The sequence below is a fragment of the Callorhinus ursinus genome, unplaced genomic scaffold (genome assembly GCF_003265705.2).
Source record: "Callorhinus ursinus isolate GAN/ISIS: 27379988/994484 unplaced genomic scaffold, GSC_fseal_2.0 scaffold8, whole genome shotgun sequence".
NCBI lineage: Eukaryota > Metazoa > Chordata > Mammalia > Carnivora > Otariidae > Callorhinus > Callorhinus ursinus.
Genome location: NW_027397070.1, coordinates 37,933,616 through 38,005,254, shown reverse-complemented (window position 1 = coordinate 38,005,254; position 71,639 = coordinate 37,933,616). Strand labels below are relative to the sequence as shown.

Genomic DNA, 71,639 nt, shown 5'->3' with positions numbered 1-71,639 from the left:
ACCCTCTGAAACCCCCAACAGAACGGTCTGCAGTCTCCTCTAAAAAGGAACACAGGATTGTCGTGTTCTTACCCAGCCACAACTGACAAATCCACTAGAAGAGACCAGGGCAGGATAGAAGGAAAACAAACAAACAAACAAACCCACAGCTCTTCTACACCTGCATCCATGGGGTTCCTGTTTCTGAACCCCCAAGGGAGAAACCTACCTGTTGCCCCCAAACCTGTGGCTGGCCAGGTTTCGCCGGGGGAGTTTAGAAAGGCCTGGAGGCCCAGAGCTGAGAGTCAGGCCGCTACTGTCCCCCCTGGCCTGGCCTCGGCGGAGTACCTACCGCTTTCCTCAAAAGGGCTCCCATCGGAGCACCAGGGGCTGCATCCTCCCAGCCCTGGCAGGCGAGCAGTTAACAGGCCTGGGGCGAGCAGCGCACTGCCACCAACAGCCTCGGGAATTAAAGTGCCCGCCGCCTCCTGCAAAACCTCTTCAATAAATGTCCTATTCAGAACCAGTTCCGCGTGTGGGTCATACTTTCTGCATTTCTCTCATTCCTGATTCCTGGGGGGCCCCTGACGGAGGAAATGAGGCTTCTCACCCTAATTCAGCAGGTAAATGAGGACCCAGGGCACAGTCCAGCAGGTGAGCACTGCAAGCCACCGAGGACATGCAAATATCTGAGCCATTAAACACAAGGGGACACTGACTGCAGGAAGTCAAACACTGAAGACACTTGAACAAAGCCAGTTCATTCACCAGCACAACAATACTCCATTTATGTGGCTCCTCCCCCACCCCAGGCCCTCATGGCCCAAGGATATTAACCCTTGTCCTTCCGGCTGCCAGGAGCACAGGGAAGGGCGCGTGGGCAGCCGGATTATCACCGTTTTACAGATGAGGAAACTGAGGTACAAGTGGCTCCCAAAATGGCAGACTGGAATACCAGCCAGCATGTTTTCAGGCAGCACCAGGCATTGTGCTGAACACAAGCCCTTTGTAATCTCCTCACAACAACCCCGAAGTCCAGAGCCATGTGCTCACTTACCCAAGGGCCCAACAGGGAGGTAGGAGGGAAAGCCAGGGTTTCCTGGAATCCCTCCTTCCTGAGTTCACCATCCCTCAACACCGCCTCCCATGGGGGTCCTTAAGAGATGCAGACCGCACTCCCTCAGCCCACTTTGTACAAACGCCCTTGGGCACTTAAGTTTTACAAGTAACACTGCTCAGAACAAGTTCTCTTGCTAGAGGTCAACCTCAGAAAGAGGGCAAAATGGAGTCACCTGGGAATGTGTAAATCCCTTCTAGAAGCTTCCAGGAATGGTTTATGTACCCATTAAGGATGGGCCAAGGACCAGGGCATAGGCTGCCTCTCTCCACCCTGTCACAGCAAGGGATACTCATCTGCACAGCAGCTCGAGGACTGGCAAGGACCTGAAGTGTCTTCTGTGAATGCTCTATCTTCTTAACACAGTAAGAGCCTCCTACACGTAAGAACCAGATCTTGGGGGTGCTGGGTGGCTCAGTCATTGGGCGTCTGCCTTCGGCTCAGGTCATGATCCCAGGGTCCTGGGCTCGAGTCCTGCTCCCTGCTCAGTGGAGATTCTGTTTATCCCTCTCCCTCTCCCTCTGACCCTCCCCAGGCTCCAGTGTGCTCTCGCTCTCTCAAAAAATAAAAATAAATCTTAAAAAAAAAAAAAAAACAAAACAGTAAGTGGGGGATGGGGATGTTTTTTGGTCAAGAGGTCGGGGAAGGCTCTGAGGAAGTGACTCTTGAGCAGAGTCCTGTTTAAGAAGCAGGCAGACATGCAAAGTTCCCAGGAAGAGCCTTCCAACAATCCTTTCCTCTACTCTACCTAAGCCATCCACTTACACATTTCGTATGTCCTAGATCTCATTATCACCAGTAAGTACAGACTTCTAAAATATCTTACTTTTAAGCATCCCACTCTTTGCAACCACTGAAGAGGGGCTGAGTATAAACATTACTAACCATACAACAAAATAAGCCATCACAAGGTAGTAAAAAGATGGAACAAACTGGTACTCCAAGAGCTAAAAGAAAAGAAAAATCTGGGCACCTGGGTGGCTCAGACAGTTGAGCATCTGACTCGTGGTTTTCGCTCAGGTCATGATCAAGCTTCATGCTCAGCAGGGAGTCTGCTTGACGATCCTCTCCTCTGCCCCCCCCCAATAAATAAAGTTTAAAATAAATAAATTTCTCGGGCGCCCGGGGTGGCTCAGTCGTTAAGCGTCTGCCTTCGGCTCGGGTCATGATCCCAGGGTCCTGGGCTCGAGTCCCACATCAGGCTCCCTCCTCGGCAGGAAGCCTGCTCTCCCTCTCCCACTCCTGCTGCTTGTGTTCCTGCTCTCGCTGTGTCTGTCAAATAAATAAAATCTTTAAAAATAATAATAATAAAAATAAATAAATAAATAAATAAATAAATAAATTTCTCAATAAAGAAAAGCCCAGACTAGATGACCCCGCTGGTACATTCTACCAAACATTTAAAGGAATTAATACCAATTCTTTACAAACTCTTCCAAAAATAGAAGAGGAAGGAATACTTCCCAAATCATTCTATCAGGCCCTATTACCCTCATATCAAGACCAGACAAGATATCACAATAAAAGAAAGCTACAGTCTAAAACCCCTAATAAAGATGCAAAAAATCCCCAGCAAAATACTAACAAATAGAAACCAGTAATACATAAAAAGGAGTATACACTATGACCATATGGATTTATCCCAGAAATACAAGATTGGGTTAACATCCAAATATCAATTAATAGAATTCAAGATATTAATATAGTATAAAACCACCTGATAATCTCAGTAGACCCAGAAGAAACACTTGACAAAATCTAACGCCTTTCCATAATAAAAACACTTCCACAAACTGGGAATAGAAGGGAAAATTTCCATGCTTATAAAGAGCATCTATGAAAAACCTATAGGTAACTTTATACTTAATGGAGAAAGACTGAATGCCTTTCCCCTAAGATCAGGAGCAAGACAAGGATGTCCCCTCATGCCATTTCTATTTAACACTGTACTAGAGTTCTAGCCAGGGCAATTAAGCAAGAAAAAGAAATAAAAGACATTCAGATTGAAAAGAAGTAAAACTATCTCTATTCACAGATGACATAATCATATATATAGAAAACCCTGTATAGAAAAGGAAACCACTATAATACCACTAGTACTAATGAAAGAGCTCAGCAACATAGGATACAAGATCAACACACAAAAATCAATTTTATTCCTATACACGGGCAGTGAACAATCCAAAAATGAAATTAAGAAACAAAATAATACCATTTATAATAACAGCAAAAAGCATAAAATACTTTGGAATACATTTAACAAAAGAAGTATAAGACTTCTATACTGGAAATCACAAAACACTGTTGAAAGAATTAAAGAAGATTTGTCTTATGTTCTCATGCATCAGAACCCTCAACACTGTTCATCTGGCAATATTCGCCAAATCGATCTACTGGCTCAACACGATCTCTGAAAATCTCAGCTGGGTTTTTTTGGGTTTTTTTGTTTTTTTGCAGAAACTGACAAGCTGATCCTAAAATTCCTATGGAAAAACAAGAGACCCAGAATAAACAAAACAATCTTGCAAAAGACCAAAATTGGAAGACTCACAGTTCCCAATTTCAAAACTAGAAAGCCACACTTCCCAAGACCGGGCTGTGCTGGCATAAAGGCAGACATCTAGATTAATAGAATAGAATTGGGAGGACAGAAATAAAACCTTACATTTACAGTCAACTGATTTTCATCAAGGGTACCAAGATGATTCAATAGGGAAAGAACAGAATTTCAAGAAATGGTACTAGGACAACTGGATATTCACATGCAAAGGAATGAATCTGGACATCTAGTTCACACCATATGCAAAAACCAAGGCAAAACGTATCATGGACCTAAAGGTAAGACCTAAAACTATAAAACTCTTACAAGAAAACAGAGGAGTAAATCTTGGTGAATCTGGGTGAGCAATGGTTTCTTAAAATATCAAAATCACAGGCACCAAAACAAGTAGATAAACGAGACTTTATCAAAATTAAAAACTTTAGTGTTCCAAAGGGCACTCTCAAGAAAGTTTTAAAAAAAAAGTGAAAGACAAATCACAAAATGGAAGAAAATAGCTGTAAATCATGTATCTGACGATGGACCTGTAACTAGAATATCTAAGGAACCCTTACAACAACAATAAAACTCAATTTAAAAATGGGCAAAGAGGGGCGCCTGGGTGGCTCAGTCGTTAAGCGTCTGCCTTAGGCTCGGGTCATGATCCCAGGGTCCTGGGATCGAGCCCCACATCGGGCTCCCTGCTCTGCGGGAAGCCTGCTTCTCCCTCTCCCATGCCCCCTGCTTGTGTTCCCTCTCTCGCTGTGTCTCTGTCAAATAAATAAATAAAATCTTTAAAAAAATAAAATAAAAAATTGTTTAAATTTTTTTTAAAAATGGGCAAAGATTTGAATAGATATTTCTTTAAAGACATATAAGTGGCCAATAAGCACATGAAAATATGCTCAACATTCTAAGTCTTTAGGGAAATGCAATCAACACCACACTTAATACCACAGCACACCCACTAGGATGGCTAAAATCAAAACAGTGTTAAATCACAAGTGTTAGTGAGCCCGTGGAGAAATTAGAACCTTTGCACACTGCTAGTAAGAATGTAAAATACTGTAGCTTATCTGGAAAACAATTTAGCAGTTCCTCAAAAAGTTAGAGTTATCATGTGGCCAGGCAATTATACTCCTAGGTATATACCTCAGAGAATTTAAAAAATGTCCATACATGGGGCACCTGGGCGGCTCAGTCAGTTAAGCATCTGCCTTGGGCTCAGGTCATGATCCCAGGGTCCCGGGATCGAGCCCCACATCGGGCTCCCTGCTCAGTGGGAAGTCTGCTTCTTCCTCTCCCTTTGCCCCTCTCCCTGCCCCTGCTCTGTCTCTCAAATAAATAAATAAAATCTTTTTAAAAAAATGTCCATACACAAAGCTGTACACATAACTGTTCATAGCAGCATTATTCATTATACCAAAATGTAGAAACAGCTCAAATGCCCATCAACTGATGAAAAGATGAACAAAATGCAGTTTATCCAGAGGATGGATGATTTGTCAATAAAAAGAATGAGGTCTGATTACATTCCACAACATGCGTGACTCTTGAAAACACCATGCTAAGTGAAAGAAGTCATAATAAACTACATATTTGGGGCGCCTGGGTGGCTCAGTCGTTAGGCGTCTGCCTTCAGTTCAGGTCATGATCCCAGGGTCCTGGGATCGAGCCCCAGTGCACAGAGAAAGTTGATCTGTGGTTGCATGGGGATGGGGGATGGGAAGAAAGGGAAATGACTGCTAATGGGTATAGGGTTTCTTTTGGGGAGGATAAAAATGTTTTAGGATTAGATAGTGGTAATGGTTGCACGACTCTGTGAATATACTAAAAACCACTAAACACTTTACATGGATGAATTTTAAGATATATGAAGTATATCTCAAAGTTATAAATCAATCAATCAAATCTTAAAAGTATTAAGTCAGTGGGAGAAGTATACACTAGTCAGTAACTGGTCCTAGAAAACTTGGCTATTCCTCTGGAAAAAATAAAATCAGTTTGATCTTACAAGGTTGAGTGGTTCTCCACTTTGGCTGAACATAAAAGTCACCTGGAGCATTTCATAACCATGCCTGGGCCCCACCCCAAGATATTTTTATTTTATTGGTCTGATCTGAGACTCAGACATCAGTACTTTCTTTTTTAAAACTCCTCATAAGGCTTTAGTGTGGAGCCAGAGTTGAGATCCAGTTTCACATAAAGAAAATACATTCCAGGTAAATTTAAAATGTAAGCATGGGAAGCAAAACTTAAATTTAAAAGAAAATATTTTAATATATTTATAAAATCAGAGTAGGAAAGGATTTCTTGAACAAGAGACAGAAAGTACAAACAAAAGATTGGTAAATCTGACATTAAAATTAAAAGTTCCTTATGAAAAAAATGACATTTATTAATAAAGTTAAGACAACCCACAGTTCTATGTAATGAATATAACCTACCAAAGATCAGTTATTTAACATAGATATTTTAACTCCTAGAAATCAAAAAGGGGGCGCCTGGGTGGCTCAGTTGGTTTAGGCAACTGCCTTCAGCTCAGATCATGATCCCGGGGTCCTGGGATTTGAGTCCTGCAGGGAGCCTGCTTCTCCCTCTCCCTCTGCCTGCCACTCCCCCTGCTTGTGCACTCTGTCAAAATAAAGAAGTAAAATCTTAAATAAAAAAAATCAAAAAGAAAAAGGCAATAGCAATTACATTTTTTTTTTGAGAGCGAGCGAGCGAGAGAATGTGCCAGTTGATTTAAATACATCAACATGGATAAATCTAGATAACAATGTTGGATAAAAAATCCAAGTTCAAGAAGACCACATTGAACATGATGCTATTTATGTCAAAATAAAAACACGATACCATATGTTACTTACAAACAGTAAAAAGTATAAAAACATGCAAAGGTATAATAAACACCATATTCAGGAAAATGCTACTTCTAGGGTGGGAGGGAAGAGAAAAGGTTTCCCCAAGAAAAAGGAAGCTTCAATTGCGTGTGTAACATTCTATCTGTACAATAAATGAGAGAGGCAAATAGGATACCATTACCATTTGCCAGGTCTGGACAGTGGGGACGGGGAGTCAGGTCGGGGTTCCTAGGCAGGGGTGGGCCCCAGGCTGCTGCAGACTGACTGGAACAACCAGCACCAAGACTGCACACCAAAGCACCTCTCCGCAGCATCCAGAACCAAAACAAAGGAACAAAGCTCCTGATGGAAAGAGGCCTGCGATGTTTGAAACTGCACCTCCTCCCTGTCATTTTCTGGCCTCCGAAGAAAAGTGCTGGGTGCGTGCTGTGTGGCAGCCGGGGAGATGCTTAAAATGTAAATGGACTGAAAGCATTCTTGTTTCTACCAAGGCAAGTGCCCTGTGGGGTAACTGGCAATCTACCTGGGTGGAGCTGAGTTAGGGTTGGACCCGTCCATGCTGTACCGAAACACATTAAAACTGCACTGGCTGGACTCCCCATGGAGACGGCTGTCCAAAAAGCCACATTTTTAAGAGTTTTGGAACAGTCTTGGGTAAAGCTGAGCGCCTGTGCCCTGGGGTGATTCAAAAGTTCAAATTTCACTCCTGCCAAGTCTTGGCGAGGGATCCTGGACAAATTTCCAACCTCGTGTGGACTACACTTCCTTATCTGCGGTTCAGGGGAACACCACTTTGCCTTGTTGAGAGGAGCAGTGATACTACCTTAAGCATCAACATTTTTTTTTAAAGATTTTATTTATTCATTTGAGAGAGAGAATGAGAGAGAGAGAGAGAGAGAGCACAAGAGGGGGGAGCGGGAGAGGGAGAAGCAGACTCCCCACCGAGCAGGGAACCCGATGTGGGACTCAATCCCGGGACTCCAGGATCATGACCTGAGCCGAAGGCAGTCGCTTAACCAACTGAGCCACCCAGGCGCCCAAGCATCAACATTTTTAAAACTTTTCATCAATCTGGTTGGGAATCATTTAAAAATACGGTAAGCGCTTCCTTGCATGCCTTCCTAAACGGTCAAGGGAGCATAATTTAACCTTTTCTGGATGACTCAAGGTCACAATTACAGCAAAGCATCAATTACCAAAACGATAATCCCCCAAGGGCCCAGGTGTGCCGAGCCATTCCTCCTAAATGAGAGACCCCAGCTTCCAGCAGCACTGGCCCTTCCTACTCTTCTGACCTCTCTCCACTCTTCCTGTCAACTCTCAGCTCCTCAGCGTTCATTGTTCCTCTCTGTGCCCGTCTCCTTACCGTCTCTCCTCTGCTGCTTCCTTTCAGTTGCCAGCTCAGAAGGAGGATAGCACCACCTATATATAAAAGTAAACAGTCTGCGGGAGCCGGGGTGAAAACCCAGGAACTTGTGTCCCGGCGGATCTGAGGCTTGCTGGCCAGACGCAGGTAAGTGAGGCTGCAGAGGACAGGTCCTGAAGAGCATAAAAGGTGACCCCCCACCACTGCCTTTGATCGGCTACTATGGGACCTAGCAGGAGATGAACTATACTCAAGACTACAAGCACACCCTCCTGTCCGCTCTGGGCCCAACCTGCATGGGGGCAGAAGCCTACAGAATGCCTGGTGGGACTGCTCCCAGGGACTCCAGCAGCCTTGCACTTTTCCAGGCTTCAGAAATACAGAGCCTGCCCCTCTGCCACAGCAGCCGACCACAGGTTAACTTTCCTAACTATCCTAGGCGTCTTTAGACAGGAATAGAACATCTGTGAAGAGTGTGAGGATTTCTTGAATTCCTAAGGTTTCACCACACAGTAGGGTTTCATTTACACAAAAATTATTTATTGGAGGGGTGCCCGAGTGGCTCAGTCGGTTCAGTGCCTGCCTTTGGCTCAGGTCATGATCCTGGGGCCGTGGGATTGAGCCCCGCAAGCCCCCCAATTCCCCACCCCCAAAACAGGCTCCCTGCTCAGCAGGGAGTCTGCTTCTCCCTCTCCCTCTGCCCCTCCCCCCACTCATGTGTCCGCACACATGCTCTAATAAATAAAATCTTTAAAAAATATTTATTGGAATCCTACTATGCAGCAAGCACTGGAGATGTAGCAATGTGCAGGACAGATAGAGGCTACATGAATACTGGTTCCCTTTTCCTGTTAACAAACACTTGCCAACTATTGCTCAAGAACCTTCAATGTATAAACACAAACACACACGTACACACAGTCTTGCAGCCTGGAGAGTACAGGATATGCGTTTTTAAGAGCTTCCAGTACCTGTAGAACCCATCTCTCCTCTTGAGATCCTGTTACCACAGTAAGAACTAGACCTCGGCCCTCTTACATCTCTCCCTGCATTCTCAGCCAGACCCCGGCAGTAATCAGCAACTTCGAGGACTCTCAAACTGGGTTTTCCAAAAAGCTGCATGGACGGCCACCACCGTTCCCATTAGAACCTTGTGCAGGTCCTGTGTCCAGGCCCACAATCTGCTCAGCAGGAAACAAGCGTTTAAGAGTCCTTAAAAATCCATTCCCTGAGCTTAAACCAGAGATCCCTCCCCAAAGGCCAGCAAGAGAACTGTAAAAAGCCTGGCTCTCCCTTTGCCTGTGTTCCCAGATGGCCACAGCCCACCCAGGTGGGGCCTAACCCCCACCACTGCCTTCTTCCCCCGCCCCCCAGCTCCCATGGAAGAAAAGCGGGAGCCAATGAGACCACCAAGCCCAGATTACTCTCAGGCCGGGACCTCAGCACAAGCTCCTCACCCACCTGTTGGTTACACTTCATACTGTTCTCTGTGCTATAACGGGACCACAGATGAATCCGGCACAGTTCCTGCCCTCAGACAGCTTCTAATCAAAGTAAGGAGTACAGGGGCGCCTGGGTGGCTCAGTTACGTTACGCATCTGCCTTTGGCTCAGGTCATGGTCCCAGGACCGAGCCCCGCCTTGGGCTCCCTGCTCGGCAGGAAGCCTGCTTCTCCCTCTCCCACTCCCCCTGCTTGTGCTCCCTCTCTCGCTGTGTCTCTGTCAAATAAATAAATAAAATCTTTTAAATGAATAAATGAATAAATAAAATAAGCAGCACAGAGCAGAGACCAGTTAACAAGACCAGCCATCATTCCAAACAGCTAACTCCCAGAAGCACTGCCAGGTGTCTCCAGGTGCACCTCCTTCTGATCACAGGGTAGCGGACCCTGCCATTTTCCTCTTCCTTTAAGGTCACCCAAAAACAAAACGCCTGGGGCTGTTCAGGGCCATCTTTGCAACTTCCTCTGGGGCCAGATTATAACTAGTTGTATGCAGTCTCTAGGCACCAACTGGCAGGCCCAGAAAGTTCCTTCACCACAGGGCCTGCCTGGCTGTCCTGCGTGCGCCACGGGGCCCTCGGGGGGGGGGGGGGGGGGGGGGGGGGGTCTGGCTGATGACCACTTCCCCAGGCCTCACCCTCCACAGCCCATCCCTGCTTCCTGAGCCAGGGCAGGGCCCCCAGGAAACCGATCACCACAGCTTTGATAGGAGTCTCGGAGCAGGCCCCTCCCTTTGAAGTCTGAGACTCCACAGACTGGCTGGGCAGACGCAGCACAAAGCTGAGCAGTTAAGAGGTCCAGGCAGAACCCGAGATAAGGCTCCATCTGAATCCTCTTGCCACCTATGCTATCTGCCCAGCCCTCCCCTCTCATCCCCCCACCCCTTTTTCCCTCCATCTCTGAACGTCACTTTTCTACAGGGGGCTAGGAGAGGGGCGAATAGCCTTCCCTGCTGTGAGGCCGAGCAAAGAGGCCAGGGACCATGGTGTGATTCATCAGGGCTGGTTAGAAGCTGGGGGAATTCCAGAGCAAGGGAAGGTCAGGGCTGCCCCCAGTTCGCCCTGCCCCGGGGCAAGCGGCCCACACCTGGTAGTCCTGCATCCTCACTCAGACCAACCACTGGAAATCTAGGATAGGGTAAAGTCTCCCTAACTGGGAAGTCTGCACTAACTAGGGTTTCTGTTTTGATCTCCCTCCAATTCCCCATCCCTGCCCAACACTTGAAATGCAAAGCCTTTTATCCAGAGTCCTTAGCAATGGCATGAAATATCTTGGGCTACCTCCCACCCCCCCCCGCCCACACACAATTTGGTTGGAGAAATAATACAACTATCATTTATTGAACACCTCTGTGGGCTTTGCTGAGCATTTAACACACATTCTCATTGTTCATTCTCACAAGATACTGTACGTGGTAGGTATGATGACTAACTCCATCTTACAGGTGAGAAACAGGCTCAGAGGAGTTCAGCACCAAGGGGCTAGCAAGCTGGAAAGCTGGGATCCGAACCCAGGTGCATCCAATTCCAAACCCTGCCCCTCAATCCCGCAGTGGGTTGCTCCAACTGGGAGTCAAGCAAAGGCGGTAAGAGATGAAGGGAAATTCTTCCCTGAGGCATTATCTCCAACATCCCTCGCTCAGGAGGCTTCCCAGGCCACCCCATCTAAAATGCCATCTCACCCCCTCCATGGCAATGCACATCCACCACCTCCTTGCCTATCACATGTTTCTACTTATCACTGACGTTTCTTTCTTTTTTTTTTTAAACTGATATGCTTTCTATTTCACTTTCTATCTTGCTGTCTGTCAGCTTCCCCCACTACAAGTCAGTTCCAGGTCAATATTTGTATACTTTGTTCACTGCATCTACAGTCATATACGGTAGGCACTAAATAAATGTTGAATGAATACTTAAAAATAGAACTAAGAAGCATAATTGTAGGAAGAAAAAAAAGGACGATCCATCCATTCAGGGGAAGAAGGAGATGAGAAAAGAATGGCCAGGAGCAAGTTAGGAGCCCTAAGAGGAGCCCAAGAGGAGGAAATGAGGGTCTGCCAGGTCCCCTGTGGATTCCACTAGAGCCTTCCTGCACAGTAGTGACTTCCAGCTGCCAAGGCTCCAGCCTGAGGGCTTCTGCTGGGGAGGGTGGGCAGGCAGCTTTGGAACAAAGGCCTATGGACAAACAGCTGGCCAGAGAGTCAGACCAGAGCAGAGACCAGGGCCAGAGCGGCAGCCTGGGGTAGTGGGGAGGGAGGCAAATGAGGAGCTGAAGAAGGGCCTCAGTGCAGCTGCAAAGGCAACACGCTCCCAAAGCCCAGAATCCCCTCAACCCCCAACACAACAGAGAATAACTAGATGGCTCCTCAATTAACCCTCCAAAGTCAGCGCCCCAGCCTGGGCTTGTGGCAACCCCTCCAGGCTTGGAGCCAGAGGCTTCACAAGGTTCTGAGAGGGGGTGGAGGTGAAGGGGCAAGCCACACATCTGGAACACAGTCCCTTTTCCCCTCCAGCCCTGGTCATCCCTCAGGCCATAGCCTTTGGCCTCCTCCGGTGTAAACACAGTGACCCTGGGTTAGCTGTGGATTTGGTAAGCCAAATGTTTACTCTGGAGCTGAGATATCACAGGCCACAGATGTAAACTTCCACCACAGGATCCTCGTATTTACCATCTCCTGTGGCACACGTGGGACATATCCAGTAAACTTTAAAGCTCTCGAGAGCCTCTCCTAGCCACAGTGAGCCCTTTATTTTGTATAAGAGTTTATGGAGCACTTTCCACGTATCTGGCTTCATTTGATCCCTACCACAACCTCTATAAGGAGGAGAAGGCAAGTACCTTGCTTTACTCAGGTGGAAACGGAGTCTGAAAGATATGTGATTCACCCAGGTCATGTTGGAGAAAACACGGATTAGCCAGAGCAGGAAATCTGAGTTCTAGTCCCTGTTTGGCCAACAGGGACCAGGCTCAAATCATCTCACATCTCTGGGATCTGCTTCCTTCCTGTGTAGATAGGCTAATCAGAGGTGCCTTCCAGAACTAGCGATGCTACCAATCTTTAATGGTATGCAGTAGGGCCAGGATTAAAATTCAAGCAAAATCCTGTGCTGGACTCCCCAGGCCCGTGCTCTTTCCACTCTTCCTGACAGGCCATATCTCATAAAAGGCCACATCTAATAAAAGTGGAAAAGCCCCCAAAACAACCCTTAAACCACTCCCTCTGCTTCTAGGACTTGGTTTACCCCATGCTGACTCCCTGCCCTATCCCCAGAGCAAGATACCAGGGAGCCAGGGGGTTGCCCAGCCCTTGGGGGAAGAGAACAGGTTCAGCAGAAGCAGCAGGAGCATTAACAGCAGGCTTAGAAGGAAGAGATGAGGCACCCGGGGATCACTGGAAGAGGTGAATGACAAAGGTACACCTTCCTTTGGTTCTTACTCTCTAGGTTTTCTGCTGGGGACGGTTGGAATGAAGTCATTCCCAGCTTAAGGCAATCAGGATTCCACTCCCAGTCCATCAAGGGAGGTGTTGGAAAGGCACTCTCCTAAAAGGAAGCAGGCGACGTGCTCAGAAGGGAAGCCCTCCTGGGCTGTCATTACTCTCCCTACTTATTATTTCTTAAGGTTGATGTGATTAGGCTGCATGAAGAGGCAGGGCTGGGGAGACTCTAAGAACCCCTAGTCTAGGGTTCCATATAGGAGAACGCAGTCTGAGTCGCCTCCACAGGGGCTCCAGAGAAGACAGCTTCCTTCATCTGCCAACAGTTTAGCAAGTGACCTGGAGGAAGAAACTCTTACCACGGCCACTAACACCGCCCCCCCCCAGGCCACACCTCTCCAGCCTCCTACCATTACATTTCCCACTCCGTTCTTTGTTTTCAAAAGCAGCTCCAAAGAGTAAAAGTAGCTACCCTAAAATGTCTTGAAATTTCCAGGTCTCATCCTAGCTTTCCAAACCAAAGGGCTGAGAATGGGGAGAAAAGTAACCAGACGGATTTCAGGAGTGGGCGAGGTCGAGGCCGACAGTGGCAGGCAGTGGTCTCTATGCCTTCGGCTCCCGACATCGCCTTTCTGGCACCCACTCTAACCCTTCCAGGACAAGAGCTGAGATTCCCAAGAATGAGCACCATGTGCACCAACCCGGAACACGCCGCTGGCGCCCCTTGGGCTCCCGGGACCAGAGGCTGAGGTCCCTCCCCAGAAGGGTCCACTCGGCCCGAGTCCCACAGTTCGAGGCAAGGGCCAGCCCTCGGGCGCCCGAGCGCGCAGGCGGAGCGGGCGGGCGCAGCCTCGCGGGCTTCCCGGCTTTCAAACGGAGCTTCCCGGAGCCACCTGGAGCGCTCGCTCTTTTTGTTTCCGGGGTGGAGACTACAGGACAGAAAAGGACTCCGTGCACGAGCCTACCGCGCTCCGGTCCTCTGCCGGGGGGCTCGCCCCGGAAGGCGCCAACACAGCCCCGGGCCCTCCTCAGCCGCCCCGAGGCCTCACCCCGCGGGGGGCTGGGGCGAGGGCCCGGGAGGGTGGGGGCCGCGGAGGGGCTCTGGGCGCTGCCACTGGCCGAGGGAGAGGGGAGAAGCGAGGGCCACTCACCGCGCGGTCGCCGCCCCGCCGGGTCCGGCACGCTCCGCGCGCGAGGCTGGCCAGGTGCGGCCGCGACGCAGGCGCGAGTTTGAAAGTCGCTCTCGGCAGGCGCTGAGGCTGCGGGCCGCTCCCGCCCACTGCCCAGCCCCTCGGCGGCCCGGGACGCGGCCAGCTGCTGACGCGGCCCCCGGGGACCCCAGCCCGCGCGCGCCTTCCCAGCGCCCGGCAGGAAGTCGGGGCCGGGCGAGCGGAGCCGGAGCTGCCGCGGGAGGGAGGAGAGAGGGAGGGGCGGGGCAGGAATTTTTCCAGTGGGTGGAGACTCAGGCCGGCCGCTGGAATCCAGCAATTGGCGGCTCCGCGGGGACCCGGAGAACCTTCGCGTCGCGGCGAGCCGGGGCCCGGGGTGAAGGGGATCGTGCGCCACTAATGATTAACGCCCGCAGGTGGGGCGAGCGCGCTGCCCCGCCGGTGACCGTCCCGCGTGAGCCGCTCCCCCGCCGCCTAGGTGCTCGCAGATACAAAGACGCACGTGGTGGGGGTCACCCCGGTGTCACAGCCAGACACCTCCCATTGTGCGGATAGGAAAGGGGGCGTTCTAGGAAGACATTAGTTGGGATCGGCTTTGGGGGTCTCGATCCTACCAGAGCAGGTCATCTTGGCTTTTCTGAGTCAGAAAGGCACTTACATGAATATCTCACCGCAACTCGGCCCCTGTGATCCTTTACAAATGTAAATCCAAGCCTCGAGGAAGCTGAAGAGATGAAGAAACGGGTAACTCGGCGGGAGCCCACCAAAAGACTGCTAGGGAGATAAAGCAAGATGCAGAAACCTGTGTAATAGAGAACCACGTTTTTGTAAAACGAAGACAGAACCTGTCTCTTCTTTTTATGTCTGTATGTAATCCTATGCGCATGGGAAGGTACACACCTGGAAGGGGGTCACGAACACTGAATAAGGACAGGCTGGATTTTGTGCAAGATCGTTAAGTTTTAAAACGCAAAATAATTTCATCAATAAAGATGGAAAAAAGATGCTGTCCCCGCACAAGGCAGTAGAGAAGCCCAGGGTAGGGCCCCAGAAGAGATCCCACTGGTTAGGCATTATCACCAGTTCCTAGGGAGGAGGAATGGAACACTGATACCGAATCACTGGGTTCTGTGTAGACAAGTGTGTATAGTAAATGGCAAATAGAGTTCTTGTTAAAAAGAAAACACGCTTAAAAAAAAAAACCTGCTCCAGGCAAATGCAAACTCCAGGTGATTTACATGGGGCGGTGTGGGGGGGGGGGACGGGCGCGGAAGGAAATGGCTTTCAGGTGACTTTGAAACAGGATCCAGGCAGAGGGTGGGGTGGAGACAGCGGGGCTCCTGGCTGCCGACTGCCGGGGAAGAGGTAAGCGCGGGGCCTCATCGGCCCCGGAAGCGGGACCCACATTCCTCGGGGAGGGAGGGTAGGCTCCAACCTTGCCGAGCCCTACGTTCGCCTCCTGGGAAGGTGAAAGCCGAGATTGCGGAAGGAGTTTGGGGGTAAACCGCCGCGGCTCCACCAGCTATAGCCAGCCAGGCCCCCCACTGAAGAGAAAAGTGAAAAGCCCCAAGTCCCTTCCTGTGTTCCAGGGGGGGGGTGGGGGGGTGTTGTCCTTCTTCATACTTCCGCCTTTCTTTGAGCCTGCTTTCTTCTGATCACCTGAATCCTATCCCGTTCTGTCCATCTCAAATTCCAGGTTCCAAAGAAGGCCCTTGATTTAACTAAGCCATTACTGAGTGCACCGCTCACTCCTCGGGCAGGAAATAGTGTCAATTACAGTAATAATAACTCATTTAGTGGATGCTTACCATTTGTAGGGCCCAGTGCTATGCCATTTACATTATCTCCCTCCATCCTCACAGTTAACCTTGTGAGCTAGTCAGTATCCTTATTCCCATTTTACAGATAAGAGAGGATCAGAAGGTACCTAGCAACTTGACCAAGATTACATAACCAGCAAAAGCAGACCCTGACAAGATTCCAGAGAAGTCCAACATTTGAGTGCTTACTATGTGCTAACCATTATTCTAAGCCCTTTGTACAGTTACGGTCACGGAAGAGACGGAGGCAAGGTCACGCAGTTAGTGTGTGATAGACCTGGGCAAAGCTGATCTTCATCACCATCTATTCTGCTTTCTTTTTGACACCTGTTATATTCAATTCAGCACTTCGTTATAATGCCTTGCATTGCTTAATTGTTTTAATGTACATAACCTATTTCCTAAAAAGATTGTAATCTTTCCTTATGGCAGAGTCATATAGGAAGCACTCTATAAAGCAATGCTGAATTCAGATGAAATAACCCAAACAGTTTGTGAGAAATCATATCTCACCTCTAAAGATAAAAACCTGTGTCTGGGCCCAGACTTCAGCGATCAGAGCCTCTCTCCTTCCTGCCCCTTCGGGGATCCTTGCTTTAGTGGCTGCACTCTCCCTATTAAATCATTTATTATTATAATAATACCTTGTGCTCCAGTAATGCCTTTAATCCAAGATCTCAAAGTGTTTTAACAAATACAGATTAATGCATCTTCACAGTATCCCCACTAAGATAGGCAGATGGAGGTATTCTCCCCCATTTTATGGGTGAGAAAACCAGGACAGCAGAGAGAATTGAAATGACTCAACTATGGAAATCAGTGGAAGGGTTTCTTCTCCCAGCCCTTCCCCTTCTCCTTCCTAACTCTTGGCTGCCAACATCGGCATCAAAATTTCAAATCCCAGAGACAAAGACCATGGAGTTTTTACAATAAGGGACATTTCCAAACTGTCATTTCAGCTGCTCTATTGTGGTAGACCTCAGGAGAGGGAGGGGATGTAAAGACTGAGAAGGTCCTAAGGCTCTGTGCTTCCAGCCCTGAGAAGGAACCCGGGCTTGCTGGGGTTGGGGAGGGAGTCCTCCAAGGTGACCTAAAAAACCCACCCAAGCTTTGAGGTCTCAAAACTTCCAGAGTTTCGAGTTGCATTTTAGTAATGTTTCTCAAAGTGTGCACCACAAGCAACAAGAGAATAAACTAAACGTCATCAAAATCTAAAACTCTTATGCCCCAAGGGGCATCAAGAAAGTAAAAAAAAAAACCCAAGAGAAAATTGTTGCAAATCATAAATCTGATGAGATTTTATCTAGAATATGTAAAGAATCCCTACAAGCAAATAACCCAAATAAAAAAGCAACCCAGTTTAAAAATGGGCAAAAAAATCTAAATAGACATTTCTCCAAAGATATACAGATGGCCAATAAGTACATGAAAAGACGCTCAACAACCTTAGCCACCACAGAAATGCAAATCAAACGACAACAACAATGAGGGGCACCTGGCTAGCTTAGCTGGTGGAGCATGTGACTCTTGATCTCTGGGGTCATGATTTCAAGCCCCATTGTTGGGTGTGGAGCCTACTTAAAAAAAAAAAGTTTAAAAAAAAATTTTTTTTAAGATTTTACTTATTTATTTGACAGAGAGACACACAGCGAGAGCAGGAACACAAGCAGGGGGAGTGGGAGAGGGAGAAGCAGGCTTCCCAGAGAGCAGGGACCCTGATGCGGGGCTCGATCCCAGGACCCTGGGATCATGACCTGAGCCGAAGGCAGACGCTTAACGACTGAGCCACCCAGGCGCCCAAGTTAAAAAAAGTTTTTAAATGAGGGGTGCCTGGGAGCCTCAGTCGGTTAAGCCTGTTTAAGGTTTTCTCTCTCCTTCTCTCTCTCTCCCTCTGCCCCTCCTTTTCTCTCCAAAAAAAATACTTTTATTAATGAAATTGCACTGTATACCCATTAGGATGGCTAAAATCAAAAATGTATAATAATTAATGAGGTTATGGAGAAATTAGAACTCTCATACATAAAAGATTAAACCGAGTGAACATATGACTCAGCAATTCCATTCCCAGGTATGTACGTACGTATGTGTGTGTATATATATATATATGTACATACAAGAGAATTGAAAACATCTGTCCACACAAAACCTTGTACACGAATGTTCATAGCATCATTATTCATAATAACCAGAAGGTAGGCACAACCCAAATGTCCATCAGTTAATGATGGATAAACAAAATGTGTATCTCTACAATGGAATATTCAGTCATAAAAAGGAATGAGGTACTGGTTGATGCTACAACATAGATGAACTTTGAAATCATTGTGCTAAGTGAAAGAAGTCAGCCACCAAAGACCACATCTGTATAATTCCAGACATATGAATTGTCCAGAATAAGCAAATCTATACAGACAGAAAGTCTATTTGTGGCTGTCTTAGAGCTGGGGTGGGCGTGGAGGGAAGTTGGAGGAGATAGGGAGTGACTGCTCATGGGTTCGGGGTTTCTTTTAGGAGTGCTGTAAATGCTAAAAATGAGTAAGGGACAGGAGGGGCCGGGTAGGGAGAGATAGGTAGGGCGCTGTGTGATCAGGCTCACCAAAAATCCCAGAAATGCTGACACGTAAGGAAACCAGAGATAGGGAACAGAACCAGACCACCTCGTTTGCCTTAAACATCAGAGATGAGATATTCGAAGGAGAAGTCATCACGGTGCTATCAGTGGTGACGTCAGGATTTCAGTTCCCTGGTCAGTCTTCTATAAAAGACCGACCATAAAAGACCTCAGTGGCAACCCGCTCGGGACCCCTCTCTGGAGAGTTTTTTCTTTCCTTCCTGTTCTCACCTTCTCTTAATAAACTTTCACTTCACTGCACCTCACCCTTTTGTGTCCACGAGATTCATTCTTCGACTCCGTGAGACAAGGACCCTGCAACCCTGCAACAAAGAGTGATTATACAAAACAAATACATACACACACATTGAATTGTATATTTTAAAATGGGTGAACTGTGTGATATGTGCAATCTTTTTTTTAAGATTTTATTTGTTTGTTTGTTTATTTATTTATTTATTTATTTGACAGAGACAGCGAGAGAGGGAACGCAAGCAGGGGGAGTGGAAGAGGGAGAAGCAGGCTTCCCGCTGAGCAGGGAGCCTGATGCCGGACTCGATCCCAGGACCCTGGGATCATGACCTGAGCCGAAGGGAGACGCTTAACAACTGAGCCACCCAGGCGCCCCTTGTGCAATATATCTCAATAAAGCTGTTAATTTATTTTTTTTTAACTGTTCAGAATTACCAGGCTATTATCAGAATCCTTTCAGAATCTTTGGTGGGCAGGCCCCAGCTCTGCATTTCCCCAGAACACACTGAATGAAGTTCAGCCTAACACCGTGCCTTACAAGACTATGATTCAGAGTCTTGTGGCTCCGGGCTTCCTGAAATGAATGAAATGGAAGGTCTGTAATTCTGAGAGAGCAAAGGCCTGGGGATTGGGAGGGTGGGGAGAATGGGAATCCCCTTCCTGAAGTTCTTTATCAATTGCTTCTTTCCCCCAGTCTAAACTCCGTAGTGTCAGAAAAAAAATCTGACATCAGAAAGGGGATGAAGGGGGATGCCTGGTTGGCTCAGTCGGTAAAGCGTCTGCCTTAGGCTCAGGCCATGATCCCAGGGTCCTGGGATCGAGTCCCGCGTCTGACTCCCTGCTCAGCAGGAAGCCTGCTTCTCCCTCTGCCTGCCACTCCCCCTGCTTGTGCTCGCTCTCTCTCTGGCAAATAAGTAAATAAAATCTTAAAAAAAAAAAAAAAAGATGAGAGACAGAGACAGGCAGAGGCACCCCAATAAATGAGATCTTAAAAAAAAAAAGAAAAGAAAGGGGAAGAAGGTATGGGGGAAGGAAGAGGAAGACTTCCCCCCCCTCCTTACTACTTTCAGGCTCCCAGCCACTGCTGTGAGGAGCTCTTGAAGGAAATGAGCTGTTTGTTTGAGTTTGTGTCTGCAATAGAAACATTTGCCAATCACTTGTGGTTTTTAAGACCCTGGGAGCCACGTGTGAACCATTTTCGGAGATCCACTTACGGTCACCTTCGTTATCGGCAGATAAAGGGGCTGTAAGTCCGCATTTCCAACACCTGAGGCCAGAGAATTGGCACTAAGACATCAGCCTTTAATGGTCTAGGGGTTGGTTAATACATTGACTGTCCTTTCTTGGACTTCTGGCCTTTCGGCCAGACGTTTTTCTATTTACAGCACTGCCTGGAGATAGACAAAGTATAAATGTGGAATAGTCAAGTTTTCCCCAGCTTAATGCTAAAGTGAAAGATTTTCTGGGGGGGGGTTCAGAAACTATTAGCTGAAATGGTGTTGAGTTGTCTGTGTACTTCTTTATCTATGTTGTTAATATCCCATAAGACTTTCTGCTGCCATTGGAGATTTTCAGACCTCGGTATTCATAAGCAGCACCTGGGAAGCTTCTGACTCACAATTGAAACCAACCCCAGGAATCTGCATTTTAACAGTAAATGATTCAGATGCAAGGGAGACCCATAGACCACACTTGGAAAAACAGTGGTCTGAATTCTGCCTTTTGTCTTTTCCCCTCCTGGTGCTTCCTCTTCCTCCCCTGAAACTAAGGACTCAAAATAGAAACCCTGCAAAACCCAGTGCTCCAAAGATGAAAGGGTATGGCTTTTAAGACCTCATGATGTTGGAACAAATCAGGCTCTTATATTTAATCAGATGAAAGGGTTCTACCTTGATTCATGTGAAATGCCTAATCTTCCACACCTTGGTGACAAGTAGGGCGGGGTGCACCTACCAAGTACTATCCTGTAACACTCGGAAAACAAATTAATAAGAGCTTAATTAGGAGGTAATTGCCCAGTTACTTGCAGACGGAAGCAGTTCCTCCCAACTGTAATTTTTGTTGTTGATGTTTTCCTCCTAGACAGGGGCCTATAATAGGTAGATTCTGCCCTGGCTTCCCTGAGAGTATTCTGCTCAAAGAGTACAGAACAGTTGTTCCAAGAAACCAGTGGGGCCCAGTTTGGCCTACTCTTTCTTTCTTTCTTTTTTTACATTTTATTTTATGTTTTAAACATTGATTTATTTATTTGGGGGGAGGGGCAGGGGGAAGGGAGAAAGAGTCTTTTTTTTTTTAAGATTTTATTTATTAGAGAACAACAGAGGGAGAGGGAGAAGCAGGCTCCCTGCTGAGCAGGGAGCCCGACGCGGGACTCGATCCCAGGACCCTGGGATCATGACCTGAGCCGAAGGCAGACGCTTAACCGACTGAGCCACCCAGGCGCCCTGGCATACTCTTTCTTTGGTTTCTGTGCCAGACCCTATAGGAAACAGGAGTCGGTAATAACTAGATTAGGGCAACTGGGACCCAGTCCATCTACTTTCCTAAGTCACCAGCATCTCCTCCAGGAGAAAAGAGGACCTGACCCAGGGGTAGAAGGAGTAACAGTTCCTCCACCAGGGTAGTGAGCGCATGGAGCCCCACAGTCCTATCCCATGGAAACCTCCCCTCCCCTCACAGGTGGTGCTTTGCGGCAGTCACCCTGGCCCACTCTCTTCTTCACTCTCCTGCTACGTAACTGCATTCTTCTCAGTCTTAAAGAGGATTGCCAGGGTTTCTTCGCATCCTAAAAATCTTGGATTCTCTCACCTTAAGGAATCCCAAACTGATCATTCAGCTACAAGCTCTCTTTTCTCTTCACCTCCAAGCTTGACTAGGGAGACAAGTCTGGCTTCATAACCCTTGACTCCATAATCTGAATACACTCATCTCAGGCCTGTGGTTGTGCTCAGGCTGCGAGGAAGAGTATGGGGATAGCACTGTGCCAGGAGCAGTGCTAAGTGCTCCACGAGTATTCTCACTCCCTCCTCCCGACAGTCCTTGGAGGCAAGTAATAGTTCTCTCCCATTTTCCAGATGAGAACATCAAGGCTCAGAGAGGTCAAGTCACATGTTCCAGGTTGTGTAGCTCTTAACGGCAGACCCAAGACATGTTCCCAGGCCCCTCTGCAGCCTGAAGGCATACTCTTAACTGGCAGCCTGCCAGCAAAATACCCCACCGCATTCCCTAGGAGCCACTAGACTCCAGCAGAGGGGAGCAACTTAAGTAAATTAAACCCAAGAAAAGAAACGTCCCCTCCCTGTTCTGCCCAAACTGCTGCGAATTGCCTCACGACTGACTGGAAAGCCTCCTCGGTTCACGAGGGAGTTACAGACTTGTTCAAGGGGCTGGCAAATCAAGTGATGGAGAGAGAAGGAGGAATGTGGTCCAGGGTCATAAAGAGGATGAGAAGGGGAAAAATGCAAAAATCTCTAAGGAGTTGTGACGTCTCGGGCAAGCCGGCCATAAAAGGTAAGGCAGGACGTCTGCCTGGCAAGCAGAGTCTCTGGGGCCCTAATCATGGCTCTGCCACCTGTTCCCTCGGAGTCGTCAGGCCGCTGGAACTCCGAGAACATCCCGTCCTGCCTGCCCCTGGACAGACAGGAGCAAAGCTGAAGTTGACCAAGTGCTGCTGGAGGGAGTGGGCAGTCGGCTTCCTGCTGGGCTGAGAGACTCCTGCAGAACTGTCTCCAGAACCTGCGCCAGCCCCAGCAGCTGCCCTGCCTGCCAGCCGCCCTCCCAGTGGAACTTGCCGTTCCTATGACAACACTCCTCTGCCCTCTCTCTCCCCCAGCTCACCCCCGCCCCCCTGCTCCCCCACACGGCCTCAAGGAAGGGTGACTTCTCAGGCATCCAGACCAGACATGGAGGGCTTGGCAGTCCCTCTGCAAGCAGGGTGGTTAAGAGCACAAGCTTTGGAGTCAACAGACCTGAACGCTTGCTGTTTAATCAAGCCATTAACCCCACAGGGCCTCGGTTTCCTCATCTGAAAAGGGGGTGAGTAGTGATACCTATCTCACAGGGTGTTTTCCAGGAATTAGTGAGAAAATACTTGTAAGGAACACATAGTTCCTAGTCCACGGAAGGAGGTGGCTTATAATGCTATTTGTACTTCTGCTTCTTAGTGTTAGATTCCCAAGCACCACCTCAACATCCTAGTTTCTCTAATGCCAAATCAAGTCAAAGAATCTTACAACTGGAATAGACTAGAAGTCACCTAAGGTAACTATTGTTTCCTTAGGTTGTTTTCATACATCTCTCTCTAAGGGTGAAATAATATCAGTAAAGTATTTAGCACATGACTGGGAAATAGTAAATGCTTAGTAAAGGTTAGGGTTTGTGTAGTTAGTGTTATATGTCAACTTGACTGGATCATATGATGCCCAGACATCTGATTAAATGTTATTTCTGGGTGTGTCTCTGAGAGTGTTTCCAGAAGAGACTAGCATTTGAATGGGTCAGCTGAGTAAAGTGGATTGCCCTCCCCAGGGTGGGTGAGCATCATCCTTCAAATGATTATAATGGCTTTAATATTGGCAAATCCTGGGCTTCAAATGTTGGGGTAGGATGTTTGGGAAATAGCCAAATCCCATTCAAACCCAAGTCAGGTGGAAAATGTAATCTCTAGCTGCATTAAAATGGATCCAGAATGAGAAGTGACAGTGGAGTGAGGACCCTAGTTTCTCCCATGTGGCCCCTGAGCCAGTTCTAAAGGCAATTCCAGAGAGGAGTTGATGCCCACTGTGCCTTTCCCCACCTGCACCCACCCTCCGGGTCTGCTCTCCTCTCCCAGGACAGAGAAGTTGAGAGAAGTCTGAGGCCCAGAGTCATTTCTAGTGACCTAGGGACCCTTCCCTGGGAGGTTCAGCCATCAAGCAAAGATCTACATTCTCACTTCCTCTCCATTTCCTTCCCGGGCTCCTTCTCTCCCTCCATCCTCACTCCCTGACATGAGAAAGAACTTTTTGGTAGACCACACATCTTACTAGGGGAATGCAACCCACCCCGCACCCTCCTGGGCATTTAAGTGGAGTACTTATTTCCCACTGAGGACAAGCTGTTCTGACTCCTATAGCTCTCACACTTGTTTCCACAAGTTTCTCATCCACAGACATTCACCGTGGTTCTATTATGTGCCAGTCATTATGCTGGCTCCTGTCAAGGACATAAAAGCGTCAGACTCCATCTCTGACCTCAGCCAAGTGGGAGAGGGTGACAAACTCTAAACATATAACAAACTATAAACATGTATAAACATATAAAAATATTTAAAGTGCCATTCTAGACAATGAAAGCAGACATGGTATAAGACAGTTTACAATTTTTTAATAATTCTAATCGGTACTAAAAGCCAGAAGGCAGAGAGCTTACTGTAGGCTAGAGGCTAGAGTGGTCAGGAAAGACTTCTTGGAGGTGGCAGCCTCTGACCAGAGTCTTGAGAGACAGAGCAGATTTGGGGGAACTGAAGAGGAGAGGAAATATGAGGAACAGAAGACAGTGCTGGGAAGGCAAACCTCTGGTCAAGATTGGTCTGTGTGTGGTGTTGGTATACATGTGAGCTATCTCTGGTTCACCGGTATTCCAGTCTAGTCATTCTTTTCAGGGGTCTTGGCAAAGACCTGAACTTGATCATCAAGTAGGGGCTTCCTCCTTCCAAATATTCAGATCTAATGACTCTGTATTAGTTAGAATTCTTTGGGTTGCAAGTGACAGAGACTCAACACAAAACTAACTTAAGCAGAAAGGGCTTTGTCCTTTAGAACTGGAAAATCCAGCTATGGAGGTACATTAGTTTGCAAGAGTGGTAAGGCACAGCTGCCTCTAGGCGATCTAATACTATCTCAGGGCTCTGTTTTCTCTCCCTTTTTCTACTCCACTCAGAACCACCTTATAGGCTGGCTCTCACAATGAGGCAGGGGAAAATGGCTGTCAGTCACCTGAGATTCATATTCTCTGAACTTATCAACACCAATGGAAAGAGTAGAAGTTTCCCTCCTACTCCCTCTCCATAGTCCCTTGTTGGCATCCCTGACAAAGGAGGCAAAATAGGTTCACTGCTAGGGTCCCAAAGTTAGCTGTCATGTGGGGAGATACCTGTGCTGTGGGGTAGACCCAAAAGACTAAAAGGACAATATGGGGCTGACCTGGGGAAGAAGGCAAGGCTGTGTTGCATTATTCTGAAAAACCCCATTCCCTGTTATGGACTCCCAGAGACACATGTGCCCCCTTCCTCCCAACCCTAATAGCCAGACTCTTTCCATAGGGAAACAAATGGTTAATTGCCAGGAGGGCTTGCGTAGGGACAACAGCTACCTATCACAGGACACTGCGGCAGGGTTAGTAACTGGATAAACATCCAAAGGGATATAGGTGTCTTTAGGAGCAGGATCTAGCTTAGAAGACCGGGTTAGGCTGGTATACCTTTACACTGTGGAAAATTCATGAAAGGGATTAGGTGGTGAGCAGAACAGAATCCTCGCTGCAGGCCAGCACTCCCTTAAAGGGCTTGGGTGGTGATTTCAGGACTGTAGGTGTCATATTAGGAAGAGCAAGGACCCAGTAGGTGTCCTACTCAGGAAGAGCAAGATTTCAGAGCCTCAGGCTGCCCTGGACTCAATATTAAGTGGAGACTGAAGGCATTTCCAGCCTGCTCATCCTCTGCTCTTGAATTCTCAGTAGGCAGCCTGCTCTGGGGGCCCCAGTGTCAGGGGCCAGCAGCTATCAACACTCCAGATCAGAATCATAGAGGGAAAAAGAGAGAGGAGGCTTAGGGCAGTGCTGGCCAAAAGACCTTTCTGTGTTGATGCAAATGTTCTATATCTGCAGTGTCCCTTATGGGAGCCACATATGGCTACCGAGCGCTTACAGTGTGGCTAGTGCAACTGAGAGACTGAATTTTTAATTTTATTTAATTGAAATGAATTTAAATTTCAGTAGCCACATGTGGCTAGTGGCTATGTATTAGATACTAAGTCTTAGAGAACATCCTTCCTCCATGCACCTCTGGGGCTTGGAAGGGAAAAAGGCAGGATAAATTGGAATGGAACATCCCAATCAATGATCTACGTCAGGCAAGGCAGGTGGTGCAGAATTGGGAAATGAAGAAGACCCCTGGTGTCAACCTCCTTCCTAGACACAGACATCAGTTGCCTGAACTCTGGCAACTGTCCCCCAGCCTCTCCCTCTGAGAGCCACTGCCTCTGAAAAGAACCTCACAAAAGGTCATCTGAGGCTACCAGGTGGCTCCAAAGCCACAGTCCAGTGAGGAAGGAAATAACTTCCACACCTCGCAATAGCCCCATAGGGAACACCCTCCCCCCATTGATATGGGAGACCCCGTATCCCACTACTCTTCCCTTACTATGGAAAGTATCTCACGCTATGCCTAAGGACCCCATAAATGGCCAGATCCCTAAGGGATCTCAGTTCCACATGTGTTGACTGAATGCCTCCTAGATCATCAGAGGAAAAGCTGAACTTAAATAATTTCCTGTCCAAGAACAATCTGTCACCTAGCACAGTGGGAAACCATCCAAGGAGCCTGCGGGGTGACACGGCCCCACCCACAGCCTCCAGCCTAGAAAGGAATCTGCGCTATCAGGATAGTCAGGGACTAGGTAAAGCAGTCCTGACCAACCCCGGAGAGACCTAAACCAGCCCCGCACAGGAGAACCGAGGCACGGGCCCAAGACCAAAAGAGGACAGTGAGCTTGTGGGAAAGGCAGCCGGTTAATCAGGTGGAGACTTGTCTTCCCACTGAACTCAGATTGCAGGGGCACACAGCTCCTGGAAGCCAGGCCAGGGCCCTGGGTGGATTCAGCAGGGCCGCAAGAGACCCAGCAGAGGCGGGCGGATGGCAGAGCGGACAATGTGCCGGGCCTCTGCCAAGTTGGTGCCTTTCTGTGCATTTTCCATGCTATTCCATGGCTTTACCTCACTACTTCTTCCAACTTGTAGACCATCCCAAGAGCTCAGGCCTCGACCAACTTCCCAGCTGTCAGGAGAGGGAAGGCAGGAAGCCCCTAGGCTTGCTCTGGCCCAGGAGGGACTTAAACAAATTCGGGGCTTCCACATCTATTTGGGGTGTCCTTTTCATTTATTTATTTATTTTTTAAAGATTTTATTTATTTATCTGACAGAGACATAGAGAGAGAGCACAGATAGGCAGAGCCAGGCAGAGAGAGAGGGAGAAGCAGGCTCCCCGCTGAGCAAGGAGCCCAATGCGGGGCTTGATCCCAGGACCACGGCCTGAGCCGAAGGCAGCAGCTTAACCGACTAAGCCACCCAAGCGCCCCTGGGGTGTCCTTTTTAAAAAATAAATTAAGCTTGTGTGCACATTCATTGAAACATTATTTGCAATACCCAAGAGGTGGAAGTAACTCAAATGTTCATCCATAGAAAAATGGATAAAGAAAATGTGGTCTACATACACAATGGAATATTATTCGACCATAAAAAAGAAGGAAATCATGTTACACACTACAACATGGATGGACCTTGGGGACATTATGCTAAGTGAAATGAGACAAATATTGCATGATTCCACTTATATGAGGTATCTAAAGTAGTAAATTCATAAAAACAGAAAGTAAGCATGGTGGTTGCCAGGGGCTGTGGGGCAGGAGAACTGGAGAGTTGTTGTTCGATGGGCATAGCATTAGTTCTAGAGAGTTGTTGCACGACAACGTGAATATGGTGAACACTGCTGGACTGTACACAACACTGTGGTTGAGATGGTAAATTTCAGTCATGTGTTTTTCACACAATTACAAATTTTGAAATAAATAATTAAAAAACGAATTAAGCTTTTCATGTATTGTCTTACCACACATTATCATTGTCCTACATGCCCGTTAGGGAAAATACGGAAAATTGAGAAGGCTTTTCTTGTTAAGTTTTGTGAAAGTAAAGCCTGCCCATAATCGAAACGTGACCTAATAGGGATTGTAGAGAAAAGCAACATATCCCTGCCCCACTCCGGCCCTCCTTTCCTGAGACAGCCAGTTTTAGACTTTTCTGCTTTTAGATGGTCATCAACCTAACACTAAGCAGTTTGCTGCAAAACTTTTTTTTTAAATGTTTTATTCATTTATTTTTGAGAGTCAGAGAGAGAGAGAGAGAGAGAGGAAGAGGCAGAGGGAGAAGCAGGCTCCCCGCCTAGCAGGGAGCCCGATGCGGGACTCGATCCTAGGACCCTGGGATCGTGACCTGAGCCAAAGGCAGACGCTTAACCATCTGAGCCACCCAGCTGCCCCTTTGCTGCAAAACTTTTATCTATCAACTTCAGCTGTGACTCCTGCCTGAGAAACAGGAGGATTTAGGTCCTAACCCAACCCCCACCTCCTTTCCCAATCCTCCTGGGTTTAGTCATTACAATTGTCGGTTCTTCTATTGGTTATCTTTGTAACTGTAAACAATGCGCTTAAAGCTCATTGGGTTTCTGATTGAGTCCATCCATGTTCAACACTCCCCTTGCTCAATTAAAGGAGCTCCTTATCTCTCTTCCCACGGAGATGTCCCCTCCACCCCCGACTTCTACCAGCTGTATTTCTACATTTATATCGTTATAGTTGATGGCATCTCATAGCATCTTTCTCTTTCCCAGTAGATTGATACTAGAAGTTGAACAGTAACCCTCTGTGCTTACAGAATTGTGACTTTGTGGGTGTGGTTCTCTCCGTGTGGCCAGGCTATGCTTCCCACTGCATGGGTCCAGTGTCACGATGGAGAGAACCTTTTAAAAGGCGTGGAGAAGAGCTGGTTAGGAAGGTGTTGGGTGCAGATGAGGGCTCTGAAGATGAGGGACTCCCACACCTAAGCAAATGTTTCATTTTTACAGATTCCTCCCAGTTAAACAACAATGAAATCAGGGCAGAGATTATGGAGTATACCATCCTAAAGGAGGTAAACTGCTGCCAATATGGGAAGGTCCCCTGTGATCCACCCAAATAAAATCTTCTCACCAGCCAGGCTGCATGGCCTGTATAATTAGCAATTCCCTCCTTTGCAAGAAGCAAAGTCCTCACCTGGTGTCATCTACCATGCAAATATTTCTGGGAGGGCTACCACATTAATGGCTGACCCCTCGGTGCAATCCACTTTATCAGATAGCCACTTTTCCTGTGTGTCAGGAAGACGAGCCTGCTTTGGCCCCGATAAGGACAGCCCCAAGCAGCTGCTGCAGCCTGAGCCAGCCCTCCCTGGAAACTGGAGTGGGTGACAGCTGAGCTCTCTTCACTTTATAGCCCCCACTCTCACCAGTGACCCAGGCCATTCTGCCAGGCCTGGGAGGCCGACCTCAGGCAGCCGTGGAGAAGCCTGAGGCACCTTCCAACCCAGGCCAAGGCCTCCACCTGCCCAGAGCCAGGGAGGGAAAGGAGGGGACAGATAGAAAGATAACCAGGGAAGAAGGTGGAGGCGCTGGGGTGGTTCCAGGGAAAACCTGAAGGGGCTTCCGGAAAGAAGTCAAGGGGTGCCCTGCCTGTCTCAGAATTCTGGGGTTGGCCCAAACTGAGGAATGCTCTTTCCACTCCCTACTTTTCCTTCACAGCTGGGGTGAGAATTATTTGCTTTGTATCTGTCTCCACCATACACCGCAGGCTCCCTGAGGGCAGGGCCTGCCCTGTCTTGTCTGCACACGTCTCATCATCCCCAGCACAGTGCATAGCAGGTGGTGTGTCCAGTGGGTACATGCTGGCTGACGCCACAGGCGAATGCACCAGCACTATGCTCTTTGGTTTGCAAATGCCCTGCTCCTCAGCAGATAATAGCACTTCTTTTTCACCGTCCTTCCACCTCCAGGCAGTGTTAGCTCACTACCTGTGGATTGAATCCAATAGAAGTGCAGAAAATGGAAAGGAAAGGATTGCCTCTTTAGCCAAAGCAAGGGTCTTTTGGGTTGCTCTAGGGCACGCATGGAGGGCTGCTCATCAGACTTCTTGTAGCCCAGAAGTTGCCTATGTAACAGGAGGAATGACCCACGTGCCAGGAAAAGCGGCTTTTTGGTGTCCGTTTGAGGGTATTTACAGTATTAATGGATAGCCTCAGACCTGTGGGAAATGATGTCTATACAAGATTTTTTTGCTGCAACTTTGTTTGAAATAGCAGGACTGGAAACCTCCTAAATGTCTCATCCATTGAGAAGTGGTTAAATACACGATGGTACCTCCATATGGTGGAATTCAGGGCAGCCGTAAAACAGTGAAGAAGCCCTTTATGTACTGACACTAAACATTCTCCAGGATAGATTGGATGGTTGTTTTTTTTTTTTTAAGATTAATTTATGTGTTTATTTGAGAGAGAGAGAGAAACAGAGTGAGTGAGTGGGGGAAGGGACAGAGGGAGAAACTATCCAAGCAGACTCCTTGTTGAGCACAGAGCCAGACATGGGGCTCGATCCCACAACGCTGAGATCATGACCTGAGCTGAAATCAAGAGTCAGACGGTCAAATGACCGAGGCACCCAGGTCCCCCTCCAAGATATATTGTTGAGTAAGAAGAGTAAGGCACAGAACAGTGTGTAGAGTACATACCATTTGTGGAAAAAAGGAAGAACAGTAACATATGCATACATAGTTACTCATTACATTAAAATCTTTCTGGAAAGAAACATAAGAATCTGGTAACACTGGTTGGGGGAAAAGAGGCCAGGTGGTTTGGGGACAGGGTAGAAGGGAAACATCACTGTATACCCTTTTCTGCCTTTTGAATTTTAAATCATGTAACTGCTACTTATTTTTAAATGTAAATGCAATTAAATTTTTGAATAAATAATAATGAATGCCTCTTGTCTGCCAGACTGTATCTTTCAAATGCATTTTCTAGTTTTAGCACAACTCTGTGAAATGCATAACCTAATCCCCATTTTCCAAATAAGAAAATTGAGGCTTGGAGAAATAAAGCAAATACCTCGGTTCCTGCAGACATAGAACAGCGGAGCTGGAGTTTAACCAGAAAGTCGGGCAGGCTTCTCGTCCCCTGTGCTTCCATCTCAGGGCCCAACCGCTTCCTGTCTGTTCTCATTCTCCTAGCAATGGGTGCTTGACCCCAGGGGGCCCATTTATATGCCCCCTACAGAGCCAACTCCAGGAAGGCCCAGCTTAGCCATGGCAGAGTCCTAAGCAGGGAGGTTCTGGGAGCTTGTATGAGGCTGTGTGTGTGTGTAAGAGAGTATTGTGGGTGTGAGTGTGTGGGCGTGTGTGAATGTGTGCACATGTGTGAGCGTGCGAGCCATGTGAGTGTGTGAGCATGTGACTTGTAAAGTGTGTGGGGGGGTGTGAACATGTGTCTGAGTGATTTTACTGAGGCCCAGGAGGCCTGACACGGGGGAAACCAGTCACTGACGTGGGTGGGAAGCTGCGAGGACAGAAAGTTGAATGGAGGCCTCTGTGGGGAGTGGGAAGAGGCAGGGGGCATGTGCTGGACAGGCCTGCGTGGAGCTGAGGGGAGAGGCTGCGAGAGAAGGCCCCACGGCAGCCTGCCAGGGGGCTGCAAGAACACCTCCACGCCTGGGAGCTGAAAGGCCTCCACTGCACCCCTCAAGCCAGGGACCCAGGAAGCAACATCCCTATACCCTCATTCTGTTTCCCTGGCCCCACTAACAGGATGAGACCCAGCAGGGGTAGTCAGTAAGCGGGCCCGGATCGCTTGGGTGTAGCTGGAGGTACAGATGGAGGAGTCCACTTCCCCTCAGGCAGGCTGCCTCCCTCCGCCCTCCACGCCCCATAAATTGTCACTCCTGCACCAAATGCTGGAGCTGCAGAGTCAGCCCAACCTCTTGCCTCCACCCTAATCAGACTGCAGGCAGGGCCTGAGGCCGAGGGAGGGGAGGTGAAGGGGGATGAGTCTGGGAAGGGCAGAGGGATTGGAGGAGAAAGGGGGATGTTTTAAGAACAGATTTGGTGTGACTGTGTGCAAACTGCAGGGCTCAGAGGGCTGAGTGCCCTGCCGGCTCCTTCCTCTGTATCCCACAGAGCACCTGGCACCTCCATGCCTCGTCCCGGCCGCATGTGCCACTGGCACCACTGGCTCCAGAAGGTAATGTGTCAGTCCGGCCTCTGTCCTCTCCAGCCGGACCTTTGCGCGCACGTGTGTGTGTGTGTGTGTGTGTGTGTGTGCGCGCATAGGCGTACACTGCGTGAGCAAGGAAAAGGGGGTCCTGACAAGAGATGTTCTTGCCCTTGGAGCTGACGGAAACATCACCTCCTTTTAATGGTCTTAAAAAAGCCTGGGTCACCAGGGAACGGAGCAGAGAAGGGCACTGCTATGGGTTGAATTAGGATTCCCCAAAAGATGTTGAAATCCTAACCCCCAGTACCTGTGAAGGGGACTTTATTTGGAAATGAGGTCTTGCAGATGATCAAATTAAAATAAGGTCATGAGGATGTGCTCTCATCCAGCATAACCGATATGCTAACAATCAGGGGAGACTGGGATACAGAGACAGACATGCACACAGGGAGGACACCACGTGAGGATTTGGCAGACGCCGGACGATGCGTCTACAAGCCAAGGAGCACGAAAGATTGGCGGCAAACTACCAGAAGCTAGGCAAGAGGCATGGAACAGATTCTCCCTCACAGCCCTCAAAAGGAACCAACCTTATCAGCATCTTGATCTCAGACTTCTAGCCTCCAGAACGGAGAGACAATCCACGTCTGTTGTTCCAGGCCACCCAGTTTTGGGTACTTTGTTACGGCAGCCCAGGGAAGCTAAGACTGGCACAGTCACACCACGGCCAAACACTGAGTGTTTGTACCTAAGTGAGTGTACCTAAACTCAGTCGGCACGGAGTCTGACTCCCAGCTGTGCCATTTCCTCATTTTGCCGTTTTGGTCAAGACACTCCGGTCCTCTGAGCCTTCATTTCTGACACTTAACGTGGGCCTGGAGAGAGCACGGCCCACCCGGAGCTGTCGTGAGGATTTGGGTTTGGCTCGGTGCCTGGCACCAGCTAGGGCTGTTATTAAGAACACACTTGTTTTTCAGTATCTCTGTCAAAATTCCTGATGACAAAATTATCTCCCAAACAGAAGAAAAATTCACATTTGGGGAGAGCCTGTTGTACCAGGCACAGTGCCGCATGCTTTCCAGAATAATCTAAATTTGAGCACTCAAAGACCTGGAAGTGTGAGATGTGCGTCCAGGGAAGGGCCTCTCGGAGGGGCTGGCGCCATGAGGGGCCGAGTCTGACGTGGCAGGCAAGGCAGGAGCCTCAAGAGGGAGAAGGGACTCTCAGGCCCCGAGGCCCCCCCCCCCGCCCCGCCTCTGGCCAACCAACTGGAGTGGGGAGGTGTGGGGTGGGGGATGTGCAGACCACAGACATCACCCCAGCAGAGCCCGAGTCACCCGACCGCAATAATGCGCCTTTCTGCCCCGGTGGAGACAGAGGGCATTGTGTGCGGGCGCTGCAGCCTGAGATGCGCCCCTCAGAAAGGCAGGATTGTCTCCGGCAACCTCTGTGGCCTGGGGCTGCCGTCCTGAACGTCACAACAAACCCAGAGCCGGCAAAGGGACAGCCACTGTCCCAGGACAGGGCACCTTCGAGACTCCAAGCTTCACAACCCCACAGAGCCACGGTAGGGAAGGGCAGAGGGAACTTTGGGACAAACTGGATCATTCAGAGCTGAGGGACCATTTCGAAGGCCCCAGGTTGGAGCCTCACAAAACCTACATTCAGAATCTCTGTTGGGAAAATTGATGGTTAAGAGCAGGGGGTTGGTGGGGTCAGAGAGTCTGGGTTCAAATCCCAACTGGCACATTTCCTGGCTAAGTGACATAGGGCAAAACTAAATTACAGATGAGGCAATGGTTTCCCTCACCCGGTCGACAGGGGGGTTGTGAGGATTAAATAAATGGATGTCTGTTACCTCGGTAGGCACTCAAGAATTATTAGCTATCACGATGCCTATTAATCTGTATTGTTCCAAGGGAAATCAGAAGTGCAAAATGCTTAGCATGAAGCCTGGTACCTAAAAGTTGTTTAATAAATGTTGTTGTCCCGTGCTCTGCTCCCCTGACTTCTGTCTGAGAAGCCCCAGGTTTCTGCAGCGAACGGGTGGCCTCACAAGAGGCCTCCTTTCTCCAGAAGGGAAAGGTGCTCAGCGAACCTGCCTAGAATTGCTCAAGGCAAATTATCCTGTTTGGGGCTGGGCCACAGCCAGCCTGCAGGGAGCTTCTGTTTTGCAGGTGGGAGCTGGTAGCCAAGTGCACACAAGGAGGCTCTCCTTGCCTCCCTCCCAGTGAATCCACATCCTGTGTTCTGCCCGAGCCTCAACCCGGCCCAGTTCTTGGGAGATTATCTTTCTCTACTTCACATCCAGGCGTCGGGAAGAGCCAACACCCTCACCCCAGTCAGCAACCAGATGAGCTTCCAAAGGTTCAGGCCAGCCAGGCACGGCCCTCCCTGCATCACGCACGGCTCAGGACCCTGCAGGAATCGGGAGGGAATGTGCCTCCTGGGCCCATGCCCAGTCCCGACTGAGGCTGGGCTGAGGGCCTCTCCTCATCCCTCCCCCACAGACACACAGGGCTTTATAGTCAGATTATGCCATGGAAACTATGCACACGGCCTGCCCCGTTCACATGGCCTCAGCAGAAAAAATAACAGAGCCTTCTCTCTCTGCCAAGACCCACAGTACTAGCAGGCCTGAACTACCAGAGCAGGCCTCTTATGTGAAACAGGTCCCTGCAGAGATCTCAGGAGGACTTGTCTGGGGGTGCCCTCAAGTCACCCACCCTCTCTCCTCAGAGATCCAGAGAGCTCCACTGGCCAGGAATATGCAGCCTCATATGGCAGTTTCCTTTTGAGAACAAATCTCATTTCCCTCCCCAGTATCTTCCTGAGCCCTGGGAGCTCCGCTCTGATCCTCCTGCAGGCGCCCACCTCCCCTCCATGGGATGAAGTCAACAGAGTCAACAGGACGCCTCCATTCAGAGCCAACCCCACCCCGCCACGTTCCAGACCCATGCTACCTAATATGGTAGCCACTAGCTACATGTGAAATTTAAACTTGTGTTACTTAACTAAAAATTTTTAGTTAAAAATTCAGTTCCTCAGGTGCACTAGCCACATTTAAGGGCTCAATTGCCACCTGAGGATAGTGACTACCATATAGGACAGTGCAGATATGGAACATTTCCAGTACATAGAATGGTCTATCATAGAGCACTGCTCTGGACCATGCTCCGGAATTTCCTGGTCAGAAGGTCACTAGCCCCCCTGGGCCTGTGATGATGGATGTCTTCCTTGGGTCTAACTCCCCGAAAGCAGACCCCACCACCAATGTGCACACCCCTATTCATGAGAGTGGCCGGTGGGGGGGCCCTGTGGGTGGATCTGGAACTCAAGAACTAGAGTCCACTGGCGTGCTTGAAGCTCTCAAGGTGCAGGCCAGTGTTGGCACGGGGAGATGGAGGGGGCAGTGGGGAGCACTGAGCCAGCTCTCCCTGTGTGGCCGGATTCCCGTGCAGAATTCCAAGCACTCTGAGAACTCTTCACTTCCAACCTGGCTTTCCAGGTGATTATGAAGGAATACTTTCATGATAGGAAGATAGAATATATTTACTTATCTGTTAAGCTTTTAAATTTTTAAACAGCTTTATCAAGATTTAATTCCCATACTATATAATTCACCCATTTGAAGTCTAGAATTCAGCGGTTTTTAGTATATTCACAGATGTGTACAACCTTCACTGCCATCATTGTTTCTTTATTTGGCAGAGAGAGTGAGAGAACGCAGGAGGAACGGCAGGCAGTGGGAGAGGGAGAAGCAGGCTCCCCACGGAGCAGGAAGCCAGATGTGGGGCTCGATCCCAGGCCTGTTAAACTTTTACTATTAGGTATATGGCAGGTGGCCCCCACTGGCCTGCAAATGTGAGGGTAAGCTATCTCCCTCTCACCTCTATGGTCAGCTCCCAGAGGAGAGAGACTAGGTGCCATACCTGATGCTTCCCCACCATCCCCCCCCCCCCCGCCGCCCACACACCTGCTGAGATGCCTGCCACACAATAGGTCCCTAAATATTTGCGGCTTTGCTGTTATTGTTACAGCTGTTTTTCTGTGGACATGAGGGAAGCCCAGTGATCATGGGCAGAATGGGGAAGGGTCTAGAAATCATGTTATGTGAGGAACCACGAGAGTGTTCAGCCTGGAGAAGTAGGGGGTGGTGGGGGGATGGAGTGTGTAAGATAATTGGCTCAAACTGACCATCACATGGGAAAGAGACTAGGAGCACTGGGTCAAAGTTCCAGAAGCTGCATTTCCTGCAGGCGGAGGGGCTCGACAATGGCGTGGGCAGGGTAGAAATGTAGTGAGCTCTCTATTATAGAGCACATTCACGCAGGGCCTGGAAGACCACCTGTCTGGGATGCCATAATGCAGCCTCTTGCTTCTGATGAGGCAAGAGCGGGCCTCGAGGAGTTCTAACATCTCTTCTAATTCTGGAATCCTGGGCCTTGAACTACCACAAGGCAAAGGAGCTTCCAAGAGACACAGAAGCAGGACCTGCAGACCTGGACTGTCTTTGTTTTCAACTTCTTGTGGGCAGCCGGATTCAGGCTCCTCCTCTTCCCAGTTCAGGGTCTAGCCCCTGCCCCCCCCCCCCCCCCCCCCCCCCGGCCCCCGCCACCTCCCTCCACCAGCCCCAGGGCTGCAGCAGGGGGCTGGGGCTGGCCTTCCCTCTCAGAGTCTGGGGTGTGTCCAGATGGAGGAGGCGACTGGCATTGGCATGCAGAGCTGAGAGGCGAGCAAGTGAGCTGAGACTAATAAACCCAAGAAACAACAGGTCCAAGCAAGCCTCAGGGAGGTTTCAGGAGCCAGGGCCCAGGCCACAGAACTGAACAAAGTGCTCTGAGTCAAGCCAGACAGGAGGCCACATGGTTCTCGACCTGGGAGCAGGTGCCAGCCCTGGACTGGGCTTGTGCTTGTCATCCCTGATGTGCACACCGGAGGGTGGGGAGAGAGCAGGCTCTACCCACAGGGTCGGGGTGGGCCAGCCGGTGGTGACTCCAGGGACCAACAAAAAAGCTTATGTGTCATTAGCTCTACAGAGAAGGCTTGGTTTCTCCAGATTTACCACAGGCTGACACAGGGTGGTCTGAGGGCACAGACCAGGGTCCTGAGAACCCATCAGATGGATGCATACACAGCTCCCTCCGGGAGGGCAGAAGAAAGGCATGATCACATATTATGTGCCTGCACAGGGCTGGGTGTTTTCACTAACTGGGCACCCTCTGAGTGCCACGTGGATACTAAGTACCGAAGAGGGGAAACTGGGTTGCCGAGAGGGTCAGCCGCACGTCGGAGGTCACACATCCTGCAAGGTGTGTAGCCAAATTCAAACCCGGACCCTCTGGCCCCAGGGCCAGGCTTTCTCCACTCCGCTGGTCACTTCCCTGGTGCCTTCTTTTCATGCCCATGACAACCATGGGGAGCACTAGATGGCCTCTATTTGTGGAAATATAAAAGCTGAGGTGCAAAGCAGTTAAGTGACTTGCCCTAAATCCTGCCGTAAGTAAGCTACAGACCCAAGAGCCTGTGTCCCCAGAGCTCTTTCTATCACCCTGCACTGAGTCTCCAGGAAAAAACAAGGCAAGGGCTTAGTATGTATGGCTGCTTTTTTAAAAATTTTTTAAAATTTTATTTATTTATTTGTCAGAGAGAGAGAGAGAGAGAGAGAGCACAAGCGGGGGAGGGGGAGAGGGAGAGGGAGAAGCATGCTTCCCTCTGAGCCAGGAGCCTGATGTGGGGCTCGATCCCAGGACCCCGGGATCAAGACCTGAGCCAAAGGCAGATGCTTAACAGACTGAACCACCCAGGCGCCCTTATTTTTTAAAAAACTTTTTATTTTTTTTAAATTTTATTTATTTTTTTAAGATTTTACCCATTTATTTGAGAGAGAGAGAATGAGAGCTAGAGAGCACGAGAGGGAAAAGGGTCAGAGGGAGAACTAGACTCCCCGCCGAGCAGGGAGCCCGATGCGGGACTCGATCCCGGGACTCCAGGATCATGACCTGAGCCGAAGGCAGTTGCCCAACCAACTGAGCCACCCAGGCGCCCTAAAAAACTTTTTTAAAGATTTTATTTATTTGCCTGAGAGAGAGCTAGAAAGCACAGAGGCAGAGGGAGAAGCGGACTCCCTGCTGAGCAAGGAGCCTGATGTGGGGCTCGATCCCAGGACCCCAAGATTATGACCTGAGCCGAAGGCAGATGCTCAACCGACTAAGCCACCCCGGTGCCCCTGTGGCTGCTTTTTTAAAATCATAAAATACAATTTTTGTTTTTTAAAGGAATGAAACAATAAAATCCCTGTGATGATGGTAGTGTCATCAGGCTGGGCCTCAAACAAATCAGTAGTGAACAAGCAAGGCTTCTGTTTAAATTCCTTTCACAACACTATCATCGTAACATCGGGAGCAGGCTGCTCACGCTGAGACCCTGTACATCACTCCAACTGCACAGGCGAGAGTTTTACAAAACCCCTCTGTGGAGTTGACCTATCTTCCTGCTTGAGAATAAGTTATACCCGGCTCTGAGTTATTTTGGCCTTGGGGTCTTCTCCCTGACCCCTGCCCACAGTCTCACCACCCCCCACTCCCCTCTCCTGTGTCTAGAGGCCCTGTAGGCAGCAGAAAGAGCTCTATACTGGAATCAAAGGACCACGTTTGGGTGTGTGTGTCTGTGTGTGTGTGTGTGTGTGTGTGTTTAAGATTCTATTTTGGGGGCACCTGGCTGGCTCAGTTGGAGGAGCATGTGACTCTTGATCTTGGGGTCATGGGTCCAAACCCCACCTTGGGTATAGACATTACTAAGAAAAATAAACTTAAAACAATTTTTATTTTTAAGTAATCCTAACACCCAACATAGGGCTCAAATGCACAACCCTGAGATCAAAAGTGGCACGCTCTTCCAACTGAGCCAGCCAGATGCCTTGGACCAAGTCTAGTTATGTAATAATTACCTGTGTGAGGTCCACCTAGTGATTTAACTCCTCTGAGACTTATCTGGAAAATGCAAACATTGAACCCAGTGACCTTCACGGTTTCTTCCCACTCCACGGTTGATGCTCATCGTCACTCATTCACTCCACCAGCTTGGACCAAGCAATGTGCTACAGGCTGGGGAAATGGAGAGTGCAGCAGCCCATCACTGGCCCCAAAGAGCTCACAGCCTAGCACTCCGACGCGGTTCTTTGCGGTAGGTGTCCTAACAGAGGCAAGTTGGTATCACGATGACTCAAACCGTAGAGTCTTGCTTGGAGGGACAAGTAAGGATTCAAGAGAAGGAAATCTTTGAGCTGACTGTTGCATGGTAAGAAGGGGAGGAGGGACATTCCCACCAGAGGGAGCAGAAGGTGCAGAGACACAGGAGCGGGGACCAGCACAGCACAGCCAGTTCACCACAAGTGGTTGGATGTGGGTGGAGTAGAGATTTTGTTCACAAGAAAAGGAGATGAATCTTTTTTTGCCTCTGCCCCTCATAGAGGCATGGGGACCCAACTGCAGGCTCCTAAGTGGTGGAACAACACAGTCTTTTTTTTTTTTTTAAGATTTTATTTATTTATTTGTCAGAGAGAGAGAGAGCACAAGCAGGGGGAGTAGCAGGCAGAGGGAGAGGGAGAAGCAGACTCCCCGCTGAGCTGGGAGCCTGATGCAGGACTCCATCCCGGGACACTGAGATGGTGACCTGAGCCAAAGGCAGACACTTAACAATCTGAGCCACCCAGGCGCCCTGGAACAACACAGTCTGATATGTGTTTGGAAAGATCATGCCAGGGGCAAGGATGGGTAGAGGAAAGTAGGTAACAAGTCTGGGGGGTGTAGAAAGATCCATCAGAAAAACGTTCCAAGAATCCAGGTGAGAAATACCAGGGCCTGAACTAAGGCAGGAGCGATAGGGATGGGAGAAAGGACAGAGACAAGACTTCTTCCAGGTTAAGGGGAAAGAACATATAGCGATACACAGGGTGTGAAGCAAGTAATCTAGGAGGAGTCTCAAAGATGGTGAAGAACATCCTATATAGCTGACTGGATGAGAATTCCACCATTTTTGGGAAACTTGTATCATTTTAAAGACAGTTCCTTAACATGCCAGCAAAAACACTCCCTTGGAAACGGCTGCCTCATTCCTAAGATCCTACAGCAATGGAGATACATTTTTCAAATACTTTCCAAGGCATTTTCATTATCGTTGAGAGATAGTCTCTCACTGCACCATGGGGCTTAATGTCCTAGGGAAGGAGAAAGGCGGATACCATCTAGAATAAAATCCAAAGGGCAGGAAAGGAGGAAGATATGATGAAAAAGAAGTCTCTGAAAAACATAAAGAACAAGTACAAACTCTTTTGGTATTTGGAGGGAGAGAGGAAGGGGATGGGGACACCCAAAGTCCATGCTCTCCCATTCATGTCCAACCTTGATGGCAGTGTGGAGTAGAAAATGTCCCCAGAGGTTGAGAGCATGCCAGAAACAAAAACATCTTATGCCCTGCTCCTTGAATGGAGCCCTGGGGCAGCAACCCTTGCCATGGGTCCCTATGTCTATCTGGGGTGGCTGCAGCAAAGTAGAGACAACTGCATGGTATGTTTAGTCTGGGAGAGTCTTTAGATATCCTCCCCCACCCTGCCCCATCCTAATTTCTCTTGGCTTGAGTGTGGCCCAGGAGAAACCCAGAAGTTTCTAGAGCTGCCAGGGAATGCAGAAGAGCGTGGAGAGTGGAGAGCCTATGGACCTCCCTTGGGAAATGGAAAACATGCAGAGACATGGAACAGGTGTAGGTTTGTATGGACAGAACCAGCAGAGCTGAAACAGGACCAATGAGTCAAGTGGACCATCCAGCCCCACCAGCCAGGGCCTCACCATGGACGCCAGCAGAGCAGATGGGTGAAGGACAGCCCCGCAGAGGCCACTGAGGACCAGAGAATAGCATCAGGTCCAGCATCCAGACTTACCCTCTGCCATTGCCCCAGATCCATCCACAGGGTAGGGGAGCAGGGGAAGGGGCAGGAGGGACACACCTAGAGAGCAGGTAACAGTGTAGGCAGGATTGACTGCATATGTATCCAAAAGGGCTGAACTACTTTAATAAAACAATTTTAGACTTTTATTAAAGTAGTTAGAAGAGTTAGAAAGGCTAGGGCGCCTGGGTGGCTCAGTCGGTGGAGTGTCCGATTCTTGATTTTGACTCAGATCATGATCTCAGGGCGGTGGGATCAAGTCCCACATCGGGCTTCAAGCACAGTCTGCTTGAGATTCTCTCTCTCCCTTCCCGCTGCCTGATCTCTCTCTCTCTCAAGTAAATAAATAAAATCTTTTAAAAAATAAAGCAGAAAAGGCTAGTTTTCTTTTAGTTGGCAAGTTTAAATTCTCCCACATAATATTAATGGAAAGAAGGGGCGCCTAGGGGGCTCAGTCATTAAGCGTCTGCCTTTGGCTCAGGTCATGGTCCCAGGGCCCTGGGATCGAGCCCCACATCGGGCTCCCTGCTCCGTGGGAAGCCCGCTTCTCCCTCTTCCACTCCCCCTGCTTGTGTTCCTGCTCTCACTGTCTCTCTCTCTCTGTCAAATAAATAAATAAAATCTTTTTTAAAAAATGGAAAGGAGAATTTGTGAAGAAGTTTATATTCGTTCTAAAAAATAAAGAGGCTAAATTTTTCTTTTTTTGAAGTATGTAATTTTGACACCTCCCCAATTTATTTTTAAATCAGGTTTATGGGGCATAATTTATATACAGTAAATTCATCCTTTTAAAGTGTACATTCAGGGGTGCCTGGGTGGCTCAGTCGTTAAGCGTCTGCCTTCGGCTCAGGTCATGATCCCAGGGTCCTGGGATCGAGCCCCGCATCGGGCTCCCTGCTCCGCGGGAAGCCTGTTTCTCCCTCTCCCACTCCCCCTGCTTGTGTTCCCTCTCTCCCTGTGTCTCTCTCTGTCAAATAAGTAAATAAAATCTTAAAAAAAATAAAATAAAAAACAAATTTGTAAAGTTGTACATTCAGCAAATTTTGACAAATGTATACAGTTGTATAATCATAACCTCAGTTAACATCCAGAACAGTTCCATCACCCCAAAAAGTCTCTTGTAGCCCTCTGCACAGTCAGGTCCTCCCACCCTTAGCCTCTGGCAACCACTGATCTGTTTTTTGTTTTGTTTTTTTTTAAAGATTTTATTTATTTATTCATGAGAGACAGAGAGAGAGAGAGAGAGAGAGAGGCAGAGGGAGAAGCAGGCTCCCAAGGAGCAGGGAGCCCGATGCAGGACTTGATCCCAGGACCCTGGGGTCATGACCTGAGCCGAAGGCAGACGCTTAACCATCTGAGCCACCCAGGCGCCCTGATCTGTTTTCTGTCTCATAATTTTACCTTTTCCAGAATGTTGTATATGTGGAACCACATACTATGTAGCCTTTTGTACTGAACTTTTAAACAGTATCTACCTCTGCTTCCTCCTCTTCTTCCACTCACCTTCTCTACAAATTGCTTTATACGGACAAATCCCGACCAGCAGCTGTGGCTGCAGCTTCCCCACCCACCACTGGACCCTTTGGCAAACCCCAGCCCCCCAGGGTCCATGGGTCTAGGTATTTACCATCCTAGACATCTTTGTTCTCTGAAATGTTTGCTATTCTTTTCTTTTTTTTTAAGATCTTATTTATTTATTTGACAGAGAGAGACACAGCGAGAGAGGGAACACAAGCAGGGGGAGTGGGAGAGGGAAAAGCAGGCTTCCGGCAGAGCAGGGAGCCCAATGCGGGGCTCGATCCCAGGACCCTGGGATCATGACCTGAGCCGAAGGCAGATGCTTAACCGACTGAGCCACCCAGGCGCCCCTGTTTGCTATTCTTTTAAAGGTGGTTTGGTGTTTTTGTCTCTTGGGACACAGATCCCCCTCTTTAGATGCCTCCTCACAGTTTCCTCTCCTCCTCCTCCCCCTGGGTCCTCCCTGCCCGGCACCCCGGGTACCTGGGGAATCCATACACTCTGGCCTCACCTCTCTGACCTTCAAGCATCCCTCTTCTTGGCCTTCCTCCTCTCCTTAGCCTCCGTCCTTTGTCACCTTGCTTTCTGTGCCTGGGCTAGCTCATGACCCTCACAGCCACACACGCAGCCTGCTGCCCAAGAGCCTCCCAGCACCATTTGGTTCATTGGTTTGGGGTTTGTTGACAGTTGGGTTTTTCTCTCTTAGTGAGGAAGAAGCAAGAAACCTCAACACTGCAATTTCCTCCCCACCCCAGAGTGATGGTGACAAATTCTGAGTCTCCGGGGCAGGGACAGTGTCTCTCCGTGCCCTGTTGAGTGTTGCCTGCATCATGGTGAAGAAATAAGGAGGTGAAAGGCAAGGCGGGAGGGCACAGCATCGGTGCTTAGGGGTGGGACTCAATTTGTCTCAAGAGAGAAGACTTCAAAGGTGTTTCTCTTCCCGCCTGTGCCAGACATTTGCAAGCTAACTCTGCCTCACAGGAGCTACACACCCCCTCTTCATTGGCCACAAGCCTTTGCAAAGGGTCATGCCCAGAAAACTGAGCATCCTCCTGTGTCTCGAGCAGGAAGGGCACTTGCTGTGGGGGAGGAGGGCAGAAGTGTATGGCAAAGTGTAAGTGCCCAAATAGAGTGTGCTGTGGGACAGTTCTTCCCTGATGTCCCTGACACCATCACCTAACTCAGAGGCAGCCAGAGGGGAGTCCAGGCTATAGTCAAGCCTTTCGCTGAAACTGGTATTATCAAAGACCTCAGGCTTTAATCACTACTCCAGGAGACAGAAGGGGCAGGAAGGCAGGTTCTGTGTTCATTCAGCTACCTGCTCAGCTAAATGATTTGGAAACCAGCTCTGTAGTTAGACTGCCGGGTTCTAGTCCTGAGCTCCTTCCCTGACTACCCTCGAGGCTGAGAGCAAGTTACCCAGTGCCTCAATTTCTCCACCTGCAAAATGAGGGGGGTCACTGGAACTGGGCTGCAATGGAGATGGAATGAGAGAATCCATATGCACCTGGCACATAAGAACGGCTCAGAAGATGGTAGCTGCTATGAGCATTATTTTTTCCAGTTAGGAACTAAGGATCCTGAAATCTCAAGCTATTCAAGGTGAAGTTAACAAGAAGAGAATCGCCAAGTCTCAGGGTACAGAAACTTACTGACACCCTCAGTGAAATCGAACCCAGCTCCTCCAAGGCTGGCGGTAGAAGTGAAATTCTCACAGGGGTAGGGAAGGGTTGCAACCTTCCTCACTCACAGGGGCACCAGTGAGATGCAGGAGAAACCTCCAGGGAAAGGTGAATCTTGGGAGACAGAGCCAAGAGATCCCGCCATCCTTCCCATGGGGAGAATCTCCTGGCAGCCAGAGCCAACCTCGAAGGAAGCGGATTTGATTTTATTAAGGAAGTCAACACGTTTCCTTCCATCCAACGTGGACTCTGTGTTGTTTAGATTATTGGTTTCCAGGATGTGAAATGTCATCCTAGGACAGAACCTGGAAAAAAACGGGCCAAATGCCTCTTTAGAGAGCTTCAGCCAACTATTGAAGAAAGTGGAGCCTGCCTTCCGGATACTTAACAACCAAACCATATGCCATTCAGAGAGCAACAGTAACAACTGAGGTAATAATAACAGTAAGCTTTTTTTTTCTTTTTAGCAGTTGTGATAAAAAGGCTCAGAACAATCCTGTCAAGCTAGCAGTATTATTCCCATTTTATAGAATAGGAACCTGAGGCTTGATGAATTTAAATAGCCTGCTGAGATCACGACGACAGTAGATGACTGAGTGGATATGAACTGGCACCTATTTTTTGTTTTCTTTTGTTTTGTTTTTTTTCCCCCTAGCTTTATTGGGATATAACTGACAAATAACACTGTGGACGTTGAAGGTATACAATGTGATGACTTGATACACAGATCTATTGTGAAATGATTACCACAGTATGGTTAGCTAATGCCTTCATTACCTCACATAGTTACCTTTTGTGTGTGTGTCACTTAAGATCTTAGTCACTTAAGATCTCTCAGCAATTTTCAAAATACAGTATGGTACAGTGAACTGTACATTTGATCCATAAATTTGGGTCTGTTTGAATTCAGAGCCTAAGTTCTTACCAGTGTTCTGTCTCTTAGAGGACCTTTCAACCTAGTGAGAAAAGCATGTGTAAGATCTGCCTTCTGTCAACCATCTTTTGGTAGTTATTTTCTCTTTAAATTTTGGGAAGTTTGGGGGCACCTGGTTGGCTCAGTCGTTAATCGGCTGCCTTCGGCTCAGGTCATGGTCCCAGGGTCCTGGGATCGAGCCCCTCATCGGGCTCCCTGCTCCGCGGGAAGCCTGCTTCTCCCTCTCCCACTCCCCCTGCTTGTGTGCCCTCTCTCGCTGTGTCTCTCTCTGTCAAATAAATAAAATCTTTAAAAAATAAATAAATAAATTTTGGGAAGTCTGAAGGCGCAGCCCCAAAGAAAGACCAAGTAGCTCATTTCTGCCCCCTAGAGGACATAACCTACCCTACTGAGAATAAAGACCGGAAGGCAGTGTTTAAAAAAGTGTGTTCAAAATCCCAACCTGAAGGTCCAGCCTGCAAGAAACAAATCTAAAAAGAACCCCCTTTAGTTTATGAAAGGTTGGTGATAAGAGGTTGGGGATTTTCTGGACCAGGAGTGAGAACACCCTATCAAGGGTGGGACCTGCAGTCAAGACTGGAGATTTCATTTTTAACACCGGCCCCCAGATGATTCTTATGCTCAGGCAAGTCTTTGGGAAACACAGATGCATATGATTCATTCATCCTACAAGGGTTGGAAGAATGCCTCCTATACAGCCCATTATGACTTCAGCATGGGGCAGACTCCAGGGGAGTTGAATATGGGTCCCTGCCTTCAGTCAATTACATCACCTCTCAGAGCTTTGGCTTCCTAATTTAGAAAATGGCCCATTCTGTAACTGGTATGGAAGCCAGGAGACCCAGGTTGTGCCTGCAGACAGGGTGTGCTTTACTTAATGTCCCTGACCTCAGTTTCCCTGTCTGTAAATGAGAGGGTGAATACTCATCAAGTTTCCTTCCTGCTCCAAGATCTCTGCCAGACCTCAACCCCCTGTCAAGTGGCTACAGGGAAGCCTTGAGTGACCTGCTTAGGAGGTTGGTCTCCACAAGGGCAGAGACCCGCATCCTGCCACACTGCTCACAGCTCTTCTAGAAGTAGCTGGGGTTTAGAGCTTTGCATGTCCCTGATGTTTGCATTCACAGCCACACTGTAGGATCCTTCTTTTCACTGCCGTGTGGCATGCAAAGTTGGGCTCCTGTTCACGCAAAGATGCTGGGGCAAGGAAAGTTGATTTGGAAAAGGAAAGTTCTCTAGAATCCCAGGAAGAGGGCTTCTGGAATCAGATTGACCAGTCTTCAAATCCTAGCTCTGCTACTCATTAGCATTCTATATTTGGTTTACTCATCTGTAAAATGCGCAAAAGATAGTACCTATCTCATTGGGTTGTAGTGAAGATGAAATGAGATGATGCCATGAAAAGTGCTTATATTAATATTTGGTACATAATGGGGATTCTGGAATGTCCCCTGACTGCCACAACTGGGAAATGGCAAGGCAGTTCATAATCAGTACTCCACACAGACATTTAGCACCCAACTAACTCCTTCAGGGAACTCCAACTTGACCTCTGTAATGATCTGAAATGCCAGTGTTCCCTCGCTCATGTTTAAAGGGCTTCCTGTGAAGCCAAGCCTTCCTCCCCACATTGCTCATGGTGAGTCTTTAGTGGGTCCTTGGGCTCACAGTGCCACTCCCAAGTCCTTGGAGAGTAGCACATCTGGGTTTGAGGCTGCAGGAAAAGAGATGCATGGGGGGCCCAGAGCAGGCCACGGCCTCGCTGATGTGCTTTACAGGAGCCAGCCCAACAAGCAAGACCTAGGAGGCCAACCTGGGCCCTGCTTCCCACTTGCGTTGTTTGCAGTTGAACAGTGAATAATTATTGCCCTTGCCTGTATAATATGCTCCTGCTTTTGACTAAAATGAAACAAAAATAAAATCCACAAAGACACCCAGGCACTGCAAGGTAGCAGCAAACAAGCATATGGGATTGGCCGGAAAGACTACTAATATCTAAAGAGCAAATTGCTTATTGACTGAAGAGAAAGGTCTTAATAAGAACTGGCCTTAGCCCAAAACACAGCTTCTGAACCTGCACCATCTCACTCCAACCCAAGGGGACAGCGGCAGCTGGGGGCCTGTGGGGCTGACTCAGGGGGGATAGAGGAGCTCTGGCCTCATGATTGACAAAGGGTCCCACACTCTGGCTTTTGACATTATCTCCAAATGACAGGATTGGAAGAAGGTGACATTCAGGGTGGAGCTCTAAACCCGTGTTCCATCACTGTCTATAGAGCACTTCGTGTAATATATTTAAAATATGTCCTGGAATTATCTTGCAAAAGCACATTACCTTTACTTTAATTTTCTGTGGTAAAAGCATTAATCTGTCAAAGGTCAACATTTTAAATATACCACAGTTCTCAGTAATATTTCTGGGGGGATAGGTGCATTTTTTTCATATTTTCATATACTAGAGTTTTATTTTTTATTTATTTATTTTTAAAGTAAGCTCTACACCCAATGTGGGGCTTGACCTCATGACCCTGAGATTAAGAGTCACATGTTTGATTGACTGAGCCAGCTAGGGGCCCCTATACTAGGAGTTTTAAAAAATGCACGTGGAGGGCGCCTGGGTGGCTCAGTTGGTTAAGCGACTGCCTTCGGCTCAGGTCATGATCCTGGAGTCCCGGGATCGAGTCCCACATCGGACTCCCTGCTCGGCGGGGAGTCTGCTTCTCCCTCTGACCCTCTTCCCTCTCATGCTCTCTATCTCTCATTCTCTCTCTCTCTCAAATAAATAAATAAAATCTTTTAAAAAAAAATAAATAAATAAAAAAATAAAAAATGCACGTGGGGACACCTGGACGGCCCAGTTGATTAGCATCTGACTCTTGATTTTGGCTCAGGTCATGATCTCGGGGTTGTGAGATCGAGCTCTGCATTGGGCTCCTGGCTCAGTGGGGAGTCTGCTTAAGATTCTCTCTCTCTCCCGGGGCGCCTGGGCGGCTCAGTCATTAAGCATCTGCCTTCGGCTCAGGTCATGATCCTAGGGTTCTGAGATCGAGTCCCTATATCAGCCTCCCTACTCGGCAGGGGACCTGCTTCTCCCTCTGCCTCTCCCCCTGCTCGTGTTCCCTCTCTCGCTGTCTCTCTGTCAGATAAATAAATAAAATCTTAAAAAAAAAAAAAAAAAGATTCTCTCTCTCCCTCTCCTGCTGCCCCTCCCCCTGCTCATTTTCTCTTTCTCTCTCTGTCAAATAAATAAATAAATAACTCAAAAAAAAAAATGCATGTAACTGTGGGTCAGTCTTGAGCCCCAAGAGGCCCTGGCCAGGGCCTGGAGATGAGAGCAAAGACTTGGTGCGGCCCTAGTTGTAACTGTGTCTGCACTGCAAAAAATGGTTTCTCCCAGACGCCTGGGTGGGTCAGTCAGTTTAAGCGACTGCCTTCTGCTCAGGTCATGATCCTGGAGTCCCGGGATCGAGTCCCACATCGGGCTCCCTGCTCGGCGGGGAGTCTGCTTCTCCCTCTGACCCTCTTCCCTCTCGTGCTCTCTATCTCTCATTCTCTCTCTCAAATAAATAAATAAAATCTTAAAAAAAAATGGTTTCTCTCTTTTCCAAATTGGTTTTTCTTGGGATCTCTGTGCTTTCTGGACAAGAAGGGAGAACCTGGCGAAGGGTCGGTCCTCCCTTCTCATTCAGAGGAGATACAGCTGCAAGGACAAACCCTAAAAATGCCTCTTGTTCAGCCAAACTGACAGGGGCCCCTAAGTATATTCACACAGGGAGTGTCTGTCCCGCTGTCTACACCCATTCCACCAGGGTCTGAACTACAGGCATTGCTCATTTTTCTGGATTCATGACAGCTCTAAAGCATGGCCCCAGATAGCACCAACTTTTTCACTTCTTATGTAAACTTCCAAAGCCTACAGTAAAATACATCAAAATTCTAACTTGAGTATTTGCCACCTGTCCCTGTCCCTGTATGACTGAGACGATGTGCTTGGCCTCGGTATCTAGGATCCTTTGTTAATCTGACTTGTCTCCGAAATGAGTTTCAAGGAAATAGGGTGAAAGCCTCCCTCTCCAAATTTCCTCTCTAGAAGTTGATAAAAATGTCAGTGATGGACCATATCCAGCAAGAGTGCCGGCAGCCAACACACAATCTCGGATGAATCACAGCCACACCCTTTTCTCACGCAGAGTGCCAACAGCCTAACTTTTGGAGCCCACTTTTCTCACACATAGCAGGAAAATCCAGAAAGGCCTAGAGGTGAACCAGAGAGCCCTGAGTTTGCATCTTTCTCAGGGATGAACTGTTCACTCAATAAACATATATATAAATGTTTTTTAAGGCAATATTTTTAAAAATTGAGATACACTTCACATAACATAAAATTCACCGCTTTGAAGTTCACGAGTCGATGTTTTTTAGTATATTTCCTATGTTATACAATCATCATCACTCTCTAATTCCAGAGCATTTCCGTCATGACAAGAAACCTCATAAGTCACTCTCCCTTACCTCCTCCCCCAGTCCCTAGCAACCACTGATCTACTTGGTGTCTTTATGATTTACCTATTCTGGACATTTCATAAAGTGAAATCATCCTCTATGCAGTCTTTTGTGTCTGGTTTCTCTCACTTAGCACCCTGTTTGCAAGGCTCCGTGTTATACCCACGTTGCAGCGTGTAACAGTGTATCGGTATGTCATTCCTTCTAATTGCTGAAACACATTCCATTGGATGGATACACCACCTTTTATTCATCCATGCCTGAGTTGATGGACATTTGGGTTGTTTCAATTTTTTGGCTGTTACGAAAGTTGTTATGAACATTCATTCACAAGCGTCTGTGTGGACAGATGTTTTCAATTCTCTTGGGTGTATACCTAGGAGTGGAATTGCTGGGTCATATGGCAACTGTATGTTTAACTGTTGGAGGAACTGCCCGACCATTTGCCCCACTCAGTATGTGTTAACTGAGCCCTGCCATGCTGCTGGGCTAGGAACCAACAGCCCTAAAGTGAACAGACCTAGCCACCTGCCCCCATGGAGCATACAGTCCAGGAAGAGAAGGAGGCATTAAACAGATAATTAAAAAATAGATTTTTTTTTAGCACACCTGAGGATTGAACAAGGTCATAGGACAAGAATACAGACACTCTTGAAACATCAAATCTGTGATACCAAAAAAAAAAAAAAAAACCCAAAAAAAAAAATCATCTCACAAAAAAAAAAAAAAAAAAAAACCCAAAAAACAAAACCACCTCTCAAAAAACAAAAATGAAGTTCTTGTAATTCAGCGGGTTCCTGAAAGTTCTCACCATCTGGGGGCAGAGAAACTCCACATAGGTGCTCTGGTAGCATCGGAAATGATTTACAGGGATATTTAGACTTGGAAATGTAAGCAGGGAACAGGTTACAAAGTTTCAGGATGATAATTCTTTTTTTTTTTTAAAGATTTTATTTATTTATCTGAGAGAAAGAATGAGAGAGAGAGAGAGAGCACATGAGAGAGGGGAGGGTCAGAGGGAGAAGCAGACTCCCTGCTGAGCAGGGAGCCCAATGCGGGACTCGATTCCGGGACTCCAGGATCATGACCTGAGCCGAAGGCAGTCGCTCAAACCGACTGAGCCACCCAGGCGCCCCCAGGATGATAATTCTTGATGTCTCCCTTCAAGAGGTTGAAGAAACTCTCACACTGGCTTCCTCCTCCTCAAGAGGGATTCAGGGCCACGCCTCCTTAAGGCCAAAGAGGAGGGACCACCTTCTTCACCGGCCCTCTGCCTTCCCGACTCAGCCCTCAGCAGCGTCCCCTTCCTGGCAACTATTCCCAACATTCACTTAAACAAAATCAATGCCCTACTTTTTAAAGGAGCAGTTAATTGTTCAGCCTCTTACAAGAAGAAGGGAAGCCCTGAAAATGTCAGCAATGAATTCCCAGTGATGTCAAAGTTTGATTTGACCTCGGGAGGTTAAAGTCGCCATATTTCAAGAGGCATAATTTACAAAGTTTTATTCCTGTTGAATTAATCCAAAATATTTGTACTTTGGGGGCACCCGGGTGGCTCAGTCAGTTGAGCATCTGCCTTCGGCTCAGGTCATAATCCCAGGGTCCTGGGATCGAGTCCCCGCGTCAGGCTCCCTGCTCAGTGGGGAGTCTGCTTCTCCCTCTCCCTCTGCTCCTCTCCCCACTTGTGCTCTCTCTTTCTCTCTCAAATAAATAAACAAAACCTTAAAAAAATATTTGTACTTTGACCGAGGTCCTGGGCTCAGTGCTGTGGGAAGATACAAAAAAAAAGCACAAGCATCTGCATCAGTCACTATGCTTAAGAAAGTGTGCGGAGAGAGAGAAGAGACTAGGACGGGATGCACACAGCACAGGTGAGTCCCAGGAGTGCTGGAGCTGAACGATACACAGTCATGCAGGGAGGAAGAGAATTCCCCTCGGGCTAGGCTGGGAGCCCAAGGCTTGGGGAAGGTAGTGGGACAGGCAACACACAGGCTACCAGCAGGGGAGATGGCAGATGATGGGGGCAAAGGCCCAGGGGTAGGAATTTAAAGGATATGTTAAGTCTGACAAAAAGGTTCCTGAATGAAGCTTCATTAAAAAAAAAAAAAAAAAAAATGAGGCCTCTTTGAAGTTTCTAGTTTTTATCAGATAGTCCCAGTAAGACCTAAGATTTTTCTTTCATCCCTAAACAAAGAGAGGCCCAACTACTGGGGTACAGCGATCTGAAAGAGAACACTGGATAGCCCTTCAGCTTCTTGTTCCCATGCTTCACCCTCAGTGTGGACAATGCCCTAAAAACGTAGGGGCCCTCGATACCAATGACAGTGGACACATGAGAAAAGACTCTTCCCTGATCCTGGCTGGTGCTGGATCCCTAAAGGAGCAGGGTGGGGCCTCCACTGGGGCTCTCTGGGATGGGTGGACAACCCCCTGCAACACACACACACACAGCGGTCCTACCCCTCACATGTGGCATGGGGCTGTTTGCCTTCCATCCTCTGTTTTAACACTGGTTGTTTCATTTCTGTACTCCCCAGACTTTTTCCTTGTTGTCTCCATAGGAATCTTTGGAATTTCTCTCTTCCCTTCCTTCATAGCACCAGTTCTCAATAAGGGAGCTACTATTCTCCAGGAGGTGTTTTAGAATTTTGTGGAGGCTTTTTTTGGTTATCTCAATGCTGGGAGGGGCACTACTGGCTTTTAGTAGGGAGAAATCAGGAAGTCCTCCTGCAATGTGCTGGAGAGTTCTGCAGGAATCATCCTATAGACCACACGATGTTAGAATGCTCCATTCTATAGGGGACATTTCTATAGGTACACAGGTATAGAGACATTTCTATAGGTAAAACAATCTACTTACAGTGCTTTGAGCCTTGAAACCTAACTCCATTTTACACATGAACACAATGTATTTTTTACCTACTTTTATAAGCCCAGTTTAACTATTGACCCCCTCCCAGGAATGCAATTACCACGGAAACAGAGGGAAAATTGCACTTCCTTTTGTGTCGAATTTTACGGTATTCAGCATTTTGGAAAAATCACACTACCTACAGCAACTCTACTAGTGTTTTTTGAGCTTCCCAGACAACACACCTGGGGCAGTCTGCATCTTTAGTGGTGTTGTGTGTGGGTGCAGGACGTCTGACTCCTCTGCTGTAACTTCTAGGGCAACCACACCCAAGAATTTACATTTTTGAAAGTAACATTTTAAGTTGGTGTCCTTTTCCCTTATATTAGAGTTAGATGTTTGAGACATTTGTATTTTCCAAAGATGCCACACCAATATATACCCCATTCCACGTGCTTTCCTTACAACATGACATTGATATTCCTCCCTCCACTGAGCTTGGAGCGGGGTGGGTGGGGCATGGCAGGTGAGGGGGTGGAATGCAATGTTCCTTCCCCTTGCACTTGGGTGGACCTTTGTAACTGCCTTGACCAATAGAATGTGGTAGAAGTAATGTTATGTGATGTCTGAAACTAGGTGTGATGGTTAATTTTGTGTGTCAACTTGGCTGAACCACCTTGCCCAGACATCTGGTCAAGCATTATTCTTGATGTTTTTGTGAAAGTGTTTGTGGATGAGATTAACCTTTAAGACTGTAGACTTTGAGTAAAGGAGATTGCTCTCCATAATGTAGGTGAGCCTCACCCAATCAGTTGAAGACTCAAATAGAACAAAAGACTGAAAGGGGGAATTCTGTAGCTAGTGGCCTTCAGACTTGAACTGTAGCAATGGCTCTTTGAGTCTCCAGCCTGCTGGCTCACTTTGCAGATTTCGAACTTGCATTTAGGAATTACAGATTTGGGTATATATATATATATACCTTACTGGTTCTGTTTTTCTTAAGAACACTAATATGCTAGGTCATAAAAGTCAATACAGCCTTCACCTTGCTCTCTCCTTCCTTTGGGTACTTGCCTTGGAAAAAAAGCCACTATGTTGTGAGGAAGCCCAGGCAACATGGAGAAGCCACGTGTGGATGTTCCTGCCAACAGGCACCTAGCTGGTAACCAGCCTCAGTAACCAGTGAGTGAGTAAAGGAGTGAGTAAAGGAGCCTGTGAGAGACACCAGCCCCCAGCCTTCATCAACAACTGTAATCTGAAGCCCCAGACATCCCAGGGCAGAGAATAGCCATCCTCACTGTGTTTGGTCTGAATTACTAACCAATAGAAATCTTGAGATAATAAATGATTAAAGAATTTCACTTCAAGACTTAGTTCAAAATTTTTTTATTTAAATGGTTTGATACTTGAAAGATAGCGTCCCTAGGAGTGCCTGGGTGGTTCAGTCGTCCAACTCTTGACTTCCACTCAGGTCATGATCTCAGGGTCGTGAGATAGAGCCCCACGCTGGCTCCGCACTTGAGTGTGGTGCATACTTAAGATTCTCTCTCTCCCTTTCCCTCTGCCCCTCTCCACTCTCTCTCTCTCTCTAAAAGAAAGAAAGAAAGAAAAAGAAAGAAAAAGAAAGAAAGAAAGAAAGAAAGAAAGAAAGAAAGAAAGAAAGAAAAGAGAAGAAAGAAAGAAAAAGAAAAGATAGGGTCCCTAAAGAGTGAAGATTAAAATGGTAATAAGGACTTTGCTATCAAACCTATGAAAATTGAGCACACCCTACCTAGTCTAGGGACACACCTGCCCTTGGTGACTTCCTGACCAGGTGCTTTAGGTGATAAAGCAGAGTAAGGCCCAAACCACACCCTCTAATATCTGGCCTGGAAAGATGCTACTTCCTGTCTCAGTGAGTTCCCACCCAGACCCTCAGGGGTCTGGCCTCCCACATGCACCTCCAGTCTGGGCCTGCCCACATTCCAGGGAAACCGAAGGCCAGCTTTGAGGAAGAAGCCGCTGACCAGGAGTTGACTAGCTGCTTTCCTGATCTTCCGAAAACCAGGGCATTTAGATGGATCACCTCTGGGTCCAGAGTCCTGCCCTCTGGAGGCCCAGAGGAAATTCAATCAAGCCCCAGGCTGTTCAGGAAGAGATAGAAGCTAGCCCCCCTCACCACAAGAACAGGAAGCCCAGACTGGGAAGCAAGGGTTCCGCGCCTGAGCTTTCCTTCACACGGCAACACTTAACTTGGGGATCTGAATCCGGGCCAAAGAAAATCATTCTGACAGTGGCTGGTCCCAAAGACAACAATGCCCATGATGACGGTGACATGTTCTCAAAGCAGAACAGCAGAAGGGAGCCAGGGAGGGTCCCAGCCACGAAGCTGGCAAGCCCGTGTTGAGTACAATAGAAGTTCTTCATCCCCTTGAAAAGCATGTGGGCAATAAAGATAACCAGAGTTTATGCAGGGCCTGCCGTGTGCCCGGCACCAGGTTCAACTCTTTACAAACATGGTCTTATCACATTCTTAAAATATCCTCTCAAGTAGGTACAGTATTTGCTCCACTTTACAGATGAGGACACAGACTTGGCCTGCAACGCGAGTCAAGGTGTGCTGCATTTCAAAGCCTGCGCTCTGACCCCCTGTGCTGTTATCCTGACCCCCGCTTAACCCCTGAATGTGTACTCCCCAAGTACAAGACAAGCTCCTCCGTGACCACTGGACAACCATAACAATCAGGAAACTGACACTGCTTCAATAATACCATGTGATCCACAGCTCCCAGTCAGATTTCGCTGGTTGTCCTAATGACGCCACTTACAGGTCCAGCATCCAAACTGGGATCCCAGTTGCATTCAGTTGTCATGTCTTTTAGTCTATTCCAACCTAGAACAGTTCCTCAGACATGCCTCATCTTTCATGACCTTGACAGTTTTTGAAGAGCACAGGCCGGTTACACTATGTCACGCCCTCCAACTTGAGTTTGTCTGATGATTCCTCGTGGTTTATACATTTGGGGCAGGAATACCACAAGAACGGTGCTGTGTTCTTTTCAGGGTATTGTATTAGGAGGCACATGACATCAATTTGCCCCATTCCTGATAAACACAGAGAGACTTTTAACCAAGGACTTGGAGTCATATACTAAGAAAATAACTGTAAGAGCCTAGAATTCCCATGCCCGCCCCACCGCCCAGCTCCACAAATCCCATTTTGAGGGGAAGCCAGCTGGGCAGAGGCCAGACCCGGTCTAGAAGGGGAACAACAATATCGCTGGAAGGTGTTAGGACCGAACAGGCTATGTTTGTCCAGACTCGTCCTAGGGAGGGAACGGGAGTGGTAGGAAGGAGTTCTTCCCCAGCCATTTGGGGAGCAGGGAAAGACCCCACAGGGGCATTCTCAAACAACTGGAAGACCAAAGAGCTGGACTCGAAACACGAAGCTGCCTCAGGACAGGGAAGGAAAACACAAAGCAAGAAAAAATGAGCAGAAGGACAGAGGAAAAACAGGACACAACAGTATCATCACAAAGGCTCAAGGTATTTGTTTCATGTAACTGCCTAGGTGTTTAAAAAGTAAGCTTAAAACCCATATAAACCAAGCCTAAGGATATAAAACTTATGACCTCCACATCTTAAATAAAAGCCCACTTGAAATGAAACAAAACAATGGAAAAGAAATAAAAAGTAAGCTGATTTTGATGTATCTCTTAGTCCGTAGACTTGTAGCCAAATAACCTGTGCTGATAATCCCAGATCGTTGGGGAAATTCCTCCGTCTTGCTGAGACTCACGTTTCTCATCTGTGAAATGAGGAGGAAGAGCACCTCACAGCATTGCCCCGAGGACTAAATAAGACACCCCTCGTCATGTATTTGGGCAATCCTGACTGTGTGCCGACCGCGTAGCACCACGGTTCCTGGGCTGGGAATTCAGCAGAGGACACAAGAGCCCCCACGGAGCTGACATTTGGGGGGGCACAGCCTACCAGAGTGTTCTGTAAGCTGTCATGCACTGCTGTCACGCCCTGGGCACATTGAAGGAGTCACTGCTATTCAAAGGTAATAGTGAGTGTGACCTAGGTATTGGGGAAATCAAGTCACAGAGGTGACGTAAACCACAGTAGTACCAAGCTGAGACACGAAGTCACTCCCAATTCTCTTCAGAGTCTGTTATCTGGGAAAGAAACGTGCCTATCTGAAAACCTATCATGGATGACGGGAGCAGAAAAACTCTGGAAGAATACTGACCAAACTTGTCGGGGGGGGGGGGGAAGGATGAGAGACAAAGTGTTACTCAGCTGCAGCTGCTGAGTCAGGAGCAAACCGGGCGTCGTCGTATGATCTGAGGAGTCTGGAGACCTGCTGAGTGAAAAGTTGCTCCCGGCACTAGGGCTTCGGCTTTCTCTTTGCCTTTCTGACTTTCTCTGCCTCTTCCTAAAAATCCATGTCCTCCTCACATCTTCCCAAATCCACACAAACGCTAGTGCTCACGTTTTGGTCACTATGATTTCCAGTCAGATTTCATTATTAAGCAGCTACCTCTTTTCATTGTCTCACTTTATGGGGAGCCCATTTATACACAAAAAATAAAGTTTTTAACAGAAGCACAAAAAGCAACTCACTCTTTAAAAACCTTTGCTTTTTTGCAGAAGATTGATTGATTGATTTGAGAGAGAGAGAGAGAAAGCTCATGTGAGCAAGCCCGAGCTGGGGGGAGGAGCACAGGGAGAGGGAGAAGCAGACTCCCCGCCGAGCACCAAGCCCCCAGTGGGGCTCAATCCCAGGACCCCGAAATCATGACCTGAGCTGAAATCAAGAGCCAGACACTCAACGGAATGAGCCACCCAGGTGCCCCCCCAAAAATGTTTTTGCTGGGGAGCCTGCCTGGCTCAGTCAGTAGAGTACGTCACTCTTGACCTCAGGGTCATGAGTTTGAGCCCCATGTTGGGTGTGGAGCCTACTTTAAAAAAAAATAAGTAAAAAAATAAGTTGTGGTGTTAATATATACATAAGACAATATTTATCCTTTCAGCCACTTATGAATGTACAGTTCAGTGGCACTAAATCCACCCCCAGGCATGGGTAGCCAGCATCACTATCTGTACCCAAAACGTCTTCATCATCTCCAACAGAAACTCTGTTCCTACTGAACAGAGGAACTCTGTTCCTTCTCCTGCCCCATCAGCCCCCAGAAACCTCTCTTCTACTTTCTGTCTCTGTGAACTGGCCTCTCCTCAGTAACTCACATGTGTGGAATCAGACACTATTTACCCTTCCACGTCGGGCTTATTTTCTGACATCGTATTTTCAAGATCTATCCAAGTTTCAGCATCTATCAAAATTTCATCCTTGTTTTGTGGCTGAATACTATTCCATTATATATACCTTGCTTATCCATTCGTCTGTTGATGGACATCATTTGGGTTGTTTGCACCTTTTGGCTACTGTGAATAAAAGCACTATGAAAATGGGTGTGCAGGTTATCTGTTTGCGTCTCGGCTTTCAGTTCTTTGGGATACATCCCCTGAAATGGCGTTGCTGGGTCATAGGATAGTTCTATGGTAGTTTGAAGCAACTCACTTTTGAGGGTTTTTTAATGAATACGTTTATACCCTTACTTTGTTCCATAAAAGGATTTGAGATGTTTAGAAAAACACACATAATAAAGAGGGAGAAAGAGTTCAAAGAACTGTGGCAAAGGGAAGACTGGTTTGGAGCACCTGGGTGGCTCGGTCAGTTAAGCGTCTGCCTTGGTTGGGCTCAGGTCATGATCCCAGGGTCCTGGGATTGAGTCCCACACTGGGCTCCCTGCTCAGCCCAGTGCTTGCGCTCTCTCTCTCTCAAATAAATAAACACAAATCTTAAGAAAAAGGTGGGGGGGAACTGGTTAGTGCTTGGGCAGGGCGGATCTGCCCCTCAGACATATGCTCATGTCTTCTTCCCTCCTGGGATGTGCTGCCACATTCAGAAGGCTGTTTCCTTGGCAGATGACCCGGCTGCCCCACATTGGCGGAGTTGCCTCTCCAAGCAGCACACTTGACAGGGGCTTCACTGTGTACCCGAACCGGGTAGAAATTGGCACCATAACCTGAACCACACCGTGTTTCTCCTGAATTCAGACCTAGGCCTGGGTGGGTCCTTTAAGGACCATCGAGGGCAACCCTCTCAACACCCAGATGAGGAAAGATGCAGATCAGTTAAGTGCCCCCAAGGGAAAAGGCAAAGGGTGCAAATAGCAGAACTGAAATTCAAAGCCCTATGTCCGGATGCAAGCCGAGAACCCTCCCTGCTGCTTCTCATTTCCATGACCCCGCTTTCCTTTGCTTCAGCTCTGCAAATTCTTCACTTATTTGGGAAATTATGATGTTCTTGTTCTTTTTAAACTTCTCCAAAAATTATGCAGTTTCAAAATTCTGAAGGCTAAAATGACTATGATGTGGTCCTAAATAAGGTGGACATTAACCGTGTACCCTGGGAGAGACGCCACAGATCCCATTGCTGAAGCATAAGCTGTGTTACTTATTTTATAAAATTTTCCATTAGCTGGTTCCTCAATAAGAGTGTTGCTTCCTGGTTTCCAGGGTGATTTTTTAAAAATCTCACTCAAACACTAATATCCAGATGAGAGTGGACACGAATCCCACATGCCAGAGCTTTGTGATGACCGAGCTATACCTCGTGATGGACCCCACATCAGCCAAACATTCACCGAGCTCTGGGTGACAGCAGGCAGACGGGGGCGGGGATGAAACTGGACAGACCCTAAGGATCCTGCTCCATCTGGGCTTCCATTTCGATGCTAACATGAACTGCTTGGCTTTACTTGTGTTTATTGCTTGTTGTTGTTGTTGTTGTTGTTTTCTGCCACTAATTTTTTAAAACTTTTTCTTGGCATTGTGGCGACATGAAGCTGCTCACGCACAACCTGCTGAGCTCGCATGTGCGGGGGTGGGGTGGGGTGGGGTGGGGGCCCCATGGCTTCCCTCTGCGCCTCCAGGCCACCGAGGTCCGCATCAACCCCGTGGAGTTCAACCCTGACTTCATAGCACATATGATACCCAAGTTGCCTCAGGTCAAGGTGCCCAAAGGGCCGATGGAAGGGTATGAGCATGATGGGAAATTCCTGAGGCAGATGCACCACGTGCTGCTGGAGGTGGGTGTGCTGGAGGGCACCTTGCAGTGCCCAGAGTCTGGACGTCTGTTCCCCATCAGTCACGGGATCTCCAACATGCCGCTGAGTGATGAGGAAACCGAGACTTAATCGTGCCAGGCGCTAGTTTTTCAGTCTGTAACCAGGAATGTTTTGTTGATGTAAATCCTGTTTGCTAGGTCCGTCGTGTATCCCCAAACCTGGACCCAGTGACACACGAAACACAGTGTTCTTGAGCTCGATATATTTCTTTTTCTCATTAAAGGTTCAAAACAAAACAAAACAAAAAAACCCCCCCAAAAACCCACCTTTTTCTTTTAGAACAGCTTTAGGTTCAGAGCAAAATTAAGAGGAGGTATAGAGATCTCCAGTTACCCCTCCCCCACGCACACACTCCTGCAGAGCCTCCCGCATTATCAGCATCCCCTGCCAGAGTGACACACTTGTTACAAGTGACCAACCTACACTGACACATCATAGTCACCCAGAGCCCATAGTTTACTTTAGGGCTCACTCTCGGTGCTGTCCACTCTATGGGTTTAGACAAATGTGTAATGACACATATCCATCATTAGAGTATCATGCTGATATTATACTTTCACTGCCCTAAAAAATCCTTTGTGTGTTTCTTGATTTTTTTGGACATATTTCATCTTTCACTAAAACAATGCCCTCAGAAACACTGCAACTTCCTCTCTTCCCTCCATGAGTCACCTTAAAGCACACTGGTGGTTTCAGGACTTCCTCAGTATTTTTCTAGATGTGTCTTATATAAATTGACAGGCTTTCCCTAGAAGAGGTCTAACAGATCTCCTCATGCAACTTCAGTGCAATTCCTCAAACCCTGTAGATGTGGCAGAGAGGGTGGTCGTGGACTCTAGCACAAGATTGCCCGGCTCCAAATCCTAGCTCTTGTTTTGTGCCATCCTGCAAGGTGCCTCATCTCCTTGTGCCTCATTTTCTCATCTGAAAAATGGGGATGATAGTAATATAACCTACCTCATTAGGTCACTATAAGAAGTGAGTTTATATATATATATACACACACACACACACACACACACACATAAACATATATGTATATATACATATACACATAAATGTATATATATGTATATACATATACATATATATATAAACATATATATATATATATGCCTTGGAGAAGTGTCTGGCACTTTAATAAATTATTGACAAACCTCTTGCCTACACAAGCCAGGCATCGCCAGGCTTTGGGGACATAATGATAAATAAAACACAGATCCTGCTTTCAAGAGGGTTATTCAGAGGAGAACACAGAAAATACACACATGGAAAAGCAACATCACATGTTCTTATCATGAACATTTTTTTAAAGGTTTCATTTTTAAGTAATCTCTATACCCTACATGGGGCTCAAACTTACAACCCCAAGATCAAGAGTTGCATGCTCTACCAACTGAGTCAGCCAGGCGCCCCATCATGAACATTTTTTTTTTTTGAACATTTTTAAACAAGATAATACCATATCACTCTGTGTTCTATATGGAAACTTGTTGCTATAATATTACCACTGAATACCAGCATCTTCATTTAGAATTTGCTAAATGCCACCATCCATTAATTCACCAACATTTATCGAGCACCTACCATGTTGTAGGCACTATACTAAGCACCTAGGACATAATTGTGATATGGACTCAAGTGTTGACATGTCATTCTCCCCAGCCTTCCCTCTTCCTCCACCTTCTATGCCCCACTCAAGAGTGTCTATGACTGCCTTCTTGGTTCCTGAGCTTCAAGGTAGAGGGGAGAGCTCAGAATTGAGAGAGGTTGGCTTGATTTACATAATTGAAGTGGTGTGGGGGTGGACAGGAGAGATATACAGATTTGAGTAAGTTGGAAGAAGGGAGATTTTGGAGAGTAGCTGCTGTGATGAGTGTGACTTTGGGGACATAGACACAGGATGAGGAACTTTAGAACTGCTGGGCACTCTACAGTGTAATTCCTTCTACCTAGCCTTGTCTAGAGACTTCAGTAAAGACTCCAGGCCTTTTGGACGTGAACCTGGTGCTTCTTTTGAATATAGTTCCATGCTGAGACTGGCTGTAGTAGCCAGCTTCCAAGAAGGCTCAGTGAGTCTTGCCTGCTGGAATTCATGCCCTTGTGTGGCCCCCTCCCACACTGAATAGGGACAAAAACTGTGTAACAATAGGATACTGCAGAAAGGAAAGAGTGGAACATCTGAAGCTATATCCTAAAAGACACTGCAGCTTCTCCTTCATTCTATTGGATGGATCACTTGCTCTCAGGGCAGTCACCTGCCATGTTGTGAGGATCCTCAAGCAGTCCTGTGGTCAAGTCCATGTGGGAGAACCAAGGCCCCCCTCCAACAGCCAAGATACTCTGCCAGCCACATGAGTGAGCCTTCTTAGAAGTGGATCCTACAGCCCTGGCCAACAGCTTGCTGCAACCTCACGAGAGATCCCCAAGCCACAACCACTCAACTGAGCCACTCCAAAATACCTGACCTGTGTCAGATAATAAACAGTCACTATTATTTTTAAATCTCTAGGTTTTGGGGTAAATTACTGTGCAGCTAAACACTGGCTATGAGGTGGCTCATCTTTACTGAGGTACCCAAAGCTACCTGAGGTCCCTGGCCACCTCAACCCATAAACACAAAAGAGGACACAGCAAGAGTAATACTTGGATCTCACTTCCCTCACCTCTTCTGCTGAAGCAAGACCTGGACCTGAGATCTTCTGTAAATTAACGACTCCCCCTACTTCCTTAGGAAAATGACAAGTATGCTTGTGAACTGGGAGAAGAGGCATATGTCTCCTGTGTGTTTATGAATCTCCTGGGTGCGGTTTTCCTGTCTCTTGCGGGCATCGCCGATGGGTTCTGAGATAACACTGTTTCCCGCTGGCGCCATGCTGCCACCAGGGGTCAGTGCCCCTGGCCAAGCACCAAAGTCTCCCACCAGGCATTGCTGCTACCTTCCAAGTATTGCTTCTGAGCAGTTCACTGGACCAAAGTGAGGAGCTACTCTGTAATGGTGTGGCTGAAAGATGCTTCTCTCCTCTCCAATGCAGTGTCCTTATGCTATGGTTCTATTGAGAGTTTATGGAAATAATTTGTTTTTACTCACAGCCCTCTCTCTCCTTACGTCTCAGACATGTGTCCATATGTTGAGACTTCCACTGAGTGACCTGTATGTTGTTATCAGGATTTTTTTTAAAAGATTTTATTTATTTATTTGACAGAGACACAGCGAGAGCAGGAACACAAGCAGGGGGAATGGGAGAGGGAGAAGCGGGCTTCCTGCGGAGCAGGGAGCCTGATGCAAGTCTCGATTCCAGGACCCCGGGATCATGAACTGAGCCAAAGACAGATGCTTAACGACTAAGTCACCCAGGCACCCCTGTTATCAGGATTTTTAGTACCCTGTAGCGCCCCAGCCTTTGTTGCTGGGTCAGGCTCAACATGGTTGCAGGCAGCTCTAGGCTCACATCAGGCCAGTTTGGCAACACTAAGGAAGAAAAGAATTTCCTGCTTTAGAAGACATAACTCCCAGGGAATGGCGCTGATTGGCTGGGCTTGGGTCTCATGCCCACCTCTTGGGCTCTAGACAGGGGAAGGCAGGGGACTGTGCTAGACAGCCCCACCAGGATTACCCGGAGCTCTCCAAAGGAAGGAGGCATGCTCTCACCCTCAAAGCAGTAGGGAGGGAGGGGAAGGGATGGTGGCAGATTAAAACAACAACTTCCCGCTGTCCTTCAGTTTCTAGACCTGCCTAGGCATCCGAGTGTGACCTCCAGCATCGGACCCAGTGATCCCAGCCATTCAAGGTCATGGTCCCTAACTGAGGAGTTTGCTGTCTCCAGAGTGGGGTCCATCTATACCACTTTCTTTGACTTATTCCATGTGCTCCTTCCTCAGACTCTAGTTCAAGGGTGAGAGGTCATGACTTTTGCACCCTCTTTATCGTATTCCTTCTAAACTTCCCTGAATGTTGCCCTTTGAGTTGCCTTTCCCTGCCATCCTGATGTCTGCCTGTACTTGCCAAAAGTCATTCCCACATAACCAAATTTAAAAAAAATGCATAGATTTATAACCTCCTGTCTATTCTCCAGCTTTGAGTCCAGCTGTGAGAATTTTACGGCAAGACACTCAGGGGTCCATGTGTTACATCTTTACATAATGCAAGTATGGCAGCCTCCCTCCTTCCTACCTCATGATCCCATGTAACTTTGAGGTGAGTAATCAGACAATTGCTCTTTTTGTGACCAGAGGAATCTCTTCTGCTGACAGCCCCATGGGTTCTTCTTGCCACTGCCAATAGCCCTTGATGATTGTCTAGAAACTGACCCATCCTCATTGGATGTAGCATTTCACCAGTGTCCTGGCAAAGTGCCTGACAGTGTTCTCTGCTCACAAACTGCCTTGCGCATCTTCCTTAGACTGCCAAGGAGGTGTGTCGGTCCTTTGTAGATGGATCAGGTGATTTGTCAAAGAGCAAGAAACCATGGGATGGGCAAAGATTCTAATTATACAGTGCTGTCATGCCCTCAAACAACACAAAGGAAAAGTGTCACTGTATTAATTTCCTAAACCTGTGATAACAAAAGTACCACAAACTGGGGGGCTTAGAACAACAGAAACATATTGTGTCCCAGTTCTGGAGGCTAGAAGTCCAAAATCAGGGTGTCAACAGGGCCATGCTCCCTTGAAAGCTCCAGGGAAGGATCTGTTCCAGGCCTCTGTCCTAGATGCTTGGCCTCTCGCAGCATAACTCCAATATTACCTCATGTTCGCCTTGTGTTCATGTTTCAAATCTCTCCATTTTATAAGGATACCAATCATATTGGGTCAGGGCTCTACTAATGATTGGGTGGGGTATTAACTTGATTACCTTTGTAAAGTCCCTATCTCCAAATAAGGTCATATTCGGAGGTCCTGGGGGTTAGGTCTCCATGTATCTCTTTTTTGGGGGGAGGGACAAAATTCAACCCATACCAGAGACCTAGGCCTTCAAAAGGAGGTTGTCCTGTGGGGTTCCTTTCTCTAAACTTCTTTCTCTGTACTCCAAATTCCCCTCTTCACAGGCAGCTGCCTCTTCTGTGTCCCCTGGTCCAGGGCTTCACCCTGCCATTGCAGAAGCTCTCTTCTGGGACCTTGCCATCTGCTAAGCCATTATGACCCTAGAGGGACAGGGTGGCCCCACAGTGGGGATCCCACTTCAGTTCAGTCTCCTTACCAGCCAGAGGCATGACAGATCACTCACCACTTTTCAAACAAACAAACAAACAAAAAACTGGTAAGTCACTCCAAAATGAGCATTGGCTTTTCTTGGCAACCATACCATCCGATCTCCTATGAGGAAAAGAATCCCTTGGGGTTGGTTTATTTGTTTGGTGCATAGTTGAATTAATCATTCTCTGCAGTTCAGGGCAACCCACCATCAAGGGTCAGCACACTACCCATTCCTCACTTTCTCCTCTTGCTCTCTCCTCTTCCTCATCAGTGGTCTCTCCCAGTCCTGCCTCTTTCCCATAGGCACCCATTCTAGGGCTTGCTGTGAGTCCTAGAAGAGGCCTGGGTCCTTGTCAAGCACATAGGGTTGTTTTAATTTGTTTTGTACTTTTAATTTTTATGAATGGTCTATTGCTCTAGATAGTATTGTGCTTCTTACTTTTATTACTCTATTGATGTTCCTCGTGTTAAGATGATTTTTCTCACCACTTGTGCAACATAAGCTTCAACATAGTTGAGTTAAGGAACATTTGATTTCTTCTTGGGTCTGGCTTATGTTACAAGAGCCCTAAATATAACTATAATTGACACTCTCCTCTACATCCCAGAGGGGGAGAACCAGATCCGATTAGACTGAATTCTCATTCCACATCTCCCTGCATACCACCTGTACAAAGGCAATGGGAAGTTCCCCGTGTCACCTCACATAGCCCAGACACAGACATATAAATGCAGTCTGATCCTATTCACTGATACCACGAGGATGCAAGCAGCCACATCCAGGATGTGGGGATTCCATTGGACAAATGACCTGGTTTCTTCAACAAATAAATGTCATTAAAAGAAGATGGGAGGGGTAGGGGCACCTGGGTGGCTCAGTCGTTGAGCGTCTGCCTTCGGCTCGGGTCATGATTCCAGGGTCCTGGGATCGAGTCCCATGTCGGGCTCCCTGCTCGCGGGAAGCCTGCTTCTCCCTCTCCCACTCCCCCTGCTTGTGTTCCCTCTCTCGCTGTGTCTCTTTCTGTCAAATAAATAAAAATCTTAAAAAAAAAATGATAAAAGAAGATGGGATGAGGGGTGGTAAAGGAGAAATGAAAATGGGTTAAGAGATACTTAAGAGACATATTAACCAAGTGCAACGTGTGAACCTTATTTAGATAATGATTTGAAAAAGCCAACTGTAAAAACACATTTTCAAGACAATGAAGGAATTTTCAACATAAATCAGGTATTAGACGAAATTGAGTTATTAGGTTTTTTAGGTACAATAATTCTATTATTAATATGGCTTTAGTAAAGCTCTTATTTTTAGATATTCATATTGAAGCATTTATAGATGATCTGATGTCTCGTATTTGCTCTATAATACTCTATTGTGGGGGTTGGCAAATTTTTTCTGTAAAAGGTTAGATAGCAATATTTTAGGCTTTCCAGGCCACATGATCTCAGTCATAACTACTCAGCCTTGCTGTGATGGGGAAACAGGTATAGATATTGCACGCATGAATAGGCAGGCTGTGTTCCAATGAAACTTTATTTTCAAAAACAGGAGACAAGTCGGATTTGGCTGATGGGGTCACGGTTTGCCAATTCCAGCTGAAGGGCAGAAAAAAAAAAAAGGAGAAGAGCAGAAACGTGAAAAAGACCGACAAAATGTTGATATTGTTGAAGTCAGATGACAGGAACATAGTGGTTCATTACACTATTTCTCTATTTTTGTGTATGTTGGAATATGTCCATAATAAAAAAAAAATCAAACGCACTGAAGAGGTCTTTTTGCAAAGAAAGAAAACTATTTGCCTTTGACTTTTGTCCTTATCTCCCACGCTTCCTCTACTTTTGCTTGTCTGTTTCTCAGATCTGTTTCACATACCCACTCACACACACACTTTTACTTTGATATGTTTTTTAATCGAAATGAATTTCAGGCAGCCCCGTAATGCCGAGGAATGCAGTGAAATCCTTATGGTGGGTTCTCATATTCTTTCCCAGGAGGCTCACAGGCCCATTTCCTTTCAGAGCTTTATACCCTTGGAACCACTTTTCCTAAAATGGAGATTCCAGGCCTCAGGGCTGAGGCCTACTAGCCTTTGGGAAGCATTGTTGTTTTCTTATTTCTCAGCAGGAAATAGGAATGTCCCAGGGAGGATTAGAACCTTACCCGACAGCTCTGGTGAAGGGCTGGGAACACTGACCGGAAGTTGGAATCTGGTCGGAACATCTGGGAGTTCAAAGAAAGAAATGCTAAGCTATTCATCAGGCTCTATAAATTCTCTTAAAAGTAGATGACTGTGAAACAGGCAGAAGACAATGGAGCGTGTTGTCAGAGAAAAGGCATTACATACATCTCACTTGAAACTGCCCTGAATGTGTAGGCGGACTATGTCATTTCAAACTGTGGGCTGCAGATCCACCGAGGAAAGAATAGCTGTTGACCCTTCTCTTCCAAGATCCTTCAGTGGATGACAAAGGCACCTGCAAAAGCTGCCTCTAACCAACTTCCGCCTGCAGGGTCGGGATGTTCTCCATCCACCCTCTGTCAGCATCAGCCCCCAAACCGCTGCCCCTACTGGAAGGATTTCTCCCTGGACTTAGCCAATCCCCGCCCTCCATTTGTAAAGGGGCAGAGGTCATTCCTGACAACCCCAGCTCCTGGTGACCTCTCTATCTTATGAGCTTCTCCAGCACATTCTGGTGGTATTGCCTGTTACCATTTAATTCCAAATTGCACTATGTACCACCGAGGATAAGTAATGCTGGCTGCTGAAACAGATTAACCCCAAATTCTCAGTGACTTAACACGAAACATTATTTTCACTCATGTCACAATACTAAGTGGGTAACCCTGGCCAGCTAAGCATTCACATGATCATTCGGGGCTCCCTAAGCTCTATTTTGCATCTCCACCCTCTTTGAGGTCCTTGGAGTCCTTGTTATTTAGTTGATAGATGAGGAAAGAGAGTATAGGCAAGGTACACCCACTTCTACTGTACAATAGCATGTCTGTGAAATTCCTCCATATTGTGCCTTGAAACAATAGTTCATTCTCTTTTGTTGCTGTGTAATATACTCTAATACGTGATTACACCACAATTTATCCACTCTACTGCTGATGGGCATTTGCATTGTTTTCAGTTTGGGACTATTATCAACAAAACTATTATGAATGTATCTTTAGGTGCACATATATACACATTTCTGTTGGGAATGCACCTAGTGGTAGAAATGCTGGGTCGGGGAGCATGCATAGGAAAAACTTCAGTGGATGTTGCCAAATACTTTTCCAAAGTGGTTATGCAAAGGTACATGTCTGCCAGCATTACATGAGACACCCAGTGGCTCCATATCCCTGCAAACATTTGGTATTGTCATCTTTCTCATTTAGCCATTCTGGTGTGAGTGCTGTGGTATCTCCTCATGGATTGATTGATTGATTGGTTGGTTGATTTTCTCACTGTGGTTTTAAATGTGCATTTTTCTAATGACTAATGTAATTTGAGCACTTTTTTTTTTAAGATTTTATTTATTTATTTGACAGAGAGAGACATAGCGAGAGAGGGAACACAAGCAGGGGGAGTGGGAGAGGGAGAAGCAGGCTTCCCACAGAGCAGGGAGCCTGATGTGGGGCTTGATCCCAGGACCCTGGGATCATGACCTGAGCCGAAGGCAGACGCTTAACGCTTAACGCTTAACGCTTAACGACTGAGCCACCCACGTGCCCCTTTGAGCACCTTTGAAAAGGCTCATTGGCCACTTCAATCTTCTTTTTGAGAATTTTCCATTCAAGTCTTTGGTCTACTTTTCTTTTAGGTAATCTGTCTTTTTCTTATTCAGGATATGAATTTTTTGTTACTTTATGAATTGTGGCTTGCTGTTTTGCTCCCTTGTGTTTTTTTAATAAACAAAAGTTTTAAATTTTAATTAGATATGGAGTATCCATCTTTTCTTTTAGGGGTAGTATTTTTGTGTCCAGTTAAAGAAATCTTTGCCTATCCCAAGGTCATGAAGATATTCTTCTATGTTCCCTTTGTTATCTTTTAGAATCTTTTTTGTTTTACCTTTCACATTTAGGTCCATAATTTAGCTGTAATTTACTTTTGTGTTTGGTATGATGTAGGAGTCAAGTTTTTCCCATTTGAATATCCCTTGAATCAGCACCATTTACTGAAAAGTAATGGTTTTTCTGCTGTATTGCAGAAATACGTTCTCTGCTGTATTGCAATGTACCTTTGTTGCAGATCAAGTGATTATATATGTGGGGATCAATTTGGGGACTTTATTTTATTATTTTGGTCAATTTTCTATCCTTCCACTGATACTGCATAGTTTTGATTAGGGTAGCTTAAAAATCAGTAATTTGCATCTTCTAACTTTGTTCTTACTCAAGATTGTCTTTGCTGTTGTGGCACTTGACATTTCAGAATTTGCTTGTTTGTTTTTACATGCACACATTTAAGTCTGTGGGGATCTTGCTTGGAATTGAATTGGACCTACAGATAACATTGCAGAGTGTTAACAGCTGCACAAAATTTTTCCAATCCATGAACATGGTATATAACTCTTTTTTTTCTCCTTTAATTTCTTTTGGTAATGTTTTGTAGTTTTCTGTACACAGGTCTTGCACATCTTTTGTTACATTTCTTCTCAGGTGATTTTTTTTTTTTTTGGTATTATTGATAATGGAACTGCTTTTTTGAAATTTCACTTTCAAATTATTTGTTGCCAGTATAAAGAAATACAGCTGACTTTTGTATACTGACTCTTCAGTGATATTGACCCATTTCTTATCTATTTTGGCCTCTCTCACTTACAGTTTATTGGTCAGAACTCAGTCAATATGGCCACATCGAAGGGCAAAAGAGTGTCTGAGATGAAAAAGAAAGAAGTTTTAGGGAACACAGAGGGTTCTTCCATACACTACAATGAGATTTTAACATTCATGGACTTACCCTGTCACTTCACTATGGTGCAAGGAACTCTATCTAAAGTTCTCCATCTTAAGACAGTGTTTAGCTAATATAACTTGAGGAGTCGTTCAGAATGCTCTAGTTGGAAAAAAGGCTGCATTAATAGTTATACTCTATTACTTTGGATAATCGCATGCCCCCAAGGTGATCACAAAGCATATGCAAAATATCACCTTGAAATAGCATGGTGGAATCCTGCTCCATAGTGGACATAAAGGTCATCCAAACTATGTTTATGTTTCTATGGTTGTTTTTTGTCCTTTTTTTTTTAAGATTTTATTTATTTATTTGAGAGAGAGAACAAGCAGAGGGGAGAGGCTGAGGGAGAGGGAGAAGCAAGGTTCCCACTCAGCAGGGAGCCGACGCGGGGCTCAACCCCAGGGATCTGGGATCATGACCTGAGCCAAAGGCAGACACTCAACTGACTGAGCCACCCAGGCACCCCTGTTTCTATGGTTTTAGACTGGCATAGAAATAAAGCACACACCACATACCTCCTAATGAACTTGCAGACAATACGACCCACCCCCACCCCTCATTTTTATTATAACTACCCAAGGCTGAAGTCACACATCAGCAAGTTGCTTTATCTTTGAATGACCTGATTCAATATTTTCACTCTCATAATGCTGTAATCTCATGTTTTGTTTAATTGCTGTTAGCAGACACAAATGATTTGCTTTCTCAATTAATCTGATTTGCTTATAAAATGGCAGTGGCTAAGCCCATGATTCAGTCACTGAACTCTGATGGCTGGAGCTGGGCATGGCTGAGACCTGATTGGTTGGATGTGAAGGGGGTCTTTAGTCTGTCCACAAGGAGTATAAGACACAGATAACTGCTTTTGTGGTGATCAAATATGCTCTTGTTTTATATTTTACACAGAACATAATTTCATTCGTTCTTGAGGACACATCTGACAATGTTTCGGTTAAAGGATTCTGAAACTGGGATGCTCCAAAACATGACGTCTCCCCCTAAACAGTAGCTGGAAACACATACCCATTTCCACTGCATGTTTGAACAGACTGCAATGCTGTGAACAAAGGAGAAACTTGAATATGAACAGGGTGCTGCCCATTGTCACAAACACCAGGAGGATGTTGGATGAAGCCTATCAAGGTCTGGGGCTCAGGTTCAATCCTGCAAGGCTTTGAGCCTCCAAGGAGCAGGCCCTGAGTTGCCCTTCCAGAGGAGTGGCATCTGGGCTCTGCTTCCAGTTCCACCCCACGTCTAGCACCGGGAAAGCATTTGTGGAAGGAATGGTTCGAGAGGTCATTTCCCAGCTCCACAGAACTTGCTTCCCACTTTCTCTCCCCTTCCCTCTGTCTCCCCTCCTCTGCTCTTCTCACACACGCGCTCTGGCACCTTAGCAGATGTTTGGCTAAGAGTTTCCCCGAGAGAAGTTGTCAGCGCTCTCACAGCCCCTGCTCCACACCCACCCCCGCCCCTCCGCTTTTCCCTCAGCTTTTCCATGTTTTGTTCTGTTTTGCTTCGGTGAATGTCTAAGGTGTTTTCCCCCTGTGCTGTGAAATCACATCTAGCCTCAATCGGTGGCTTAAATTAAAATTCAAAGGCCAGAAACAGCGGATAGTAGTGCTGAAGACAAAGTGGCCTCCAAGGGCCCAAGAAAACAATCCTTGTAGCCTTTCTCCTCCAGTGTGTCAACTGTAGTTCTCCTGGACACCTTGTGGTTGGAATTCCCGGTGCGCATGTGTGTTGGGGGGGGGGGGCGTTTGTTTTGTTCTGTTCTTCAGGAGGACCAGGATGGTGCAGCCGGTGCTGACACCCAGGGCACTGAGAAAGTTTGGGGACGAGCTTTGATGGACAGGGTCCGCTGACGTTCTCAAAAGGCCCAGCAGGTGGCAGTGTTCTCCGCACCGGCGGAGCCCACCCGGGTCTGCGCTCAGAACCTGGGAAGGGACTCGAAGACAAATTTGTGGGCGCCCGAAAGACCACTCCACCTTCCCGTGTCATGCTTTTTTTTTTTTTTTACAGTTTATGTCTGAAACATTGTAGTAAAAATAAGCAGGGTAGGCTTTTGTGAAAATGGTAGAAGTAAGAGAACCCGCCTTCCTTTCTCATGTCACCAGCTGTCCTTGGCTGCCCATGGCTGCCCATGGCTGCCCAAGGCCCTCACTGTGAGGCTCCCCGGGGATCGGTCTTTC

At 47.4% G+C, this 71,639-nt stretch overlaps 1 protein-coding gene, 1 long non-coding RNA gene and 1 pseudogene across 3 annotated transcripts in view; 2 read left to right on the top strand and 1 right to left on the bottom strand.

The window, feature by feature from the left end:
- PLEKHG3 (pleckstrin homology and RhoGEF domain containing G3) overlaps positions 1–14,194 on the bottom strand; it is a 41,339-nt gene extending 27,145 nt beyond the window's left edge. Inside the window, exons 1-2 of one of the 2 annotated variants that reach the window (XM_073895358.1) lie at positions 13,954–14,194; positions 2,070–2,368 (exon numbers count right to left, since the gene is read on the bottom strand). The gene's annotated coding sequence lies outside the window, so the exon portion shown is untranslated. The remainder of the gene's footprint in view (positions 1–2,069; positions 2,369–13,953) is intronic. The other variant, XM_073895356.1, reaches the window with a different exon arrangement.
- Positions 14,195–43,294: 29,100 nt separating this feature from the next.
- Positions 43,295–53,595, top strand: LOC112822302 (uncharacterized). The gene is made up of 3 exons (XR_003207671.2): positions 43,295–44,277; positions 51,030–51,150; positions 53,218–53,595. It is a non-coding gene; the product is annotated as an uncharacterized lncRNA (long non-coding RNA).
- Positions 53,596–59,020: 5,425 nt separating this feature from the next.
- Positions 59,021–59,377, top strand: LOC112822301 (multifunctional methyltransferase subunit TRM112-like protein pseudogene; annotated as a pseudogene).
- The last annotated feature ends 12,262 nt before the right edge of the window (positions 59,378–71,639 follow it).